Source organism: Lissotriton helveticus, chromosome 3_1 (genome assembly GCF_964261635.1).
Source record: "Lissotriton helveticus chromosome 3_1, aLisHel1.1, whole genome shotgun sequence".
Taxonomy (NCBI): Eukaryota; Metazoa; Chordata; class Amphibia; order Caudata; family Salamandridae; genus Lissotriton; species Lissotriton helveticus.
In genome coordinates, this window is record NC_136061.1 from 751,527,670 (window position 1) to 751,599,758 (window position 72,089).

Below are 72,089 nucleotides of genomic sequence, written 5' to 3' on the forward strand. Positions count from 1 at the left end.
CAATCACCTGTAAAACCACACATGTGGTCTATTTGTTACAATGTTTCTGTGGCCAAAGATACATCGGAAGCACCATCTGCCCTCTCCACAAAAGGATATTAGAGCATATCCGTGCAATAGAGAATCACGATCAAAGCTATGCAATGGCAAAACAAATGCTAACCCATGAAAAAGAAAAAAAGACATGGAAAGACATTACATACAGTGGCTTGGTAACAGTGCCAATAAAGGAGAGAGGGGGTAACAGACTGATGACTTTACGTCGCCTGGAATCAAGGCTAATCATTAGATTTAAAACTAAGATCCCTGGGGGACTAAATGGGGACGAGGAACTTTATGTGCACCTTTAAGGAATTAATACAATCTAAAAATAATAACAACATCTGGCTAAAAGAAGAATATTCAACAGTTAACTATGCAGGTTTTTTTTGGGAATAGCAGGGCACTGAGTCCCGAGATATATTTGTAAAATGTTAATGCAACATGCAAAATAATATACACGAAAGATGTTTGGTCTGTTGTTGCAAATAATATAGTATATAAATAAGAACAATCAACTGTTATTGATGCAGTTTTGGATGAAAGTAGGGCACTAAGTCCCGAGAAATATGCATGCTATAAGCAAATAATGTAATGCTTAAAAACAGAACTGGTTTGCAACTTGCAGGTAACGTGGTGTATAAATTAGACTCACTTAGAGACTATGCACTTTTACTTTTTGAGTTTCCCTAAAACTGCTTTGCACTGAAAACAGGATATTTATGTTGATATTAATGCCAGAATGTTTTACATTTGATATTGGATGTAAGCAAACGAAATACGCCATGTTTTTGCAATTGATAAAATGCATAAAATGCAAAGAGTAACTACCAGGACCACAATGCCTCATTACAGGGCAATTGTGATTCACTGGTATAAAAGAGAGAAACAAACAAGGGACAAATGTTTGTAACCGCGAACAAGCAGCGGATGCTGCGAAACGCGTCGGTAAAGCTCTGTGCTGTAATGGCACAGAAATAAACCTGCTATAAACTATCTTCCTGGTGGAGTACGAGTATAATTGTTTCTTTGGTGAAAAATTAATCAGCAGGGAAAGCCCGTCCCTGGAACTCGCACCGGCTGTTTAAAGGAGTGCCTTCGGTAACGGGATTAACTTGGTGAAGAAAATATATACATATATATATATATATATAGATAGAGAGAGAGATAGAGAGAGAGAGATAGATAGATAGATATTATTTACAATAACAACGTGTGTCCCAGGTCATTGTGATGAATGTTTACAAGTGAACGTTCAGCGTGTTTCTTTAATGTGGGGTGTGAGATGTTGGATGAACAACAAACGAGAAACTGTATCATTGTCTATCATCTTCTAGTCGTTCCAGGTACGATTTTATGTTTCTTTTTATCAAGATACAAATTATTGGATCTGCCCTGTAACAGCAGCTACCAAGCCAAGGCCTCATTTGGCCCTTCCTGGAACCATTTACAGATCAGAATAGCTGCTGGCTCACTTTGATTTTGATTCAAGAATTATATTGTTATTTTTACGGCTTTTGCAAAAATAAATATTAGTTATAATAAATCTTTGAGAGCAGGCCTCCCCCCAGTTTGTGACACTTGCTACGAACTCGAAGTGAAATGCTAGCTTTCTTTCCGTTGCATACAGTGAGGGACATCTCACGGGGATTGTACTTACCCAGAAAGATGATTTGCATACTCCATAACAGCACCGTTCCTCAGCCTCGCTGAGTGAATTATCCCTAGGCAACATACCCAACTCACTCTTGATCGCTTTGGTTGGACACATTGCATTCATTGATACTGCATCTCTGAATATATATGTCTGATGCTTAGCATTTGTATGTGCTGTGGTTTTGTTTAATGAGTCAGGTTCCGTTTCAATTTCTATGGGTGTATCACGGTATCAGTCACCTCCTTCTTCGCAGTCTGATGGTGTACTATATACTTGCCTCTCAGGCCCAGTTGTAAATTTTTCTTTCCATTAAAAATAGGATTGACACATCTTCAAAGATGACGTTAAAATCCTATATTGGGAGCACAGGAACAATGTAAATCAGGGGTCTTCAAAGTGTGGGGCGCGACCCCCAGGGGGGCTGTGGAGTCATTGAATGGGGGTCGCGCATTCCCGGTCAGACTTCTGCCCATCGGACAACAAGGGATTCAGCCCCCCCTCCTCCCCCGTAGTGTGTCTCAGCTCGAGCTGCTGTGGGCTCTGCTGGGCTGTGTCTGCAGTCTTATTTCCAGGACAGCCTGGCACGCCAGAGTTTTTCACAGGTCGTTAAAGACCATTTGTATATTTACATATGTGCTGTAAAAGTGTAGGCATTGCCCGCTGAGCTATCTTTTGACTAGTGGCCATTCTGAAATGCGGCTTTAGAGGCCGGCCTTCCCAAAGTTCCTTAATGGAATACCTAAACTGCATATCGGCAAAAAAAACACAACCAAGTTGAATATGTTTTTTCCTTTCGAAGATGCATGATTAGAATGCAAGACATTACACCACTTAATATTTACATTATAATTACCAGGCAGAGACTAAGGGTTTATGCCACAATGGATGGGTTTTCACCATATGTTAAGCTAATAGCCCTTTATCTACTGTAGGCATTCAGAATATCAGAAAGCAGTGTCCTAAATGAAATACGTGTTGCTAGTTAACATGTTGCAGCGTTAAGAATATTAGTGGGCTTGCAAAACAGCTTTGTACAAAACAGAAATTGTTGACGACATTAGCAAATTGTAACCTATCACCGACTGCATAACTTGGCCTTGAATCCTAAACACAAACACTAATTGTGTTAATTTATACATTTTGTGAGAAATATTGCATAATTATTTTAAACTGCTTTGAATTATCCTTCTGACGCTTTAGTAAAAGAGATCACCCTGGTCTCAATATCAAAGACCTGTTCCCCATCATTACTTTATTTCCTGCATGGAGGATCAACCAGCATTGGCATAGCCAATAGGTCTCGCCTTTGGGACCTTATAAGTATTTAGTTATGCAGCACAATATCCTTGGTGCAATAACATCAACTGTTGCATTGCTAAAAACATATAATGTCCCAAAGGCGAGACCTATTGGCTATGCCAATGCTCGTTTTTCTAGGTCCAGTACCCCCTGGGTCCCAACTCTGCCTATTCCTTACATTTGAATTTTACATTTACTGCAGTAGCGTGAGAATGCATTAAATGAAAATAAATATAAAGTAGAGATGCCAGAAGAAAAATACCAGCCATTTGATGCTTAAAGAGCCTGCAAAGGCCTCCTCTTGACACTAAATAGGATTGTAAATAAAATCATGTACATTCATTCGTAATGTGACTTTTCTGTCTTTGTTCCCTTTAATTATCAGTCATTGATCATTGAGGCAGCCCTAGAACACAATTAAAAGTGCTTTCTATTTATATTTGTTGTTCCAAGTACGTACAAATGAGTGCTGAAATATACAGCTTTAGGTGACTGCTTATTTTTGTACCGTCTGGGACATCAAAATAATGAGCAGGCAACCCTAACCATAGGACTGGAAGTGTGTTGCAGGATCAGCATAATATTTATTTCCTCCACCCTCAATCCCTGATTAATGTCATAATAGTAATAGTTTAACTTATATCTTAAACTCTACGCCACCGTCAATAATATGCTGAGTTACTTCAAGTGTCTGGGAATGCACCCTGCATTCAGAGAACTCACTTCATATTCTCGCACTTCACTTTCACGCTCACCCTGCACTCACAGCGATCACAATGCACTCACACTGATCACCATGCACTCACACTGATCACCTTGCACTCATATCATTCACCCTCTCACCCTGCACTCACAGTGATCACTCTGCACTCACAATGCACTTGCGTTTTTCACCCTGTACTTCAGCATGCAGTCACACTACTGATCTGCACTCACCCTGCACTCATGTGACACCTCATTCACCTGCCCTCTGACTGCTCAATTTGCAACTCGCTCAAACAAGCCCATCACTAACCATGCATTCATTCGTCCCACTCTGCACTTACATCCGCACCCAAATTCATATGGTCCCCTCACTCACTATGCAGTCACTCCTCTTTCCCTACTCTCACACTGTTGCATTGCTCACCGCACACTCACATGGTCACTCTTGTTATCCATGAGTTCTGAGGGTTAATGTGCCTGCTACAAAGAACATGTACTATGCAGATCACAGAACTGAGTGTGAGTAAACTATGAGTAGCACTATAAAAAACAGTTTGTCAGAAAGGTGCTACAGAGAGATGAGGTGCATTGTTGGTGAGTGGTAGTGAGTGAATTTATGGAGAAGGAGGAAACGGGGGATGGGGCACCAAAAAAGACTTGCGCTGTGTGTGACCAGTGCTAGGGCCAGCCCTGCCTGGGAGTGTAGCCCCTCCGCGAAGTTTGGGTCTAGTGGCTCCCCTGCTTCTGCCTATTACTATTATTATTTACATTTGTAGTGTGCTACCGTTACCAAAAGGTGTCCTGGGGCTAATAGCCATCTTCTGCCTGAAGGCAAATGAGAAACATACAGAAGGGGAAGGAGAACCAGCCAAATGGGGTGACCTTCAGAGCATAGAGCTGGATTTTTAGATCTTCCTAAAGGATAACGGATTCTTGGTGGAGCGAAGCAAAGGAGGGTGCATGTTCCATAACTGTGTAGCCTTCACCAAAACAGCAAGACTACAATTTGTGTCTTCCTGAATTAGGGAACAATAAGCAGAGTGGCATAGGCCAAGAGGAGCATACAGGTCTAACCCGTGTGCTGGGTGAGGAGAGATGATAGGATGAGAAAGGACAGCAAGGGAGTGAGAGAATTTGATTGAAGAGGTTAGGGATGAGGAGAAATGTGAAGTGCCGAAGGGAAGTGCGGACACGCGCGAAGTGAGTGTGATGGAAAGTTGAGGGCACAGAGGAGGGCTACTGTCAGACTGTGAGAGAAGATAGCTGAGAGATGATCTGTGACCGGAAAAGTAATTTGATGCAACATGGGTGAGGGAGAGCAGCGATAGGGGAAGAGAGGGAGTACTGGGTGGGTGCTGAGCAGTGATTAATTTGTAATAAAACATGTGCCAGGGACCTCACCAGTAGGCCACTGCAACTTTAACCACCCACCCATTGCCTTGCCTGTGCGGCCAATGACAATACCTATGCAACTACCAACTTTAACACTTATACAAGTGTGACTATTTCAAGCCCCCAAATCAGTAAGAATGGCATGGATGTCAGGAGTTTATCGTTTTTAATCTATATTGAATTAATAAACAGCTGTTCTGCTCATCTCTAAATTACACAGACAGAGCCACAATGTGGCAGACGGTCATAGTGCCAGTGTGCACTAGTAGGTGCCAGTGCGGAGCACCGGAAACCACCTGCTCAAATTAAGCACTGGTGCTGAGGTAACAGGGGAGAGGGACATTGGTTCAAGAAGGTGTGAAAGAACAAAGGAGAAATGTGAAAGTCGAATGGGGGGACTGGAGAGGTGTAAGATACAAATAGACAACAATTTGAATGGAGAGACTTGAGGTGAATGAGAAGTGCAGATGGGCACGGGAAGTGACGGGGCCTGAGGGGCCATGAGATAAATACAAGAAACTGTTAGAGATGAGGGCAGTGAAAAGACAGAATGGCAAGAGGTGATTACGGGTGAAATGAGAAGTTGAATGGGGAGAGTTCAGAAGTTGTAAAAAGGGGTGAAAGAAAATGGCCTGCAAAGTGAGAGAGGGATCCGGGATTGGGAGAGGAGAGGAGAGAGGGATGGGAGGGAGGCGTGAGAGGAAAGCAGCATGAGTAAATTACTTAACTCTGCACAAGACCGCCAGGTTTTTAAGGGACCCCGGCTGCTCTCGGCCATGGCCAGGTGAGCTTCTTATGTGGCAGCATGTATTCCTGCAGAGTGGAAGGCCCATCACAAAGGTTGACTAGAAATCTTTCTGACGTTAATTGCTGTATTTTGGTTATAAACTGGTACTGATGGGGTGAAATCTTTCCTCAGTTTTACAGAGTTCAAAAAATGTCAAAATAACGAAGTAATTCTATCCCTGCCGACAGGTTTAGAAATATTTGTCAGGAGGGGGGTCCTTACAACTGAAAATGTTGACAGGGGGGTCTCGGCACCCAAAAGTTTGAAGACCTCTGATGTAAATGAACAGAATGCCACACTTGCTTGTTGCACTATTTTTTGTGTAAATAGCATCCTTGCATCTAAAATGAATGTTGGGAATCATTTCATGCTAAAATGTAGCATTAATGTTAGCTCTGTATTTTGCTTGTTTACGTGTAATTGTTCTAACATTTTGCGTGATTACGGAAATGAAAATGACGCAAGCTTTACACACTCCAAGTTAAGCGTTTGAGTACCAGCAACGAGCAGTTCAGCCTTTCATCCCTCCAAGATCAGTAAATTAGTTGCTGTAACATTACAGCAATTTACCTGTTAATTGCAGTGCTTACAAGTGTTAAAAGTGCAGTATTAAGAGCTTCCCAAAAAACAAATACATTTAACGGTTAAATTGCTTTTCGGTGTTTAGATTTTATTGATTAATAATGATGATTAATATGTTTTTTCATAATCAATTTTGCATATGTAACATAATTGCCACTGTTAAGCCTGTAATTTCCACTGTTATGCCTGTTATGCGCTGCCTTCTATTGTACATTATATTTCATTCATTTATTGAAAAGTTGCTTTGTTTAAATGTTTCATATTAGTAAGGACATCTCAGGATAGTAATATCATAGAGGGTGCTAAATAGGTTTATTGAGGCGGGATAGTGCTTATGTCTCAGGTGTGGGCATGTTATTTTCCTTGTGTTCTGATTTGCTAAGGAAATGATACTTGTGCTCACAGGACAATGATTTCAGTTTGCCTGATTTGTTATATGAGAATTGTGTACAGAAGCTCCTGGATTTTCGAGGTGAGACTTATAATAATTCTGATTTGCAATATTCTGTATAACTGAGTACTTGAAAGCCTTTATGTCATTCACCCTGTCTCACTTATTTTTAAATTTTAGTATAAAACCCTTTAACATTTTACTGATACAGAGCTCAATTACTGACTGGGCCCAATTATTTATTAAAACTGTTTCACTCTGCTAATTGATGCTTAAAAAGGGTCTACATGTGCAATTTAACCTGTGGAAGAACTGGATGAGATAACATTTTGGGGTGTAAACTTTTTGGCATGTCTAAATTTAGGAGTACGGTTTTGCTTCCATATTACACTCCCAGTTATTGTTTTCCCTTCCATTGAGGCTAAACATGTACCTGATATTTCACTGTGCGACTACAATGTCTGTCGTTTGACTGCTACATTTCTTTACTCTCCATGTCATTTTATGTAGGCCAACATATTGCCTTTTGGCAACGTAGGAGTCTTAACATACACTATGATCAAACAGAAATAATATGGGAATTCATAAGATAAGGGTAGTGGCAGTAAGCAGAGTGTCTATATGGTCTTAAGTGTGGAATTTCCACAATGCCTAGCTTTGCCATTTTCATCTTTACATAAAAACTATAAATGAGACTTAGGTGGTATCAGAAATTCTGATTTGTGGTGAAAGTGCTGCATAATCTATTTGAAGATTGTCTTTAAATGGAGAGTCTGTCTTGTCAAAACATTTTCAAATGAGTAACTTTGGGTAAGAAATAAGTTGTGCATACTAATGATTTTTATGACGAATATAGTTTTAACTGATGAATTTAAGCTGTCGCACTTGAAACAATTAACTATGATGATTACAAGGGGTGGAGCGTGCCGCAGCACAAGATGGCCGCGTAGAAAAAGAGCTCTGCGAGCCGTCGGCACCATGATGCATGAATCCTGGCAACCACAAAATTAAACTACCTGCTTGCATGCACAACTAATGCCGCTAGAAAAGAGCCACAGATCGATTTCGTTTCTGTGAGCGTAGAGAGACAAAATATCGAAATTAAAAAATCGATATACATTAATATCGATGTTTTAATTTGGATGGTATAGAATATCGATGTGCAATAATATCGATAGACAGAATATCGATATTAAGGTATGTATGTTACTAATATCGACATTTTGTTTAGTGTTATGTATTTTATTATGTTTATATGTTTGTTAAAATGTTTTTTAATGTAGGTTTAGAAATTAGTAATTAGGTTTACATTTTGCGTTTTAGTATCAGAGCGGGTTGTGGGTTTATAGGGGAATAGGGTGGGAAGTAATTTAATTATAATTAATTAATTAATATTTTTTAAATATTTTTGATTAATAAATAGTTATTATTTAATAATTAATTGGTAATTAATTATTATTCATTAGTTAATTAAATTAATTAGAGTTAATGTAGTAATATTTATTATTTTTTGTTATTGTTAACTAATAATTAATTGGTAAGTAATTATTATTAAGTGATTAAATGACAATTACACTTTTGATGTGATTTATTTATGTGTAGTGGGTTGTGTGTTTATAGGGGAATAGGGTGTGACATAATTAAAATAAATTAATTACAGAGATTGTATTTATTTATTGGTATGTATTGTTAATTAATTGTTAATTAATTAATTGGTAATTCGTTTTTTAAAATATTTCATAATATTAATTATAAATAATTTATTAAAAATATTGTTTATTATGTAAATATCTTGTTAATTAATTAATGGTAATTAATTATTAATTGGTAATTAATATGTGTTAATTCGTTAATTTATAATTACATCGATGTAATAATATTAATTGTTATTAATTGATTAATTGATATTTATATTAATTGTGTTTATTTGTGTGTGTAGTGTGTTGTGTGTTAAAGGGGGAGTAGTGTGGGAAGTAATTTTTACCCCATGCTATCCAACGCTTTCCCTACTGTTGCACCCTCAAAGTGGGAATAGTAATTTTTACACCTACGCTATCCAACGCTTTCCCTACTGTTGCACCCTCAAAAGTGGGAATAGTAATTTTTACCCCTACGCTATCCAACGCTATCCCTACTGTTGCACCCTCAAAAGTGGGAATAGTAATTTATACCCCTACGCTATCCAACACTTTCCCTACTGTTGCACCCTCTGGAGTGGGAATAGTAATTTTTACCCCTACGCTATCCAACGCTTCCCCTACAGTTGCACCCTCTGGAGTGGGAATAGTAATTTTTACCCATACGCTATCCAACGCTTTCCCTACTGTTGCACCCTTTGGAGTGGGAATAGTAATTTTTACCCCTACGCTATCCAACGCTTTCCCTACTGTTGCACTCTCTGGAGTGGGAATAGTAATTTTTACCCCTACGCTATCCAACGCTTTCCCTACTGTTGCACTCTCTGGAGTGGGAATGGTAATTTTTACCCCTATGCTATCCAACGCTTTCCCTACTGTTGCACCCTCTGGAGTGGGAATAGTAATTTTTACCCTTACGCTATCCAACGCTTTTCCTACTGTTGCAATATGTGGAGTAAGTATATATATTAATTTATATGTAGAGTTTTTAATTTATTTTAAATGTATATATTAGTTATTATTTTTTAATTATGCTTCAATGTTTATATTTATAATTTGTTAAATTATATGTATTTTTAAATTATGTTTACATTATTATTAATACATTTAAAAAAACGATATTTTTAATTTCGATATTTTTGTACTACGATATTTTTTTCCCGATATTTTTGTACTTACCTTTATGTAAATAGAACTCCGATATTTTTGGTGTCGATATTTTTGTATCGATATTTTTGTATGTCTATATTCTGTCTCTCGATATTATGTCATAGATTCTTCTGTGAGGGCTGAGACCGTGGAACACCCGGAGACCGCGGCTGGCCTAGGCCACGGGAGCGAAGTGAGAAGGTGGTCACACACCCACTGAGCAGCTACTTGTGGAGCCGGAGGCAGGACAGAGGCGTCGCTATCTGAAACTGCGACCTGAGAGGCCAGAAGGTGGTGCGCAGGTACATTGCGCTGTTGCAGGACCTGGGGGGTGCTGAGCGGGGACCCCTGGTAGGCGGCGCTGTAGCTCCTTACGCCTTGTGCGCTGGGCTGACAACTCCATCTTTGGCCTTTGAGGGGGCAGTGTGCCTCATTCCTTGTGGAGCGGGCCCTGCACAGACAAGTGATCGGGGAGGGTTGACTGACCCCCCTGGGGTGCACGGATCGCTGGAGCTGGGCCTTCTGATTTTCACCGCCGGCTTTCCTGTCATCATGTGCACGCAGGGCGGTGCCTGCCCCTACTGTGGCCCACAATTGGAAATGAGATCTGCATCGCTAGAGGGAGAGGCCCTATTGCTGGACGTTGGCGATGCGCCCCCTTGACATTATCTACAGGCCTGCGGTGGGGGACATCAAGGCTACACATCCACCACCATTCTGGGCTGGTGGGCTTGGCGGATGACTTCCCTGGATTCCCTGCCGCCCCTAGACAGGTGAGGGGGCCCAGAACATGCACCTAGAGGCAAGGGCCGCTGCAACACCCTGGTTTCTTCGTAAATTGGGCAACCCTTGACAGCGGGGCAAGCTCCAGCTACTGCGGGTGCCCCTGCGCCCTGCCTCCCCATTGTAAACAGGTTTGGAGGGGATTGCTGTGTGGGACGACTCTGCGATTTCCCCCGAGGGTGTCCTGACCGCGTTTTCCCTGAACGCTGTTCTTTGAGCGGTGGGTCGCTGGCCTGATCGGAGTGCTGGTAAGACAAGGGCGCACATTGTGTTCAGCTGCCTCGCTCACCACCTACAATCTGGGAGGACTTTCTCACCCCTTCCTGGTCAGGAGTCGGCACCCTGGGTAGGTAGGGTAGACAAGACCCAAACCAAACTCCCATTTGACGCAAAAGGTACCAAAACTAAAGAGACGGCGAGGTCACGCTCTGCGGACTCTGGAGTGAACCACTTGGAGGATGATCCGAATGATCCGAATGAGGTCAAGCAGATGTTTGCAACCATACAGAAAAGCCTGTCAGCAATGGGTGGGAAAATTGACTCTCTGGTATATTGAATGGACAGGATGTTGGAACGCTTAGGTAAACAAGCAGGATGCATCGACATGGCGGAACGCATGATCACGGAGGTCGAAGAGGCCCAGACCGATACGGACCAGGTACAGAACCAAATGGCTAAAATCATCGCCATCTTGCAAGATAAAGCAGAGGATTTGGAAGCCCAATCCCGCCGAAGCACCATTCGTATAACGGGTCTATCGAAGTCCACCCCAATGTGTAACGCGGAGCAATTCACAGAGAAGCTACTTATCTCCTTACTGAGCCGTCACACCTTCTCGGACATGTTTGTGATCGAAAGAGCTCATCGGTCGTTGGGCCTGCGGCCACCTCCAGGCCCCCAACCACGCCCAGTGAAAGCCAAGAAACGGGATTAGGACTCAGCCTTGTGACGAAGCCACAGAACTTGGGGAACTCCTATATGAGGGCTCAGCGATATCACTCCACCCAGACTTTACGGCAAAGGTACAGGAAGCACTGCGACTTTTCAATCCCCTCAAATGACAACTCCGCAACCATAATATCACTTACGCCATGCTATACCCGGCCAAACTCAGGGTGAATCTGGAGGGCTCCTTACACATCTTCACAGACCCAAAAACTCTGCAAAAGGCTCTGAAATACATACTCAAGAAGTCAAAATGAGAGGCGGTGCAGGAGGAATCGGCGGCGGCGACAGGTGGATCACAGGAATGCCCCCTCGAGAACGATGACTAGAACATCTAGATAAGTGGTGTTCCCGCCCATCTGAGTCTCGTCCCACAGCTCCTCCTTGACTGTGAATTTCACCTATTGACCCTCGAATCGCTGAGACTGCTCCCCATTAATGCACCAAGGGTCCTTCGGACCGATCGGCCAGGGAAGACACCCATCAAACTCTCAAGTATTTGTGTTCTGCATGGCTGTTGGGCAGCAGGATATGCTTTATTGCTTGATTTATTGTAGTCCTTTTTGTGTCTTGGCGATAACTTCTGGGAGGCAATCTACGATTCAATGGACATTGCTAATTGCACTGTACCATTAATATGCTTGCCTTTTTCCGTTGATCTTCTCTAATAACTGATTGCCTAGTTATGTTTAGTATTACGTGGTTAAGTGCCGATGGTTACTCGTAGTGCTTAGGTAACATTCGCCCCTGCGTATTACACACTACATGGCTAGTTGCCATACTTACCTTGGGGTAGGGGTGGGGAGAGATAGATCTGACTGTGCTATGATTGGGGTGGCGTGGGAGGGGACGGTGGAGGGGATTGTTGTGGTTTTTTGCTTATTTATTTTTGTTTTTGTTTTTGTTTTTGTTTTAGCACTATTGTATGGGATGCACACACCGAAGTATGCACGACGACATCACCACATATTTGGCAAGCTCGCCAGAGGCTGTCGAGGTAATTTTAGCCGCTTTGGTTTAATTTCAGCACCTTAGGAGAAGTGGAGAATAGGCTGAGGTTCTTGTCCTGGAACGTTAGAGGCCTCAATGATCAACGTAAGATCAGGAAAGTCATATTGTACCTCACTAGGCACAACATAGACATCGCACTCTTGCAGGAAACACACCTCCCTGTAGCGAACCTCCCGCAGACTCGAGGCAGGATTGGTGGCACGTTCCATTCTGCAGGCTTCACCACGCATGCAAGGTGAGTCCTCACCTGGATTAACCCCATGGCTCGCTTCACAGATGTCAAAGTTAAATATGCGGTATCTAGATGCAGGGGGAAAGGTTTGGAGTGCATAATTGTCAATGTGTATGGCCCTAATCATGACTGTCCACAGTTTTTTCATGATCTGATCAATTTAACATGGCGACTACCTTATATTCCGCAGATATGGGGGGATTTTAATTGCACTCTCAACCGAGCCCTGGATAGATCCGGGGGACCATCGCGGTGCCGTTCACAGGTGGCAGAGGCTATTTTAGATGCTCTGACGGAGTTGAATATGGTAGATGTATGGCGCTCGCGCTCAGTGGCTGCCAGCGGCTATATGCATTATTCGGTGCCTCATAATCTCCTTACCAGGATAGACTATTGGTTCCTGGCGGGATCGCTTAGAGGCAACGTGCGTGAATGAGAGGACCACTCCCCCTTGCTGCTGACATTGGCTACTTCCACCAAGTTCCCCCCTCAATTCACGTAGCACTTTCCCCCATATGCATTATTAGATGAGGACTTCAGGGCGGAAATGTTGGAGGCAATAGAAACCTTTTTTATTACCAACCTGGGCTCCGAACCGCACTTTGCCACAATCTGGGAGACTTTCAAGGTGTATGTCCAGGGCATTGCCATTTCTAAACATCAGGAGTAGGATTAGGGGAAGGCTGGCCCTCTTAGAACAAAAACTGGCTAAACTAGAAAAAGACACGTTAGAAACCATTGACCATTTAATTCTGACCACCCTTAAGAAAACACTGGAGGAATACCACACTGAGGCGGACAGAGAGGTCAAGCTAATGGATAAATATGCAGTTGCAAGGGTATACAGAGAGGGGGAGCGACCAGGCACGACCCTGGCGAACCTCATGAAAGCTTCTCATCCCATAGAGTTGACTACTGTTGAGGGCGAAAAAACTGAGGACACTGATGGTGTTGTGGAGTAGTTCCGGCTGTACTATGCCGACCTATACAAAGCTAGGTCTCACACTGCACCCTCGGACGACATGCAGGAATACCTAGAGTACATTAAACTGCCCTGGTTGTTAGACTTCCACAGAGAATACATGATGCGTCCCCTCGAGGCATGGGGAATACACTCTGCTCTGTCTACTATGCTCTCTGGCCATTCCTAGGGACATGATGGGCTCATGGTGGGATTCTATAAGGAATTCAAGGAACTCCTAACCCCATATTTATTAACACTATTTGAGGAGATGGCCGAAGTAGGCTCTATGCCTCCCTCGATGAGAGAGGCGCTCTTGGTTGTCCTCCTGAAGCCTGGGAAACCCCCGCAACTCTGCTCCTCTTATCAACCACTTTGATTATTGAACGTGGACACGAAAATCTTTGCTAAAGTACCAGCGAATAGACTTGCCCCCCTGATGCCAACTCTTGTAGGAACGGAACAGGCCAGTTTCATACTAGGATGCACACTTATGCACAATTTACGCACAATCTTTGGATCAATCCAACATACTAAACAGGATATTAAGGCCGCTGCACTTTTCCTGGATGATGAAAAAGCATTCGACTCCGTGGAGTGGAATTTTATGTTATTGACCCTAGAACGAATAGGGTTGGGAGGTGTCTTCTTACGTCTGATCAGCACATTATATACGGACCCTGTGGCCCGAGTGCGGGTGGGGGATACGGTCACTGCTCCCCTGAGGATATCCAGAGGCACTCGACAGGGTTGTCCGCTCTCCCTGCTCCGATATGCACTAGTGGCGGAACTGTTAGCCTGAGCGCTGCGGGAATACCATAGCCACAGGGGGATCCAGTTGCCCGGGTACAATGTCATCATTTCGCCGTATGCAGACGATACTCTTCTATATATTCGTGATCCAGCCCAAAATGTGTCCCCGTCCTGCGTGATGTGGTGAAATTTGGTGAATTTTCAGGAATGAAAGTGAACTGGGAGAAATCGGTTATATTCCCTCCCACCCCGGTGAAGCTCCTTGAGGACTTGGACTTCCCCTACAGTGGTCTATCGACCCGGTACGCTATTTGGGAATGCAGATACACAAGACCCTGAGCTACTGTTCAGAGAAATTATGGCCGCGCTATCACTAAACTTGAGGAAGATATTGCAAGGTGGATTCATCGCCCCCTATCCCTATTAGGCAGAATATCTCTCATGAAAATGGTGGTCCTCCCCAGATTCTTATTTCTGTTTCTCAATATTCCTATGGTATTACTGGCACACTTCTTCAAATCTTTCAGAACGCTGCTGATTAAGCTGGCCTCGGCCGACAAACAGCCGCGGGTGAGTTGGAAGATCCTAATCTTACCGTACTCCATAGGAGGTCTCGGAGCCCCAGACCTCTACCTATACTATCGGCCACTCAGGCCTTGCATGCATATTACTGGCTGCATCAGCAGTTACCTCCTCCGCACCTACACATATAGCGACTGTCGCTGGCCCCTGCTCATTTAGCAACGGTATTGTTTCACGCACCGCGCCGCACCACTGGGATCCTAGACTCGACACCGCACATGCACTCTCCATATTATATTCTCCCATCACCCCCATTGCTTGGTGTGAGTGGCTCCCGACCCTTACCCCTCCAGAAATGATAGTGGCACTACACTGCCTGGGATTTGAAACAATAGGTGATTCATTTGATGATGGGGTGGGTAGGGACGGGGATGGCTAGTTATTGGTCGAACCTCCACCAACCTCTTTAACCACATTTCACTATTTTAGGGCCCAAAGTGCAATGCGGGATTTACTTGGGGATGATTTACAGGAACCCCTGGAGGTACACTCTTTTACAGCTCTGCTACGAGCAAACTCCCCGAAGAGACTGGTATCACAAATGTACTCTAAGACACAGGAACTGAGCCATAACCACTATGTCAAAGCCAGGCTTGAGTGGCAGAATGACTTAGAGCTCACCATAGATGATAGCATGTGGACATATTGCTGCGAGGCCACCAAGCGCATCTCTCTTAACGGTCGGCACCGCCTCATACACCTGTACAGTTGTGCAGATTTGGACTCCGTGACACAGTTGATTGTGAGAGATGTGGGAGGAGTGAGGCTGACTTTGTACACCTGCATGGCTTTGCCCCACTATTGCGACCTTCTGGCACAAGTCTTTGCCAAAATAAATGCAGTCACACAACACGTGATCAGCCCAACCCGCTGCTAGCCCTACTCGGCTATTCCAAAATTTTGCAGAAACCCATCAGACGCCTAGTTGACATGGCCATGCTAGTCGCTAAATGCGTCCTTGCAATGCACTGGTCTTGTTGCCTCCCTCACTAACGCAATGGCTAGAGATTTGATGTACAGTAACACACAAACAGAAGCGTATAGTGAATTACTATTCCCTCGGAACCAGCCACTACCTACATTGACGCTCAGGCTTGAGAGTCGCGCCCCCACCTACCACCATAGAAGGGTCACGATAGACATGATAGCCCCCACTGGTATCGAATACCCACGGAAGGCCTATGAATCAGACATGGTGTGATGCTGCCTCTACATTTTTGTGATACTCATTCCTTTAATTGGAGAATGTCATTTGATATTGATTTGCATATAACTTATTGATTTTAGTTCATTGTCTGCTAATATTTTATAAATTTTAAGTGTATATTATAAGTTCGTATGATTTTATATTTCATTGGTCTCGGTATGTCGTTTGTATTTATGATTACTTTGTGTTGTAATAATAAAAAGGAATACATAAATAAATAAATAAAAATAAGAAAAACGATGGTGATAAGAAGTGTGATTATTAACATAGCTTAGTTATGCCACATTTTCATGGAAACACCATTTAATTAAGAAGAATGCAATTTCTAGAGTGTTGCTTATCTTGCTCCTGCTCATTTCCCCCTCCCAATCATTGTCCCCCTGCGAGTCCTCTCTCTCACAATTTTCAAGGAGCTAAACACACTGTGAAGTAATTGACTACTTTTCTTAGAGAGCATGTACTGTGAATGAAACTCTCATTGTATTCCTGATGTATCTTTCTGAGGTATACTTCTGCCAGAGGTTCGGATGAAAGCTTGCTAGCACACTAGTGTATGCTAATGGGTTTTAGAATAATACCTGATTTCTAACTATGTACGCTATATCTGAGCCTTTATAGCATTTTTCTGCATATCTCCGTACCTCCCATTTTGTGATTTTTTTGTAATAAAACTCTTTAACTTTTTATTGATCTAGAACTCCGGCATTGGTTGGTCCCATGCATTATGTGATTTACTCTAATAATTTTGTTAGATCTGATGTCAAGAAGAGTGGTGACTCGTATCGCAAGATTAAGGGAGATAGATCTGAGCCACCAGAGGTCAATTTTGGAGTGATTGAAATTATGGGGTTTGTTGAAGTATTGGGTTTTGGGCTCCTACAACTATGCAATTATAGCCACAATGTGGCTGAAGTAATTTTGCCAGCCCCTTCTCCACCACAGGATTTAGCACTTCATCCATAAACTGGAGGTTTTTGGTTCCCACAAACTCGAAACCAGGCTCTTGAACCGTTTGACCACTGTTTTGCTTCATTGGAAGGTGTATTATTGGGAGATATTTCCTTCCTCCTCTACAAAGTCCTGTTTATTATAGAATATTAGGCGTTTGTGAGCAGTACTTTCATTCATACAGTCTACTAAGCGGTCATTGACTTCAGTCCACTTTAGCACCACAACTGTGATGTCTTAATTTCCAACTTCAAATCCTCCACTGATGGAGGGTAGTGCAGGGTGTATGGGGGCCACACATTCCATTGTGGGAGACACAGGGACTTTATGAGCTATAGATGGGCACAAAAGAAACATATATTTGTGCAAAGAGGTGAGAAGGGGAGACAAACGGACTTAACTCAATGTAGGACAGGGATGGGATAGACAGAAACATTGCAATAGCAGGCTGGGAAAGAGTCTTTTTTTGTGTTGAAAGGAAGGTTAGATGAAGTCACAGAGTCTTGAAGGAGAGTGGGAGAAAAAGGGTGGTCTGGCATGGAGCTGAGGAAAGATTGTAAAGAATTGGTACCACAGAAGAGGAAGGATGGTGATAGGATATCGGAGATTTAAGGTAAGAAAGTAAAGAGATTATGCTAACTGTGATGGCAAGCATCCTGAAGGCTTGTACTGCTATTGCACATCAAACCAGTCCTGCAATTCCTAAGCTTGCTCCCAATAGCATATTGATGGCTCTTCAAACTTGCTTTTCCAATTCAAAGACAATCCACCACAATGCATCTGAATACATGGAAAAAGAATTAACGGCTTAAGGAGAAAAACTTGCAGTGACTAGCAAATGTATTCTAGTATAACAGGCTCTGTAGAGCTGTGCAACAGTCATCTCTCTACAACTTTCAGGAGGCCATACATGTGCAAGTTATTTATTTCATTGCAATTCATCAAGCCAAATATTTATGTTCCTCTAAGTATGATTGCTCGGTGGATAGATCCTACGTGGCTGATTATATCTTAAGCGTTTACATTTTTTTTAATTAACATGTATTATTTTATTTGGTAAGCCAGTCAATGTCTTAAATAAAGAGTTCAGGTCTTTTTTCATTTGTCCAGTGGTAACAAAGTGGCAAATCATATATGTAAAAGGAATTGAGTCCCTACTAGTTGCTGTCTTCTTCATAATGAACAATACTATTGCAGTGAACAGGAATTTCTTCTTGAAAATTGCAAAAAAGGACATTCTTAAAAGCCCTCCCTTTGTCTTATACAGTCTTCTTATTGTTGTAAGATAGTTGCCAACTATACTGTTCTGTGTTTTACTAATAGGACGGGGAGCGATGGATTGATCCACTTCTCCATTCTTCTGGGTTTTTCACTTTTAATTGCTTCACATCCTGCTCTAAAACCGTCCATTGCTAGTCCAACAGGAGGGGTAGGGGTCTTCTTTTCATGTTGGCAATTTTCCTTTTGCCATCCTGGAACCCAGTATTAGGTGCTGGAATTTCTGAGTGAAAAGTGAAACATGAACAGGATTTGAATCTGACCTGTGGAGGAAAAACCCTGGAAAATCGGAAAAACCTCTGAACAAATTAATGTAATCTTGGAACAGTTGTAGCACTGCAGCAGAAGGTTAGTGCCACAGGTATGAAGATTGCAGTTAGGCAAATAGAAGACCTTAAGAGCGAGGAAGAAGGCTGGTTGATGATCGAGGAATCCAGAGAGAGCAACAAATTGAACTGATCAGGAGAGTTGTGATACACTGAATGACCAGGCTTAGCCTCTATTATACTCTAGGGCAGGTTATGTATTATGAATCCCAAAATGTGATCTGAATCTGAAAGTAAAACTTAGAATTGGAATGCAAGACCCAGAACAAGAGGCACTTTCAAGATGGTGGGCAAGACAAAAAATAGCAAAAGGAAGATTATTTAACCACAGATGCTACAAAATAATGAAGGCTTATGCTCAACTATAACCAGGAAGCATACGAAAAAATCCAGAAAAAGCCATCCTTGGGATCATGATAGCAGTAATTAAGCCACCACTTACAGCACTCAAGCGCAACATGCCGCGAAGCAGGCCAAGAGAAGGGGCCAAGGAAGTTTGAGCCCTACAAGCCGACATGTAAATACCATGTTAGACCTGTCAGCCTTAGGGTGGTCTTCCCCGAAGTGTTTAGCCTTCAGTCCTCCTGTTTTGCTGATCTGGACAGAGACCTGTCAGAAAGCTTTCAACACCCACAAGGATGCCATGTGTACAGTACCTTTTCTCAAGGTTCCTTATTTCTCCAAAGTATTTATTGTGTATTCAGACAATTCATAGCATGGTATAGGGGCTGTCTTAGCACAGTTGAATGCGGAGGCCTAGACCAACCTGTAGCCTTCATCAATAGGAATTTACTTCCAAGGGAACAATGGGGAATGCTATTGAAAAGGAAGCATTTTCTGGTATCTGAGCATTGTAGAGGCTGCGACCATACCTGTTTGGGGACTCGGGTTCAGACAGACCACAGGCCCCTCAGATGGCTCCTGAAAATGAGGGGTGAAAATATCAAACTATCATACTATTCCCCTACAGGGAAAGGACATTATGATGGAATACCACCCTGAGTCATAACACGCCAATGTTGAAGGTCTATCCAGTTTCTTCCACCTTAGTAAGGAGAACGCCACAAAGATTGGATAGTTATCTCTACTTTAAAACTTGGGGGCACACGTGGTACACCTGATAGCATTAGTGTTAGAAATGGAGTTCTGATTGGCAGAGATATGAACCCTCTCTAAGCAGGAACCACAACCCTAGTCAGGGTAAGTCACAAACATGCCCTAGATGAACTTGTGCTCACCCTCTGGTAGCTTGGCATGAAGCAGTCAGGTTTAACTTAAGGAGTAATATTTCCTGCAGAATGCATATGTCAAAGGACTCAATAAATTGGACCCAGTGAAGAAGAGCCACTTTCGATCTCAGTCCTTCCATATTCCACAACACCAACTTCAGTCTATTGGATGTTTTTTGGCTGGGAATCGCTGGTAAATGGGTATCCACTACATTACAATCCCTATATGCTTTTGGCTGAGATATTATCCCAGCATGGGTTCCCTCCTTAAGTCCAGCTATTTGGCTCGGGGGCATAATGATCCTCTCGGAGTCAATCAGAATGGGGGTTGCTGAAAATGTTGCTGCATAGATGCGATCCCTGAACGCGTCCATACCATACTGTCTGCTTGGGCTTTGCCGTATGTGTGTTAGTTTTACAGCAAACAAATGATGGATGGATTGCTGACAATGCAAACATTCTCCCCCAGTCAAAAGATCTGGGTTAAATCCATCGTTCTTTTGCCCACTACGCAACCCCAGTTTGGACCCCGCCATATGCAAATCAGTCTTGACCCTGTGCTCCATGAGAAGAGTGCAGACTGAACTGCCAGGCCTGGTCCTCTCTGGACCGGAAACAAGCATCCTGGAACTGGTTTCAGGGTATGTCACCCTTCTTCAGCCAGGCTAGCTTGAATCCAGTGGCACAGTGGGCAAGGGACCAAAGTCTGGGCATACCCAACCCACTTAGGGCGAAAAGTATTACAGCAAACAAATGATGGACGGAATGCTGACAATGCAAACATTCTCCCCCAGTCAAAAGATCTGGGTTAAATCCATTGTCCGTCTGCCCACTATGCCACCCAAGTTTGGACCCAGCCATATGCAAATCAGTCTTGACCCTGTGCCCCATGGGAACAGTCCAGACCAAACTGCCAGGCCAGGTCCTCCCTAGACCATAAACAAGCATCCTGGGACCGGTTTCAGGGTATGTCACCCTTCTTCAGCCAGGCTAGCTTGAATCCAGTGGCACAGTGAGCAAGGGACCCACTTCTGGGCATTCGCAACCCACTTAGGACGAAAAGTGTTACAGCAAACAAATGATGGGCGGAATTCTGACAATGCAAACATTCTCCAAAGTTAAAAGATCGGGGTTAAATCCATTGTTCTTCAGCTCACAACGCCACCCCAATTTGGACCCAGCCATATGCAAATCAGTCTTGACCATGTGCCCCATGGGAACTGTCCAGACCGAACTGCCAGGCCAGGTCCTCCCTGGACCGGAAACAAGCATCCTGGGACCGGTTTCAGGGTATGTCACACTTCTTCAGCCAAGCTAGCTTGAATCCAATGGCACAGTGAGCAAGGGACCCAGGTCTGGGCATACCCAACCCACCTACGGCAAAAAGTGTCACTGAAAGCCAGAAACCAGTCCTTGGATGCTTCTTTCCACTCCAGGGAGGACCTGGCCTGGCAGTTGGGGCCAGACTGTTCTCACTGGGCGCAGGGTCAAGATTGATTTGCATACGGCTGGGTCCAAACTGGAACGACATGGTGAGCAGAAAAATGATGGATTTAGGCCCAGATCTCTGTACTGGGGTAAAGGTATGACATTGTTCTGCATTCTGTCCATAAATTGTTGTTTTTGCATTTGTCACCCCGAGTGGGATGGGTATGCCTAGACGTGGGTCCTGTGCTCTCCATGCCACTGGAGTCAAGCTATCCTGACTGTTGAATGTTGTGGTGTCAGGTAAATGGGTAACATTGAAGTCAGAGAGAGCTCAGCTGAGCCAGCCCCCAAGCCCTCTGCAAGCAGCGTGGATGCATGCTGCCACTAGCTTTCTCACTCACACAGTGGTGCTAATTGGAGCCCTCCAGCTTGACAGCTGAGGAGGCGCTATAAATGTGCGACTTTGCATTTCAGTGTGGCGATGCAGACCACCACACTGAAATGCGTTAGTCTAAAGCCTGGTGCGTTGTACTTGGCAGGACTCTATGTGGTTTATGTCAAGTTATTCGCTCTATTGCATTTTCGTGAGCAGGCTCCTTTCAGAAAACGTTAGCATGGGCCGATGTTAAACTTGATTTCTCACCCCTAGAAGTGTCCATAGGCACAATACCTTCCCTTGACAGCTTGATACTCTGAACAGTAAAGGCCAAACTTTACGTTGTAGCTGAAATTCACAACATGTAATGTTATGATATGTTATGTTATGTTATAATATGTCGGTATGCTATGTTATGTTATGATATGTTATGTTATGGTTGATCAAAAAAGCAGGAATGACTAACGGAATTGTTCTTTGTCACAGACAGGCAAGTTCAGCAGTCAGAGCATACCTATACTGGAAAACTGTATGGTGGGTTAATATGGAAAGAATTAGGCTTTATAAAATGTTTAAAAAGTGAAATTCTGTTGGTGTTTATATTTTTTAAAAGTAGAAGATCAATTAGTGTATGAACATCTAAGCAAAAATGTGACGTGGATGTCATCACACACTATTATCCAACGTATCTGGATTTCACAGACCCCTTCCATGATTCTACGCAACAGGCCCGCGACAGACATGATGGCTACACAAAACATCATGACAGAACAGGGTAGGATAGGACAGTTTATTTATTTATTTATTTGAGGGTTTGTAACGCGCCGGAATCACACCCGAAGGTGTATCTCCGCGCAGTGCTGTAGAGGAACAGGTCTGACCAGGCGCTAATACTGGAATAAGGTTGTCTTAAGGCTTTTCCTGAAGGCTGGGTGGCTAGAGCACTGTCTAAGGGAGAGGGGGAGGTTGTTCCACAGACGGGGACCCATAACAGAAAGAGCACGTCCTCCCTGTCTGGTCTTGTTATGTCGGGGAATCTGTAGTAACAGCTGATTGCTGGACCGTAGATTGCGGGGGGGGGTGATGATGGACAAATTTTTCGGCCAGATAGGGCGGCCCTAAGTTGTGGAGACTCTTGTGCACCACACAGCAGGTCTTAAATTCCACCCGTTTCCGGATAGGAAGCCAGTGGAGCAATTTGAGAAGGGGCAGAGATGGTGTTCTGGGGGGGGCATTTGTCACCAGGCGTGCCGCGGTGTTCTGCACCACTTGAAGCTTGTTAAGCACTCCTTCGATATTACACAGCATACTATTTCCCATAGGGGGCCTGGGTCTGAGGTCCTCAACAGATAATATATCAGAAGGGAGTATACCGGGGTATGACTGGAAATGGCAGCATTTACATGAAAACGGGCCTCCAGGACATGGCCCAGAGTCCTGAGCGCAGCCTTTCTGGGGATAGCTCCGCAGGTTGTAAAGGTCATTGGAGGAGTACCTTATTCTGTCCCCTACACTACAGGTAGTAGCGGCAGAGATAGGGGTCATGGCCCCTGGCCCCGTTCGGTCACGGACGGGCACAGACGGGCTCCTCTCTGGCTCGTCTCAGGCGCGTCTAAGGCGCACGTCTGCGCGCAACCGCTGCGCGCTTGGGCGACGAGAGGGCTTAAATGCCCTGCCTGCTGCTGAGACTAGAGCGCTAACCGCGCGAGAGGCTGGGTGGGGTGACTGGCTCTTCCTGTCCCGCCCTCCGCTCAAACGGCACTGGTTGCCGCGTCGGAACGGGGCGGGGCAGGGGAAGAAACGAGCGCAGGCCCTCTGAATGTGGGAAGCTCCAATAATTCCCCGGTGCAACCCACAGAGTGTAAACACAGGTTTAAAAACACAATATTTAAAATGTCGTAATCACAGATTAAAATGTGCTAAGCACAACAGACAGGTGTCAGGCAATATGGCGCGCAGAGCGCAGAGCGCTGTTTCACTCACAGCACGATGAAAAGCGGGTCGGGGAGACTCTGCCACCGTCCTCCCTACCGAAAGCTCACGCTGCTCCTCGCTGCCTTAAATGCCCTGCCTGCTGCTGAGACTAGAGCGCTAACCGCGCGAGAGGCTGGGTGGGGTGACTGGCTCTTCCTGTCCCGCCCTCCGCTCAAACGGCACTGGTTGCCGCGTCGGAACGGGGCGGGGCAGGGGAAGAAACGAGCGCAGGCCCTCTGAATGTGGGAAGCTCCAATAATTCCCCGGTGCACCAACAGAGTGTAAACACAGGTTTAAAAACACAATATTTAAAATGTCGTAATCACAGATTAAAATGTGCTAAGCACAACAGACAGGTGTCAGGCAATATGGCGCGCAGAGCGCAGAGCGCTGTTTCACTCACAGCACGATGAAAAGCGGGTCGGGGAGACTCTGCCACCGTCCTCCCTACCGCAAGCTCACGCTGCTCCTCGCTGCCTTAAATGCCCTGCCTGCTGCTGAGACTAGAGCGCTAACCGCGCGAGAGGCTGGGTGGGGTGACTGGCTCTTCCTGTCCCGCCCTCCGCTCAAACGGCACTGGTTGCCGCGTCGGTTGTTTTATTTGCCTTTATGAAGACCCATTTGTTTTTTTAATTCTGTGTTATTTTAATCAATAGTACTGAAAATACATCAACCGAATTCCTGTCTTGTCATGTATTAATATTGTCCCCAAGTCTGTGACTTTCTTCACACTGTTGTTGTTCGATGATAAGGTATTCTTTCTCTTCTTCATTAATATGTCACTATCTCTGCCTTGTAGATTGTTTACATTTCTCATGACATTGCAAAATTTTCAAATGCAAAGGTATCATTGCAAAAGCAAAGTTTGATGTGTGGAAGGGGAATTCCCGATGGCTACTTTTAATGAGGGTGTTCGCTATATCTTCTTACCTTGAAATGCTTAAGATGTGGCCGCAGTAGATGAGCAAATGAGATGCGCATTATGCGAGGCCTCCATCCAAAGTTAAGGAAACAAGATTTGCCTAGTCTAACACATAATAGACATGTTGCGTGTGGGAGTAGAAATGGAAACAGTTGGCGGGGTCAACAAAAACATCAGGGGTTCGTTCACAAAGACAAAACTTTTCTTGAAACGTATTGGCCACCTTGCAAAGAAAATGCACACAATTAAAAGAAATGAAGGGGCATATTATCAAGGATCGGTGTTAAAATTAACGCAGTTTTATCGGCATGAAACTTCTGATAAAACGGCGATAATGGGCTTGATAATACACCCTTGTTAATTCCCATAGAAGCCCATGTTAACACCAGAACATGGGCTTCTATGGGAATTAACAAGGGCGTATTATCAAGCCCATTATCGCCGTTTTATCGGCAGTTTCCTTCCGATAAAACAGCGATAATTTTAACACCTTTCCTAGATAATATGCCCCGAAGTAACACACTTTTCAGAGGTAGAAATGTTGTGCAAAGTAGCCCAAGCAGAAGCCGTCCGTTTGGAAGGATGCACAGGCAGCAGTACCACACAAAGCAGGCTGGATGTGAAGCTGATCAAGGTTCAGTTTCCTTCTTCACACTGAGGGCTCCCAAAAACAAATGCACCATAGGTAAAGCTTTACGGCATTGTTAGAAAAACGTGACTCAAAATGACTTGAAATATCTAGGTGGATTGTATGTCAGAATATCTAATACAAAAGATTGGGGGTTGGAGGCGCACTCCCTATTCTAACTAATCTTTTTTTAACCAATTCTTTTTAAAGGTGCCACAGCGTAGCACTAGCTGCCTGTCAAGTGCTTAGGAATATGAAACTAGGAATATACTGCCAAGGTTGGCAGAGCACGCTGCGCACTGTGCTGATGTAGTCCGTGTGGACTCTGTTTTTTAATTATTCAACATTCATCAAATAAACAATGCAAATGCAATTATTCAATCCAATAATGTCATACAAAATCATAAATGCACTTGTGAATACTCGTTTATATATCTTCATAAGTTGAAATCAAATACTTAAGCTCTTTTTCAATAACCATGTGTCTCTGGTTAAATCAGAAAAGTGTACATTCAAAATTATACATTTAACATTGTGACAGAATATTTATACAATTTTCTCATATTCACAATACTTCACAAAACGTTTTTTTGACATGCCCGATGCATTTCGGGACCATGATGTCCCTTCCTCAGGGGAAATCTGGCTGAATCCTACTAATCGCAAACTGATAGTTGAGCTCAGTTCTTATACCGATGGAAAATGACAATAAATGCCGCCTGGTAAACGCCAAAATATCGAAGCCGATAAAGCGGCGCCAAATACGCCGAATAGATCTCCTCAATGAAGGGCGGTATGCGAGGTTAAGCAGTACCGACAGTCGGGTAAAGGAACTCTGCCTATGTATAACGGGATCACTCGTTGATGCTGTTCTCTGTGTGTTACTGGATACAACAACATCACCATGCTAACAAGAATATCGACAACCAAGATATTGTGGAGGGAAGCATTTATCGGAAAGGATAGATTTACTCATCTTAGCATCATATTTACGCACCCCTGAATACATGTTTATCGTCAAGGTACATTTATACAAACTTACGTATAGTAACCCCTTATCTTATTTTTGTCCATATTTTGGTCATCAATATTTTTGATACAATATTTATACCTGTACCATAGCAGAAGGTGAAATGGAGTTTACACGCTCCATGTACTTGTGGTCTAGTTGGGTTACTGAAATGGCAGACTGAAAGCGTGACCGCTTTGAATGCTTCTATCATAAGAGTTGACATCTCCAAAATGGCGCATTCTGTTTTCTAAATGTTTCCTGGAAAATTCAATTATCCATTCTCCAGTCGAAAGGTCTGGGTATCCCTAGAGTTATCTCGCTCACAACACTGAAATGCACCAGCAGAGATATAATTCCTTGGCAAAGGATATTGATTGGATTAACTCTAGAGCAATGTAAGCAGAGTTCACGGGGAATAGCATTTCTGTGATCATCCATTATCTGTGGCAAACTAGATGCTGCTCTGAAAGGTTTGGTGAAGTGTGTTACCAGGGCCTAATGAATTATGCAACCTTTAATGCTGGAACATTATTAATTCTAACCTTTTAAAAACAATGTAACTAACGCTTTTGTGAAGTTGCCAAAATGTGGGAAATTTCTATATAAGAATAATTCAGGTTTCTATTGGCATGTTGGATAAGATGATTATTACAGTGAGGCGTTTTGGAAATTACAATTTATCTTTCGAAATGGTTTACATTTTAAATTCTGAATATTTTACCTAGCATGTCTCTTCTTGCTATACCAGGCATTTCTCTAAAACTTGCTGGGGCAACGCTACCTTCCACGGACCTCAGGGCAATCGCTGCATCTCGCCACTGCTTCCCGCTGGACACTGGTTGCTGGAGCCAAGTTCTCCTGCCGCCGCGCTGAGCACACCTGCGGCCGCTGTGGGGAGAAACTCGGTTTTCCAGGGGGCACTGCTTTGGCGCTCAGTGAGCGCGTCACCATCTTGCGCCTGGAGGCGCTAGAAAGCTGGGGACCGCGAGCGGGACGCCCGGACGAAGCCCGGACAAAGGGCGGACAGTCTAAGACAGTCCAAGACTGGCCATGACTGGACTGGGCAAGTAACTCTGCTGGAACATTATTGTGAGTGGAACTTGGAAAATTATTTTGATGCTGTAGATTAAGCTATTATTAATTTCGCATTACTATTTGTTAACACACAATTTTCTTGTTCTATTGCCACCCATTGAGAATAACTAGGAGAGGCCTAGTAGCGGTTCTTACTTGCTATGTCTAAAGTAAAGACCCCCCTAGTATCAAACACTATGGATAACTACCTGGTCCAGGTGGTCACCAAAATTAATAATGATAGAAGGTCCTCCCTGGGCCTGAGTACTTCCCCATCCGCTACCCCCACCGTGGTGGGAGATATCCTTGTTAATACACTTGAGCCAGACATTAGCCACGATCTCGTGTTGTATGACCAGCCTGTTAATGACACATTAACCCAGCTCATTGAGGCAATAGCCGAGACTGACAAGGAGATTACTCCTGAGGAGGAAATAGTCCACATTGAGGATGAGCCCCTGGCACCTGTACCTGCGCCAAGAGCGTCTAGAGGGGAGGACAAGGGTTACACAAAGCGAGGCGGGCTGCGCTCAAGTAAAAAGAAACTAAATGTCCCGCCCACTAAGATTGACATAGTAGATGGTCGGGGGGCAAACGGGGGAAATTCATGCCTAGACGAAGACCTCCTCAAGAGAATAGTAAATTTGCTGGATACCAAGTTAAAAGCCATCACTCAACCATTGCTTGTAAAGATCGACCAACTAACCGAGGAGGTCCATAGATTAGGGGGATTACTAAAAAAGACCCTAGATGAAGTAGAAGACATCCCAACTCAAGTCGCATCTAGGTTAGAGCCTAAATTAGCTCCTATAGACCATATGCTAGGGGGAGGAGAGAGCGCAACCCCCCTGCTACCTGGGACAACGTTACAGATAGAAGAGGGTCAGAACTCAGCTGAGGGGGGCTCTTTGTCATCAAGGGACAAGCACCCCACATATAGTGCAGAGAACGGCCCTGTAGAACTTATTGTCGAGGCTTCGCCCCTGGTATTGGTGTTGGCCAATGTCCCCCACTTGAAACCTGGCCAGATAGAATCTGCACCCTCGTTGATAAGTAAGGCATTGCACTGGCTAACTCAAAATATGGCGTTTTCACCTGGGGGTAAGCAACAGTTGGCAGAGGAGATAGTCAAGGCAAGAAGGGTCGATTGGATTGGAAACAGTAACAAAAAATTTAGGGGTGATTGTGTGGTGCTGCACTTTTCAGGCCCGGATGTCCTTCCGAACATTCTGTCCAATATACACCCTCCCCAACGTAGAACGGCTGAGATCATCCCATTGACACTGGATTTTTTCTATATCAGGCGAGGTAACATCTCAAATCCCACCATATTAAGAACAAAATGGAACACTGTGGCCAACAAGGGGAATAGGAATTGTCCGTATAGTAGATGGGGTGTGTTTCTTGAAAATAGGTTCTCGGCATTTTCAAATCTAAATGAGTGCGACTGACTTCATGGGCCTGAAGCTTTTAAACATCTAAATACTACCACGCTCAATAACAAAAGTTCCAGTAGAGATAAGAGAAGGTCAGTTGATGTAGTTTGCCCTGATAACAGGGAAGAAGACCTCACTATAGAGGGTGGGATTGACCAGGACGTCTTAGAAAGGAGCATCGTGAACATATTGGTGGAACATCAAGGTGGGATTACCACGGCCGATCTTGACAATCTGAGTGATATTAGTAATTTTTGTCCACTACTAAATAGAGGAGTAGAGCCCTCAAGTACTGATCTAATGTCATCCCTGGATCTAAACACCCTAGATTTAAATAACGGAAGATTAACCTTCCTTTCATGGAATCTTGCTGGAATAGCAAACAAACTGGCTTCCCCAGAATGGTGTGTGTTTATAGATCAGCATGATATCATTTTGTTTCAGGAAACCTGGGCATTGACCCCGGTTTTCCGGCATGGATATCTAAACTTCTTCGTCCCAGCACTAAAGAACTCGAAAGGGCGGCCGTCAGGAGGATTGTTAATCTGGGTCAGACAATCCTTGTATTGTAAGATCCAGAAAAGAATCCTAAAATCCAATGACATATTATCCATTATGATCACCTGGGCAAATGGCCAAGGGACAGCCATTTTTAACATATATGCCAGGGGAGTTACAGGGGGGAAGATATCTGAGGTAATAACGTCCCTAGATAACGAACTTGAACAGCTCTCACCGAATCTATCCATTATAGTGGGAGGCGACTTGAATACCACCTACGAACCCCTGGGTCAGGATGATTGCACTCTGTCGTTAGAGGAAGACAGCAAATGGGGAGTACCCAATTAGATTTGCCATTGGTCAGGAGCTGGACGGATGTGGCAATCCAAGTGAAGAGTATGTGCCTAGCGAGGGGGCTCAGAGCGGCAAATGGGCGTACCCCATCGGACCAACAGGGGAGCTACACATTTGACAACGGAAGGGCGAAGAGCCGAATAGATTATATCTTGTTGGATGTGAGGGTCTGGCATAGGCTTCTAGACATGAGTATCATACCACGATTGGAAAGTGACCATAACCCACTTTGTATGGCCCTTCAATATTCTGAGGTGCCATCAAACCCATCTCAGGAGAGGGATGCAGTGACCCTGGATTTAGTTTCTTCTAACAACCAACGGCATGTAAGGTGGGCCAAATTGGTAGAAAGGCAAGAGACTTTAGACGACCTTAAACAAGTAGTAGTCTCTGAGGTGGCCATTATAAAACAACATTCCACCAAACCGAACTTTACTAAATTCATGGAAGTAGCTCATAATGAGTTTTTTACCAAACTCCAAGGATTCTTTTTAAAATCTGTAAGTGAAAGACCCAGACAGGGGTGATATGATCAATCCTGCAGAAGTGCCCGTCAAAAACTCATCTTGGAACTTAGGAATAGAAATGCAGTAGAGGTGAGGATAGCCAGGGATGATTATAGAAAGGCCCAAATTAAAGCAAAAAGGAAATGGGACGAAAACCATTGGCTTGACTTAAAGTCTGCATGTGCGGCCAAAAACCAAAAATAATTCTGGGCCATTGTTAAATGAGATAGAGGTGGGGTAGCAGAGCGTCCCCAAAACAATGTTGCACAGAATTCATGGGTAGATTTTTTTAAGCCACAGTACGCATGTAACCAAGATCTCTGCCAGTGTGAACAGCCCCCTATGGTTTTTTTCAAAGGGCAAGTGTTCACTCTAGGTGATGTGAACACTGCACTAGATGGGGTGACAGGTGGTAGAGCGCCAGGTATGGACGGAATCCCAGCTGATGTATTTCTAAGTGACCGGGACTCATGGTGCCAATATTTTATGTGGCTAGCTAACTCACTCGCCCAGGGTGCCCCAATCCCAAAGTCCTGGAGAGGAGCGGAAATTATTCCAGTCTTTAAAAAAGGGGATAAGGCACTACCGAGTAATTACAGACCGATCAGTCTTATTGATTCTGCACAGAAGCTGATGGGGCGTTTAGTGCAAAACAAGCTACGAGACTGGATAACCGAGAAGGAAATTTTATCTCCCTACCAGGCAGGGTTCCGCCCACTAACAAGCTCTATTGACCAGGTCTTTTATTTTCTAGCTTTATACTGGAGAAATGTGACCTTGAGTAACGGCCCCTTGTACGCTGTGTTCGTTGACCTGAAGTCAGCATTTGACTTGGTTCCACGACAAAAATTGTGGAGTGTCCTTGCAAATGTAGGCATTAGTCCTGAACTACTTACACTGTTAGTTCGTATGCATGAACACAACTTCGCCAGGATTAGATGGGGGGCCCAGGGCGAAGTAACTGATCCATTCCCCGTAGAGCGTGGGGTTAGGCAGGGATGTGTCCTGGCCCCTACTTTATTTTCAATACATATAAATGGCATAGTAGACTATTTAATGAAATTCCCTACAGATGCCCCAATATTAGACGGGGTCCGTGTCCCAGTACTTATGTTTGCTGACGACACGTTGTTGGTTTCGCGAACCCCTAGTGGCCTCCAAAAGGCAATAAACATTTTTGGGAAATTCTGCCAGGATCGGGGCTTAGAGCTAAATACGTCCAAGACAAAGTTTATGTGCATGAATCCTTCTAAAGCATTTAAGGACGTAATTACCTATAATGGGACTGCTCTGGAGCAGGTTGACGCTTTTACATATCTAGGCATTTCCATGCAGGGCAACATGAAATGGAAGACCCACATAGATACTGCAGTTTTGAAGTTCCATCAGTTAGCAGGTGCTGTAGCACTCTGTTTCACTGTTTATAATCTTTATTCGATGCTTAAAAAGACACCATAAAAGCACATATGCAATATACACACAAATATTATAAAAAAGAATTTCTGTTAAAAAGAGGTAAAAATTAAGTTTGGCTAAAACCATATTTCATTAGGCTCGTGGGGAAAGGAATTCAATTTTAAAGGGTTAAGTGATGTTAAAGTCAAATTTCTCTAGTGTCCCTTAACCGCAACGCTACCCGGATAAAGTTTATAGTACAGTATAGTGTGTAGGCGTCTTCGGCTTCCTGTAGGAACTTCAGGGCCAATTTTGCTTGTCTTAACTTTGATTCTTGTACAATCCCCACTAGAAACTTGCGTCTTGGAACTGAATAAAAAGGACACAATAAAACAAAGTGAAGGGTATCCTGCGGAGACCTGTTGTCGCAGTCGCAGGTACCCTTTGCCTCCACTGTGAGAGTGAACCCGGAAGGAACCGCAAATAAGTGATGGAGCATATTAAGTCTGAAACGAGTCATATAATAACGATCCTGGGCATTATGCATGACCCTCAGATATGGTTCCATTCCTTGCTTCATTGTAAGATGGCAGTAAGATGAAACAGTGGGCTTGTGTCTTTCACTCTCTGCCCTAGTCGACCGTAACCATTCTGGGAAAAGTTTTTTTACCATTGCTTTGCTCTCAGCAGTTAGGGATTCTGGAAATGTGAAGAAATTTGTACAATTAATCTCTTCTAGCGAGCCCTTAACATACTTCAGCCAGGGGATATTGTGCCCTTTATCACGTTTGAGGCAATCTATTATTATTTGTCTTGTTAAAACCGCCTCGGGGTTAGTCCATATTTTAACCCACGCCAGGAGCGGTTTGATTTTTATCCGATCTTCTATAAATGGCTCACCGACTTCCTCATGGATAATATAGGCCGGGACGCTCTGGGGCACTTTCAGGATTCTTCTCAGGAACTTGTTTTCTTCTACCTGTATTTGCTGTGCTTTATTGTCTATGAAACCCCATACTTCCGCGCCATAGGTAACCTTCGCACAACAAATTGATCTATACAAATTTAATATTTGCTCTGGGGACCACCTTCCCAGTCTTTGGCCATACCCCATGATGGCTCCTGCTGACGCTGCCAGTTTCATTGCGTGTTTCTCCACCAAAGGTTTGAAATTTAAAAAATTGTCAAACAGTACACCCAAGTATGAAAAAGTTTTGACCTGATCGATCTTATGTAATCCAATATGATAAGTAAAGTTCCCCTTTTTCTTTGGTCCTGTTGACATGATATAGGATTTTTCCAGGTTTGTCGATAAATCCAGTTTATCCATGAAATCGACAAAACCGTCAATCAACTTTTGTAAACCTAGGGGGGTTCTGGCTAAAAGTACCGCGTCGTCGGCATAGAGTAATACCGACACTGCACGATAACCAATTTGGGGCGAATCCACCTTTAGTTTGAGAAGTTCTTTTTCCAGGGAGTTAATATATATGGAAAATAGGAAGGGCGCTAAAATACAACCCTGCCTCACTCCACTGGTGCAAGCAAAGGGGTCGGTCTTATTTCCCTCTTGGTTGTACCTCACACTTGCAGATGTATTCCAGTGTAGAGATTGTAGGGTATCCACAAGGGATTGATCCACTCCTAATTTTATCTGTAATGACCAGAGTTTTCTTCTGTTTACACGGTCAAAGGCCGCGGAAAGGTCCATAAACCCCATAAAAATGGACCCCTTGCCAGCAATAGTGTATTTTGCTGCCAGAAGATATAAGTTTAAACATTTGTCCGTGGTGGATCTGCCATCCCTGAAGCCATATTGGATGTCTGAGAAGACCTGGTGCTCCACTGCCCATTCTTGCAGACGGTGTAAGATGACTCGCCCCAGTACTTTCGCTGACACGTCGATGAGAGAGATGGGGCGATAGCATTGAGGGTCGTCACGGTTCCACTTTTTGTAAATTGGAACTATGGTTGCTGTTGACCAGGAACGAGGCAATCCTGCCACCACTGCCTCGTTCAGAACCCTCGTTAGCAGCGGGGCCCACATATCGATTTTACTCAGGAAGAGGTCAGGTGGTATTCCATCCGGGCCGGGTGCTTTATTTTTGCTGAGCCCTGCTATTCCCATTTTAACTTCTTTCAAGGAGAAGTCCAATTTTGAGGGCTGTATTTGCCTTGATTCATCGCCCTGCGTTAAATGTCCTGTGTGGTTGTAAAGGCTCTGAAAGTGATTCTGCCATTGCTCAGGTAGAATGGTGTTCGTTATTTTTGGTGCTCCTTGGTCCTGGAAGCAAGGGGTATTGATGACCTTCCAGAAGCCTGAGATGTCACGCCTTTCTGCAGTGTCCCTTAGGTCCTCCCAAGCTTGGATTTGTAAGCTCTTTTTACGAGTATTCAAAGCTTTTTTATATTCAGATCTATTCTGTGCTATTATAAACTTGTCCCTTGGTTTGGCGTGAAGGCTAAGTTTCAGTTTATTATGCGCCTTAGTACAAAGGGAATCGAACCAACGAGGGGTGGAGGGCACTTTGCCATTTTTAGAGGTCTTCAGAAGATTATTTACGTGGCATGCTATTTCTTCAAATGCCCTGACCACTAAATCTCCTTCCACCATGGGATCAAGGCATCTGTTTATTGCATTTAGACCCTCTGTTATCAGTTTTTTATAGAATCTGTCCCCGTCAGTCCTGGACCACTTGATTCTCCTTCCTTGGTCCACTGCCTTTTCTGTCACATCAGTTCTCTTTAGACCTATTTTAAAATCAAACCCTTTTATCGAGAGTGTCACAGGGTTATGGTCACTAAAGACGCTTGCGTCTATTGCAATTTTACTAATGTTTCTTTTTAGTAAGGGCGAGACTAAGATATAATCAATATAAGACTGGCAACCTCTACCTCTGAATGTAGGATTGAGTTCTCCTTTTTCACCCAGCTCAGCAAGATCCAGAGTATGGGCCAAATTGTGCCTTTTCGTTAATCTCTCAAGGTCCCATCCCTCTGTTACATAAGCAAAATGCGGCCCTTTCACTATGGTGCATCTTGACCAATCTTTATTAAATGGTTGTAATTTGTCACAAAGGTGACAGTTAAAATCCCCTAGAAGTATTAAACTTGGGGGGTTTGGTGTCTTATTTAAGGCAATCAATTTTTCTAAACATGAGTCCAGTTCATTGACAGCTGCTCCCTTTGCCATCGTACCAACAGCATTATACCAGTTAAGTAAAAAAAGATTTAGTCTTTTAAAACGAAACCTTACTACTTGTAAATTGTATGAGTCCCAGTTAAGATTTGACCATACTCCCTGGATATGTAAATTAACATATATTACTAGTCCCCCACTGGCTCTCCCTGATGATACCTTTTTGGCTGGGACAGAAAAGCATTTGTATCCCTCTAAACTATAGTCATTTAGTTCAACAACCCATGTTTCTTGCAGGCATATCATTTGAAATGTATTTATATAGTTATGCCATTCTTGAGATTTAAATTTGGCCGCTAGACCTGCAATATTCCAGGATACAATTTGTAGGTTTTCATAAGTATCCACCCTGGGTTGTTCTATTAGTCCTCTTGATGGGTGCACTGCCTGATCTGCATCTGTAGTTGGCATATAAATGCAGGATTGTGGGCTGTTGTTAGTAGCTGATCTAATTTCTTCAGTGGTTATCCTATGGTCTGGGGGTTCTGTCAAGTTACATCTTCCCCTATCCATTTTAGGAGTCTTTTTACCACCTCCCTTGCTGTCTGCATGTCCTATACTATTCACGATCCCCATTCCCATTCCTGTTGACAACAGTCCTTCCTCCCCTGGCCTTATAGGTGTAAGAAGGGGATGTCCCCATACATGTCAATCAACCTCTTCAAGTGCACTGAACCTGTTCCAGTGTGCATGCTGCATTAAATAGGGATCACAATTTGGGGTCGCGTGATATGGCATTTGCCACTGATCCGGTCTATATTGGGGTTCCCTCTGATAGATCCTATTTATCGGGAAACTATTTCTCTGCACAGGTCTTTGAGGTGAATAGGGGTAAAAATAGGATAAGTGTACAGGGTGAATTTGTGAGTGGGCACTGCTGGGGAGTGCATTGCAAATAAAGTTTACTGCTGCAGTGTCTCTAAAGTTCACTGTTATTATATCCCCTGCTATTGTTTTTGTTCCTCTGCCAATCCACTCCCCCTTCTTACTGAGAGAATTTCTCCATGAATATTGGGGGGTAGTGGTCTGTGTATTTGTAACCACTGTGCACATTTATTTTTTAACTCCACTTGTGTTTCCCTTTTGCCCTCTCTTAGGGGTGGAACTCCTGTCAACACTACTACAAAGGGCGAAGCTTCAGGAGGGAGATTAATTGTCCTAAAACGGGTTGCAGTTTTATTTTCTGTGGCCTTTGCTGGTGGGGTCGGGTTTTTCTTAGGATTGTCTTTTAGAGTTTGATCATTATTTCCATGTGTTGTTTGTACAGTTCCTTGACATGGTTTATTTGTTTGGGAGGTTATTTGTCTATTGGTCTTGCCAGTATTTGGTGATGTGATGGCATTTTGTGCATCTTTTGTATTCTTTTGTGATGCTCTAGGGGAATTATTTGGTGCCGGTTCCGTTGTTGGGATAGCCATGTCTTTGGTTCGTTTTTTAGTTGGGCCCCCATCCTGTTTTGCTGTTATTGAGGCGCCATCTTGTGCTGATTGACCTTTTGGGCCAACACCCTTGTTATGTAACAGAGATGTTAGCCTATCAATTTTGGCCATAAGGGGTTTAATCAGCGCAGTGATGGTGTATTCTAGATCCGTTTTTAGGTCGGTCACCATGTTGGTAATCCAGCAGGGTATTCCCGTTGTGGGCGGATTTATAGGTGTCACCAAATTGTGATTTATAGTTTTACTTTGGCTTTTTTTTCCTCCACATTTCAAACCTTCCCTGGGCCATATGTTTTCCATGGTGTGTAATTTCCTCTTTTTTCTTTGTGAGTCCATTCGCTCCCTCCTAGTTTCGGTGGGAGCCTGGGCACACGGGAGATCAACAAAAGAAGAGGAAGTGATCGCCAAACTGATGTCAGGGTCTTCTGCGGGGTCTAGGGTAACTGTAGATAAATTGATGGGTGCTTCCTGTGTGTCTTGAACGATAGTCACAGGTGGTAGCGACATCCTTCTCTCTGTATTTGCAATAGCGTTGGATACAGCCCCTATTGTTTGTTTCAGCATTTTATCGATGGCAGTTAGTGTTGGTAATAGTTGTGGTGGATCTGTTTTCGTTTTAGTGCTTGATCTTAGTGTGGGCATCTTTGGCTTTTTAGCTGGCTTCCTCATAATATGTCAGAAGGGAATGCAGTGTAAATAGCTTAAGTTAGCCAAGTAATGTTTTGCAAATGCAGTTACCTTGTTAGCGCGATGCCTTAGATGACTTTGAGGGGATGGCCCAGCCCAGCCTCCTCTGGCCGCTGAGGGCCGTAGAGGGCCCGCCCTTTGCCCGGGCTTCACCCGGCGTCCCGCTTGCGTCCCGCTGAGCGTAGGACTAGGCGTTTATGTAGGCGGCGTTGCGAGCGTGGGGCGTGTCTCCCAGGGGGCGCGTCCAGCAGCAACACCTGGTCAGCGCAGGGACTCCTGGACTAGTGAGTCCCTGCTCGCGCTCCGCCTCCCTGGCTCCTCCGGTCTTCGTTGTAGCACAAAGGCAGCATCTGCCCCTCACCGCTTACCGCGAGGCGGCACCTGCAAAGCGGGTGCTGCGAGGTGTAGCGCGGAAGCGGCGGTGTCCCCCAGCAAGGAGGAGAGGGCAGGCTGCACGGGTTCAGTTCCTTTACTGCAAGGGTATCAGCGTCTCAGCAATCAGTGTCCCGCTAAGCTCCGGGTGCTCCCGCCTTAAGAATGGTCGAGCGTGGGGCGTGTCTCCCAGGGGGCGCGTCCAGCAGCAACACCTGGTCAGCGCAGGGACTCCTGGACTAGTGAGTCCCTGCTCGCGCTCCGCCTCCCTGGCTCCTCCGGTCTTCGTTGTAGCACAAAGGCAGCGTCTGCCCCTCACCGCTTACCGCGAGGCGGCACCCGCAAAGCGGGTGCTGCGAGGTGTAGCGCGGAAGCGGCGGTGTCCCCCAGCAAGGAGGAGAGGGCAGGCTGCACGGGTTCAGTTCCTTTACTGCAAGGGTATCAGCGTCTCAGCAATCAGTGTCCCCTGTAGCACTCAAACACAAAACCTCACTAACAAAACCCATATCTCCAGCCCTAGAGATTTATAGTATGAAGGTGCTAAGTGCTTGTTTATATGGCTCAGAATTGTGGGGCTTTGCTAACTTGAAGGATTTGACCTTGGCTGAGAATAAGTTTCTACGTCGCCTGGTTGGTGCCCCACAGAGCACTCCAATTGTTCCCTTATTGTTTGAATTGGGAAGGAAAAAAATGAATTATGACGACGCCTGAACTAGGCCATTATGCTTCTGCACTAATGGACATTATTAAGTGTGACCGTTTCCACACTATTGAATGGTGTAAAGAAATTTGGAGGCTGTTGGCTATGCTCCATCTTGGAAAGGGGCGACCATTCGGTCCCCCCGAACGTATGGTGGAGTACCACGATCCCCCCGGAAGCCATCTTGGGCGGGAGGCGAGTCTCGGCTGGTATGCCCGAAGCGGCGTAGCCGGGGCGCGCCTTTTCCCGCCCTGGAGTGGGTTGTCCTAGACACTGACGCACTCGGCCACGCCCTCGGTAGCGGGCGGGGGCGGGTTGACGCCCGCCCCGAAGACGGATAAAAGAAGCAACAAGCCAAGAAACATCCTCTTGTTCCTGTGCTCTGAAGCTGCACCTCCCCACTGCACGTGAGCTCAGGACGGAACGAAGAGCCAATTTTGAGCGTTGTAATCTTTCTTTTTGTTTTACAGATATCCCGTCTGGGAATGCCTAAGAAAGTCGAAAAGCGGGTCAGTACCGATCAGATGCTCCGCATGCTCATGAAGGAGGTAGCCGATTTGAAGAAGCAGATGGCGGCTAAGAATGGGGAGGGAGGACCGAAACGGCCTTTGCCGGGAGTAGTCCCCGGTGGGAGAGGCAAGAGGTCCAGAAAGGGGGCGCTTGGGGGTGAAACTCCGGTCCCTGATACCCCACTTGAGGATCCAACCCCGGAGCCGAAGGGGGGGAATCAGATCCCCGTGGTGGTCACCCCCGTGACCAGAGAAGATATGCCTCCCGAGTTAGCGGCACAATTGGCAGCGTGGTTGGGTAAAGATAACGAGGGCACCACGGCTGACGACGCCCGGGCAGTAATGAGACAACTGCGGGAATCTAGGGAGGCGGCGACGACACCAGCTTCTGTTACCCCGCCAGTTACGGCGGCGGAAAATGCAACGGGCCCAGTTTCGGCGGCAAATGCAGCTTCTGGTCCAGGTAAGCGGCCATTGCCGATCGCGGGGGAAGGGTCCGTGCCTTCACGAAGGGAGAAGGTGGCTCAGCATGTTCCGCAGGAAATTAAGGAAAAGATTTGGGCGAATAAGTATGTTAATATTTTTTCTTTGCTTACCGACCATTACGAGATGGAGCATGTTAAGAGCCAAAAGGAGCTCATGCATCCGAGTGTTTGGCGCGCAAAAATGGCCGCCTTTAAGGTTGACGAAAACATTGGTACTTGGGGCAGAGCGTGGGGCATTTTTACCTCCATCATGGGTGAGCGCAGGCCCGAGTTGCTGACCGAGTTGCCTATTTATCAATCGCGTATCATGGAGTACTCCGTAGCGTATGGGGGCAATCAGTGGTTCTGCTATGACAATATTTTTAGAAAAGCTAAGGAACATGACCCAGTTTTGACTTGGGATTGTTACGACTCCGTGTCATGGCAAAAAATGGAGAGTACTGGAATGTTAAAAGTACCATTGTCAGGGAGTAGCGGGGGTGAATCTTCCCGCCAATACTCTGGGGCATCCTTTCGGACGGGTGCAGGTAGCGAGTACCACTCGAAGACGAGTGGCAATGCAGGTAAAAGGGGGATCTGTTGGAATTTTAACAGAGGTAAATGTACGAGGCCCCAGGGGTCATGCAAGTTCAGACATGAATGTGGGGGGTGTGGGCAGCCATCCCATCCTGAGTCCATGTGCAGAGCCAAAACGGGTGATAACGGTGGTAAGGGAAGCGCCAAACAGGTCTGAAATAGTCCGAGGGGCGACTTTACCTACTCCGATTGATACCATGGCAATGATTCCTTGGCTCAGTGAATACCCGGATCATGCTTCCGCTGGGGTGTTGCGGAACGGGTTTTCATATGGTTTCCGCATCCCAGTGGGGGATTTTCAGGGTGTAGCTAACTGTACGAATCAACTATCGGTCTTACAGCATTCGGCTGTGGTACAGGCAAAGATTGGGAAGGAGGTGACTCGAGGTCGTGTCGCCGGTCCATTTGACTTGCCACCGGTGGATAATTTTGTTTGTTCCCCTCTAGGGGTGGTCCCCAAGAAGGACCCGGGTGAGTTTCGGCTGATACATAACTTGTCAGCCCCACGTGGTCTTTCCGTGAATGATGCGATAGACCCGGAGGTGTGTTCGGTGCGGTACGCATCTTTCGATGAGGCCGTCGCCATGTTGCATCGCCTGGGGCCCGGGGCGCTGATGGCAAAATCAGATATCGAGTCAGCGTTCCGGTTGCTCCCGGTACACCCAGACGATCAGCGTCTCCTCGGTTTTAGGTTTCAGGGTCGCTATTACATGGACAGATGTATGCCAATGGGATGTTCTATATCTTGTGCCTATTTTGAAATGTTCAGTTGTTTTTTGCAATGGGTCTTCACAAAGAAGACGGGTTTTCAACATGTTATGCATTATCTCGATGATTTTTTGTTCTTGGGGGCAGCCGGGGATCCAGAATGTGGACAGGCTTTAAATGAATTTTGTGTCTTGATGAACCAATTTGGTGTGCCATTGGCGCCAGGTAAGACCGTGGGTCCCTCGACTTCCCTCGAGTTTCTGGGGATCGAGCTCGACTCGGTAGAGGGTTGTTTTCGACTACCAAGAGAAAAGGTTTTGAAATTCAGGGCATCCCTTGAAACATGTATCAGTGAGACTAAAGTAAAACTGCATCAATTACAACAAGTGGTGGGCCAGTTGAATTTTGCCCTGAGAGTAATGCCGATGGCCCGCCCCTTTTCCCGCTCGATTGCACAAGCCATGGTCGGCCTGAAGGAGGGTCATCACCGCACAAGGCTCTCGGCAGAGGTTCGCCAGGACATGCGCATTTGGTTGGCATTTCTTGCGGATTTCAATGGTCGAATAGTCTGGATAAAACCGGCGGTGTCCTCTGAGGAGCTGGGGCTGTGGACAGATTCGGCGGGGAGTATAGGTTTTGGCGCCATATTCGGCACACAATGGACGGCTCAAAAATGGCCGTCATGGTGGCATGAGTGCGGATTGACGAGGAACATTGCTTTTCTCGAACTTTTCCCTATTTTGGTGGCCCTGAAAACTTGGCCTGAGGGGTTCCGGGATCAGTCTGTGGTGTTTTGGTCTGACAACATGACCGTGGTAGAGTGTATCAATAATCAGGCAGCACGTTGCAAATGGATGCTGAGACTGCTTAAAGAAATTGTGTTATTGTGCATGCAGTTGAATGTGCTCTTTAGGGCAAGACATGTCCCGGGGGTATTGAACCAAGCGGCTGATGCGCTTTCTCGTTTCCGTATGCAGGCCTTCTGGGGTTTTCTGCCCGCTGCGGACCCGGTGGCAGCACCCTTTCCCGAAGCTCTCTGGTCTCTCGGTGCCCCGAACTACAAAACCTCGTGGGAGAGAGTCTAGCGCCCAGGACAAGGAAGGCATACGAAGGGGCGTTCCGTTCCTACTGGTCCTTTTTGGGTTCTGCTAGGGGGGAGCTTTGGGGCCAGGAGGAGCTTGTCGTTAAATTTTTGCTGTCTTTACATCAGGCAGGCAAATCAGTAGCTACGGCCCAGAGGCATCGGGCCGCCATTTCCTTTATGGCAAGGGCTCATGGGATCCAGGACCCGACAGCGTCTTTCGTAGTCCAGAAAGCGCTACGGGGGTGGCAACGCCTGGAGGGTCGCAAAGCAGACGAGAGGCGCCCGATAGGTCTGGATAGGTTGGCCCTGTTATATTCCGTACTCCCGGCAACGTGTTCATCACAGTATGAGACAGTGTTATTCCGAGCCGCTTTTGCGCTAGCATTCCATGGGGCTATGCGGGTAAGCGAACTAGTGGCGAGGAACAAGCGGGATACGATGGGGGGATTGTGCCAAGAGCACGTTCAGGTCAAGGGGGAGACAATGACTGTCTCGTTTGTCAGGTCCAAAACCGATCAGGGTGCGTTTGGGGACTGCATAATCATACAGAGGATTCCCGGGTCCCCCATGTGCCCTGTGGTTTGCGTAGAGGAATATTTAGCGCAGAGAGTGGCATCATGGGGGGGACCTTTTTGAGACACGCTGACACCACCCCACTGACAAGGTTTCAGTTCCAGCGGGTGCTTGCGATGTCAATTTCGGCCGCGGGCTTGAACCCCGGCGAGTTTGGGACCCATTCTTTTCGGATAGGGGCTGCTACAGAGGCTACAGCCAGGGGTCTGAGTGTAGAAGAAGTAAAACGTGTAGGGCGTTGGTCCTCGAACTGTTATAAAAGGTATGTGCGCTTGCACATGTTATGAAGCTGTAATGATGTACTCACGCTTCTTGTTTTGTTTGGTTTTCAGTTGCGCAAGCCTACGAGGCGGGGCGGACTGTGCAGTCGACCCGACACATGGGGACCAGCGGTCAGACATCACCGGCTGGAAAAAAGGAGGTGTGGGTCGTGGGCCACTCATACGTGAGGCGTGCCGCGGACGTATTCAAAGCAGGTGACATGATTCACGTGGCTGGGGAATACGGGTACAGTGTGTCCTTCTACGGAAAGGGCGGGCTCTGTATTGACCAGTTTCAATCCTTTTTCGAGGGTTTATTAGGGCGGACAAGGTCACCGCCGTCTATAATCATAGTCCATCTTGGGGGTAACGATTTGGTGGCCACTGGTAGACGACTTCTTCTTGAGGCAATGCTTTCCACAGTAAGTTGGTTGGCAAGGAGAGTTCCAGGGTGCACAATTGCATGGTCCCACATGATCCCACGAAAAGTGTGGCGGGGGGCTATTTCTGTTTCTGCTCTGAATCATTCAGTAAGGAAAATAAATAACAAAGTGAGTAGATTGTTTCGTTCAAGTTCTCTGCATTCTGTCTCGCATGGTTGTATCAGGGGGGACAGTATGTATTTGGGGGACGGTGTTCATTTGTCCCGGGTGGGGAATGAGTTACTCATAGGAGACCTCTTAGCCTGGTTAAAGTGTTTATAACATGACCTTTAGGCAGGAGTTGTTGTGGGGGGTCCGGATAGCCGGTCAACTATCCGGCCTGTGGCGGTAAGGTCATGATCGGTGAGCAGTAATTGGAAGATCCCTATGGGGGGGCGTCACCCATTACGGATGGGAGCGCTCGGGGGAGGTGGCCATTGGCCCCTCAACGGGGAGGCGGTCCCGTCTAAGGATAGGCCGCCGGAAGGAAAGGAAAGGCGGTCAAGGCCCCTTCCTGGATAGGAGGGGCTACGGGCCCTCCTGGGGAATTTCCCGGGGCCAGGACATCTGCGACGGCAGATGGGTAAGTTGTGTGGGGTTCGGGAGGGGGTTTACGCTACCTCTTAGACACCTCACACGAGTCCTCGGGCGACCGTTAAATGGCGTCGAGTTCATTGGGGCCCCCGTCAAGTCCAAGGGAAATTGGTAGATGCACTTGAGGTACGCCTCTGTGCGGTTGGTCCTCTCACAAGTGAGGGTGGTATTTATGGTTTAGGGATCTGACACCGGTTACGACCTTGCCGTTGGCCCTTAACGTTAGGATGTACAATTTCAAGTCAAATGTTTTGTAGGATGTTGGATCGGCTAGGAGAATCTTTGTATTAGAGATCTGTTAAGGTTAGCCAAACATCGTAATGTGGAAATGAAATTGTACATAATATGAAACTGTTATTTTAATGTTTTGATTTTGTTTCATATTTTAATAAATACGGCCGGGAGGGTCACTCCCTCCCGCCTTCCAAAAGTCCAGAACCGTTTCGGTTTCCCATCCTTGGGGATTGTGTCGAGAGGGGGTGGCGGGTATCTCAGCCATATGGAAAGGGGCGACCATTCGGTCCCCCCGAACGTATGGTGGAGTACCACGATCCCCCCGGAAGCCATCTTGGGCGGGAGGCGAGTCTCGGCTGGTATGCCCGAAGCGGCGTAGCCGGGGCGCGCCTTTTCCCGCCCTGGAGTGGGTTGTCCTAGACACTGACGCACTCGGCCACGCCCTCGGTAGCGGGCGGGGGCGGGTTGACGCCCGCCCCGAAGACGGATAAAAGAAGCAACAAGCCAAGAAACATCCTCTTGTTCCTGTGCTCTGAAGCTGCACCTCCCCACTGCACGTGAGCTCAGGACGGAACGAAGAGCCAATTTTGACCCACCCACCAGCCCCTGAGGACAGCTAGTTGTTTTGAAATAAAGTTTTGAGGTGGTAACCCTATTTTCTTACAGGTTGTGAGGATAATCGTGATAATTTTTGAGTATGCAATAAAGATGGTCACTTTCAGTATGTTGTGCAAATAAAGGATTTTGCAGTGGTGTTGATCAGTAATCATGCTTTAAATAGGCTATAATTCTTTCGTGATTTAGTAATTTAGGTAGATTTGTCGTATTTATTGTCAGGCGGTAAGGTCATGATCGGTGAGCAGTAATTGGAAGATCCCTATGGGGGGGCGTCACCCATTACGGATGGGAGCGCTCGGGGGAGGTGGCCATTGGCCCCTCAACGGGGAGGCGGTCCCGTCTAAGGATAGGCCGCCGGAAGGAAAGGAAAGGCGGTCAAGGCCCCTTCCTGGATAGGAGGGGCTACGGGCCCTCCTGGGGAATTTCCCGGGGCCAGGACATCTGCGACGGCAGATGGGTAAGTTGTGTGGGGTTCGGGAGGGGGTTTACGCTACCTCTTAGACACCTCACACGAGTCCTCGGGCGACCGTTAAATGGCGTCGAGTTCATTGGGGCCCCCGTCAAGTCCAAGGGAAATTGGTAGATGCACTTGAGGTACGCCTCTGTGCGGTTGGTCCTCTCACAAGTGAGGGTGGTATTTATGGTTTAGGGATCTGACACCGGTTACGACCTTGCCGTTGGCCCTTAACGTTAGGATGTACAATTTCAAGTCAAATGTTTTGTAGGATGTTGGATCGGCTAGGAGAATCTTTGTATTAGAGATCTGTTAAGGTTAGCCAAACATCGTAATGTGGAAATGAAATTGTACATAATATGAAACTGTTATTTTAATGTTTTGATTTTGTTTCATATTTTAATAAATACGGCCGGGAGGGTCACTCCCTCCCGCCTTCCAAAAGTCCAGAACCATTTCGGTTTCCCATCCTTGGGGATTGTGTCGAGAGGGGGTGGCGGGTATCTCAGCCATATGATCACCTCTGGCTTAACGCAGATATAACTGCCTTTCCTCCCAAGGAGACCCTCAAAAATATGTATTGGGATATGATATGGGAATCTATTTCGTGTTCTAATACTAATTCAAAGCTAACCTGTCGATTCCTAGAGATTAAATCAATTCCGTCATGTGAAGCATATTGGGACTTCATAACAAAGGTCATGGACAGGAAATTATATCTACAATTTAGAATTGGCACTTTGCCTCCTAATGTCTTCACTCAAAAGTGGTTACCGAATAAGTCCAACAAATGCCACCATTGTAAAGTTCTGATAGAAGATGTTCCGCACTTTTTGTTTGCCTGCCCTCTCTATGTTCGCCCAAGAAAAAGGTGGTTAAAACCAACGTGTCAGAATTTGGGGACACATAGGTGTCTTGTGGCACTTAGAATATTGGTATATGATAGTTCCCCCCACCTTGCAATTGCAGTAGCAAAATTCCTAGGGTGGGCATGGATTATACGCACTCGCACCTTAGCAAACAGTGACCTGGAAATGTAATGTGATTTTTAAGTTTCCCAAGTCAATTAATTAAGAAGTATGGATGTAAAAAGTTTTTAACTATCTGTCTTTTTAAATTGCTTAATATGAAGCGACAGCCTAACCAGTTTAATGTGTTTTTTTATTATATGATTGTATCTTTTAGTTTAGTATTTATTGCTGTATAGATAGGGTGTTCAATGCTTTTATGACAAGCTGTTGAAATAAAGCTTTTTGAATTGGATTGCTATACCACACCTTTTACAGCCGATATATACTGAAAAGGAACACAAATCCATTTGCACTCGTTTTTGATTAAACTTTAATGGCCAGTGTTGTAAATAAATGTTGTCTGGTCCATGTAGTTTCTTTATGTAGATATATTCAGGTAGGATGTTACAAAAGGGAGAGCCCCACCAGGAGCAGCCTCACTGCTGCTCAGCCCATCCACCAACTGACTCACACACACACCTGAACATTCCATTCACCAACATTCTCTCACACAGATACCCAGGCTGAGCTGCAGTATATCACATCTCCTTCCTTTAAGGGAATACAAAAACCCTCGGACCAATATCAGAACAAATGCAAGAAATAAATAATATAACATAGTTCTGAAACGTAGCATGAAAAATGAAAGGTGGCAAATTCAAGCAGAAAGAATAAAGAAGGTAGAAAGAGACACAGGAATACACCATCTCCCTTCTTATCACAACACAACCCATACTCCCACACAAAAACTACCAACAAACCAAAGTACAAGGATCATGCAAGCTGGCCAGGCAAACACAAGACAAGTACAACAAAAGTGTGAAGGAGAACCAACCAATAAGGAAAGAAAAAAAACAGTATATATGTGTGGAGGATATCCACAGAGATCATAATAACATCACATCATCACAATAATTCAAAAACTTCCCCAACAAAATAAATTGGGGTGGAATGTGTGGGAAATGGACCACACAGATCAAATGCACCTCCCCCAATGGCAGGTTGGGGTGTGATGTGTGGAAGGGACTCCAGACAGAACGAAAACCCGCAAAATGCAAAACCTTGACGTGCAAGGGAAAACACACCTAACGCAACCTTGACGTGCGAAAAAAAACACTCCCAATTCAGACCTTGACGTGCATGGAATGGATGGAAAATGGACCACACAGAACAACGCATCTCCCTCAACAACTAGCTGGGATGTGATGTGTGGAAGGGACCCCACAAGAAACTAAAAACACTCCCAGCGCAAACCTTGACATGCGAGTGAAAACACTACCAATGCAAACCTTGACTGCAAGGAATGCAAAGAAAATAAGAAGCAACCTAGAAATAAGGTAAGTAAACGCACATAAGGTAAGAACATATGCACTCCCCCTAACAGCAAGTAAGGGTGTGATGTGTAGCAAACACTCTACACGGAATCTAAGCAGGCGCACAACACTTCCCTTAACACATAAAGAACAAGATCTGTAGAAGAAAAAATGACGAAATGAGCGGCTTCCAGGACACAAAAGGAGTGAGGAAAAAAAAACAGGAAGTAACAGCATGTAGTCATGTAAATGTAAACTGCCCAGAACATCAGCCCATTCAGAGGTAACGTAATCATCCACAACCGTAATAGGGTACATACATCCCTATGAAACAGAACTGGGCCACAACCTCAACGTAAAGGGTACACACCTCCCTAAAAACAAAACTCACCACCCGACAATCATCCCCACAAAACAGTATTGCTGCAATGAAATGAACAAATAGGAAGTCTCTTACTCCGGTGAGTGATCTCTCACCCGAGGTCCTCTCACAAAGCTCGATATGGCTGTTCGCATCCAATGCGGTGTAGCTCAGTGATTTCCTCATGCTTAATGTCCTGCAAAGCCTGTGTAAAGTAGTCCAAGATGTACTGTGTCCTTCCAAAAGACACTTCATGCAGTTGCCGTAGTATACTGAAGGAAGCCTCAACTTCCTGCGTGAATCAGCAGATAGACACAAATTGCTGGTGAAAAAGAAATCGCGAAGTTCTGGGTCAAGAGCAAGACCTTCTTGAATCTTCATTGAGCGGTTGGCAGTAAACAAACAGGAACCACCATAGAGAAAGGAAGGAGCAGCCGCCAACCACAAGATGGCGGCACACACTGGTGATGCCCCGCCGGGTGACTCACAGCGCATGTATGCTGTGGACCTTGAGATGCGTAGAAACAACGAGGGTGCAACTTCACAAAAGATTTTCGCGATGCAACCCATGTACGACAACAGGTAAGGTTGCCCCTGCAAGATCTCTGGAGGTCATTTTGAAAGGGTGCGCGTGCTAACAATGGCCTACACACGTAACCAGTCCCAACTTCCAATAATTAAAGAATGGATCAAAGTTGCCTCACCAAGGACACTGGCGAATGTCAGTGTTGGTGCTCACCAGACGTCTCTTGAAGAAATACCAAGTCATAGACCATAGCATCCAAAAGTCACTTCACAAGTGCCACATCCAGCCACAGTATCTAGGAGGGTGCTCAATAAAAGTCACGCACCATAATAAACGGCAAACCAGTGTCCAAAAGATATGGTAGCCAGTAAACAAAAACACAGGCTGACTTGCTGTAACACAGAAGTAACTGCCAAGACTGTTGAAAGCACATACCATGTACACAAAGGATGTAGACAGAAGCTGCTGTCGCACACTGACACTCCCAACACAGGTTGTTGGCCCAAATTAAACAGGAAAACTCAGGAAGATGCAGAAGGCACAAGTCATTCAAGGCAGCAGATGTCAGCATGCTGCAGAGTAGTAGAAGGTCAAACGCCCAGGCTGCAGGCTATCCTGTTTATGAGGGACATTGGTGGGGCTGGCATTGGATTTTCCGTTGCGTTCCCTTTTCCTTCAGGATTCAGTACTCATTTTCCAATCTCTTTAGTAGGCTCCTTAGTTCCAGTATCTTAAGAAGGGTATACACAGTATTCCTTCCGCAACACGCAGGTTGAATAAGCAGGCAGGAAAACAAGCAGGGTGAAAATGCAGCAGGCACTGGCACGCCCGAGTTGGGGCTGACCTGTCTTGTGGTCACTGGTGGGGCTGGCGCTGCCAGCATCTTCAAGAACATCAAGTCACTTAGCGGTTGTAAGTTGTAGTTGTAGGTGGCAAACGCAGGTTCTTTCTTCTCAAATCGTCGCCAAAATCTTGTAAATAAATGTAGTCTGGTCCATGTAGTTTCTTTATGTAGATTTATTCAGGTAGGATGTTACATAAGGAGAGCCCCACCAGAAGCAGCCTCACCGCTGCTCAGCCCATCCACCAACTGACTCTCCCACACATGAACATTTTATTCACCAACATTCTCTCACACAGACACCCAGGCTGAGCATCAGTATAACAGCCAGCTGTACCATTCCTGGTCACAAACTAGGCAGGGGCAGTTTGTGCAACAACAAGTTTACTGATGGGAATTCAATTTGTGATGCAACGTTTCAAGAGCCTGCATGCGCTGACCCTCCACCTAATCCAGGAAGTTACTCACAACATTTATTTCCATTAGAATCGGATGATCTAAAATACATATCCTTTCTATGAAATTAGGCTCACCATTAGATCCCTGTCCTGCCAATGTACTGCACTAGGTCATTGATGCTATTAGTCCGTCTTATCCTTGGCCAATGCAATGGCCCCTTCCTCTGCTTCATCACTATATATATATATATATATATAAATGTATATATATATATATATATGCAAAAAACAAGATTCCTTTGTAAGAAACACGCCGCACACCACTGTTTGAATTACGCTGTTCGTTTTTATTTCTTGTAGGTCTCCCACCTACGCGTTTCGGACTGCACAGAGTCCCTGTTCACGGTGTCAAACGTTAGTCCTTTGTTTGTTTCACACATTTATACTGTTTCAACCATTAGGCACATTATGATGCATTATGGGTACAGTAGGCAAAACGTTATTTCATTTTTTTGTGTATGGTGCTAACTTTATTAGCTCAATTCACATTGTGGGGTTGCTGGTGTATCACACTGTGCTTTATTTTAAAAGGGATTGAGAGCATAGTGCTCTGTTATATTGATATCAGCGTCAAGTGCGTTGATATACTGTAGTCCTTTATATTGGGGCTATCATTGTTGAGTGTTGATCTCTCATAAATATAAAGAGTTTGGAAATTTATATGCATTCATATAAACATATTTAATGGCTGAGTTCCTTATTTCCTTTAGATTATCCGAATATGACAAAGATGAAAAACTGAACATCCTCAAAGTAAAAGTATAGCAATTTACTGTTTATTGAATAATTTGCGAATACAATTGACAAAACACAGATGATATACTGATAAACAAAAAATTAGTTTTTAATTTGTCACACTTGTGGGCTAGCTGACGAGTATCACATTGGCATAATTTCAGGCACTCAGCCATTAAATATGTTTATATGAATGCATATAAATTTCCAAACTCTTTATATTTATGAGAGATCAACACTCAACAATGATAGTCCCAATATAAAGGACTACAGTATATCAACGCACTTGACGCTGATATCAATATAACAGAGCACTATGCTCTCAATCCCTTTTAAAATAAAGCACAGTGTGATACACCAGCAACCCCACAATGTGAATTGAGCTAATAAAGTTAGCACCATACACAAAAAAATGAAATAACGTTTTGCCTACTGTACCCATAATGCATCATAATGTGCCTAATGGTTGAAACAGTATAAATGTGTGAAACAAACAAAGGACTAACGTTTGACACCGTGAACAGGGACTCTGTGCAGTCCGAAACGCGTAGGTGGGAGACCTACAAGAAATAAAAACGAACAGCGTAATTCAAACAGTGGTGTGCGGCGTGTTTCTTACAAAGGAATCTTGTTTTTTGCATAATATTGCGAGTGTGTCTCAATCCTCACCGCTAGCACCGGCTTCAAGCAGCTCCCCCCTCTTGGGACATTTGCTCGTGAATATATATATATATATATACATAGATATAGATATAGATATAGATATATATATATATGTATTCACTGAAAAAAACATAGGTTTCAGGGACGTTATAGTTAGAAATTAGCATTTAGAAAACCTTAACAATTAACTGAAAAAACATAGGTTTTAGGGACATTATAGTTAGTTGGACATTTCACTGATACAAAATTATAGAAATTCCCCTGCTATAGTTAGTTGAGCTAACTATAACTCGCGCCCCCACAATGCACTGCTGATGACGTCACACATTACATCATTCATGACATGGTCAGTGACATCAATGATGACATCACTGATGACATCTCCAATAACATCACTGATGACATCACTGATGACATCATCCAGTGACTATGTGTTTCTATAAAATGTAAATATGTTTTATATATATATGCCTAGGTGTATTGAAGAATGAATGGGTGTATAAGAGTCAGCATGGATGATTTAGTAGGTGTGTGACAGGCTGTATAAGTGAGTGATTAATTGTGTCTTACTTAATACATGTGTTAGCGACTGATACAGACATTCATTCAGTTTAGGTTGTCAGTTGGTATGTAAGCGGTTGCATGGGTTGGTGAGCAGCTAAATGAGGATTTATATTGGCTATTGATTTGTTGCCTGAGTGTCTGCGTGGGTGGGTGGGGGGGGTGTGACTTTGCACATAGATGTGTGAGTGGATAATTCACTGGGTATATGTGCTGAAGTCTGTATCTGCAAAAGACTGTATGGCTGGGAGAGTGTGTGTATGGCTGTGTTGGTGAGTGAATGGATGCCTCAGTGGTACATGTGTACGTAACTGCATATATGAAAGGCAGCATATGTGAGTGTTGGGCTGTATAAATAACTATATGTGAGAGGAAGTGATTTTGAGAGTGCCTGTATGGATCAGTGTGTGCGTGTATTAGTTATTGTATTAGAGTGTAAGTATGTGTTAGTATATATTTAAATAAGGGAGGTGGTATTTGAATTACTTTACCGGTGAGTAAATGAAAGTGTGATTGATTATTTCTATGACTGACTAGGTGTGTAAGTAACTCTATGAATGAGAGGCAGTGTGTGAGTGTCTGTATAGATATGTGAGTGCATATGATAATGCTATATTGATAGCTGACTGTATGTATGAGTGACTGTATGTGTGACTGAGTGTTTCTGTGTGTAGAGCTAGGAAATAGTGAGTGGATATGTAGTAACTGGTATTGATGTGTTCATGGTTTAGAAAATGTGGATCTGTGTGTAGAGCTAGGAATTAGTGAGTGGATATGTAGTAACTGGTATTGGTGTGTTCATGGTTTAGAAAATGATAGTCTGTATTTCAGAGTGGGTGTATCAAGTGTTATATTAGAGTGTGATGAGGTGCATCAGATTTTCACATGGATGATGTCATCAGTGATGTCATTTGAGATGTCATTAGTGATGTCATCAGTGATGTCACTAAGCATGTCATGAATGATGTAATATGTGACGTCATCAGCAGTGCATTGCGGGGGCGCAAGTTATAGTTAGATCAACTAAATATAACAGGGGAATTTCTATCATTTTGTATGAGTGAAATGTCCAACTAAGTATAACATCCCTGAAACCTATGATTTTTTCAGTCAATTTTTAAGGTTTTTTTAAATGCTAATTTCTAACTATAACGTCCCTGAAACCTATGGGTTTTCAAGTGAATTTTTAAGTTTTTTAAATGCTAATTTTTAACTATAATGTGCCTGAAACCTATGTTTTTTCCAGTGAATCTCAAAGGTTTTTTAAATGCTAATTTCTAATTATGTTTATTAAAACTATCTTTTTTTCTGGGTTTATTAGTTATCAATCCATTCTCAACCTGGTTAAAAACGGCAAATCTCACCACTCTTCCATCGATACCTTCCCCCAACAAAATCGCCACAAACGAGAGCCACAACTAACACTAATGATATGCAAACTAGGTGTTCCCATGCTAAAAAACACGAAAACACCACTTACCCATATTTTCAAGTACCTGCCAAATCTGCAATGCGATCCAAAAAGCAGGCCATAAGCCAAGAAACCAGTAACAAATAAACATCAACCTTTACCTGGTGTAAGGAGGTTGACTATCTACTGTGTGAATTGGACCCAACTCACAGCCACATCTAAAGACCAACACGTGATAGAGCTACTGATCATACAGCTCCGACACCCAACAAGGCCACAACACCCAGTGCCACCACCACCACCACCAGAACCTCCCCCCCAGACCACCCCCCCCTACTAACACCAAGGCAGCGCAAAACAGGACTACGGACCTTCCCAAAACATCATGGGCCCTCAGCGGCAAAATAGCTGAATGTTGGGAGATGTGGGAACCAACTATGTATGAAGGAGGCAAGTCACCCATCAATAATAATGCACAGAATGCCAAGTTTAATGCTGATGTGCTGTATAGACCTTACTATGCAAAGCACAAACCTCTCCAAGTGGAGATATACTATTGATACTTGTAGTGTAGTGCACAGTGGACGCAACTATCTTACCTCAGGCAGTAGGGAAGATCTCTGTCATGTAGCTGTGTTATCCCCTGGAAGCAGAAGCGGAGTGTGCTGGTCCAACATGCGCCACTCCAGCATAGTAGTATGAATAAATAGGCCACGCCCTGGTTGTGGTTTACTTGAGGGAAGACCAACGACACTGCCAGAGCGGCCACCCTCACCCTGCCACGTGCCTGCCGCCATGATGGCGGGCCTCCTCAACACAGGCCCCTAGCGAGCCCGGCGGCACAGCACCGCAGACTTATGTCTGTACCGGCTACTGCCTACAATATACACTGGGTACAGCAGGGCTCACAATTCACATGCAGTAGCGATTGCAGATGACGCAGTCCAGTTCTCAAGACACATTGCTCCCACTGCGGCCTGCCCTGACCAACCATCATCACAGGGTGCACACACGCTGTGTGCTTCAGGTGCTCCTAACTCACTGCACTATAAGTAATCGCCATGTGGCCTTATCAAGGCAGAATACATTAGACAAAAGACATTGCCCCCAGTGTGACCCGTCTGGACCACGCATCATCGCAGGGTCCGCACACACTGTGTGCTTCAGGTGCTACTAACTCACTGCACCATAAGTCATCGCCTTGTACCCTTATTAAGGCAGAATTCATTAGATTAAAGACATGGCTCCCAGTGCGGCCCGCCGGGACCACGTATCATCGCAGGGTGCGCACACGCTGAATGCTTCTGGTGCCACTAACTGTGCAGCTCAACTCAAGGCTGCGTGGCTGTGCGCCCATCCTGACCGCTGCCTCCGCCCTACACTGGGGTTACACGGTTCACAATTCAAGATTAGTAGCAACGCAAAATGTGTAAGAGACTATAATGGGTTAAGAAGACCAAATGCTCCCAATCAATGCAGCTCAAGTCAACGTCATGTGCCTGTGCGCCTTTGCTGACCGCTGCCTCCAGCCTACACTGGGGTTACACGGTTCACAATTCAAGATTAGTAGCGACGCAAATTGTGTAAGAGACTATAATGGGTTCAGAAGACTAAATGCTCCCAATCTATGCAGCTCAAGTCAACGTCACATACCTGTGAGCCTTTACTGACTGCTGCCTCCGGCCTACACTGTGGAAGACCGTCAACAGGTGGTGCCAACTAACCCTGTTCAACACAACCCGATCCCGCATGTGTAACTGTGTCCTGAGTCCTGAATGGCAGCGACCCCAACTTCGTGGCAGCAACCATACCATCAGACTCCCTTCGATCGCTGACGCATATTTCGATATGCAAGGCGGCGACACGTGGTGCCACTGAACCTGCACTACGCAGGCTGTGGGTCCTTGCTCACCGCTACCTCTGGCCTACACTGTGGAAGACCGGCGACACATGGTTCCTTTAACCGTCTTCAACATAAGCCGATCCCACATGTGTAACTGTGTCCTAAATCCTGAATGGCAGTGACCCCAAGTCCGTGGCAGCGACCACATGTCACGCTTCCACGCTTCCAAATCATAATGGCGCTATTAGCGCTATTTAGTCTAATGAAAACCCACCCCTTTCCCGTGCACCCGCACTCCTTTTGTAATGTGTGATGAGGGTTTGTGTATTTCACTGATTTATAGTAATATGCTCACAACCTGTTATTGTTGTGTACTTCGAGACTGTTTCAGTAAGCCTTCGTTTGGGTCACGTATCTAACCATTTTTCTTTAGTTAAGGTGCAGCAGGGGCACTTTAGGCAGCCTTTCAAATTAGGAGCGCTTCGGCAAATAACTGCATACTGAACTCTTGCGAGCGCATCTGCCTATTTCTGCTGAGCGCACGCAAGCATGGGGTGCGGCTGGGTGCGGTCAGGTATTTAAACCGCACCCAGCCTTCTGGAAGGCGTTTTGCCTTCCGTTTGGCTCAGAGGAAGGTCGTGTAATCCCTCGCTCCCGAAGACGGCTATATTCCTGCTTGAAGTCTCTGGAACTTCTCTCTGATACCATCGGCATCTTCCTGGGAGAAAAGACAACTCGGCAGTTAATCTTCTAAAAACGGAAAACTGCAAAGACTAGGGACACAAGAGATAAGTGTATTTTCTTTTAACTTAAAGGCGCCCATCGCAAGAAAGGAAACCCGAATACTTTTGGAACTTTAAAATCAAAAGACTTCGCAAAGACTTTGGATATTAAGATTAATGAAAATAAGTGTTTTTGATACAAGAATTCCAATTTAGGGAATTTGTATTGTTTCATGTAAACAGTGTTATGTGGTGATCACTGTAATCAGAAAGAGGTTATTTCTGAATGTCAAGCCTGTTATGTTTTTCTTGCTTGGTGAAAACTTTATTTTAGAAAGCAAGTTACAGAGTGAAAACGCATATCAATGCACAGAGTAAGTTTACAGAGGAGTGAGTAGTGATACAAAAGGAATCTGATAGAGGAGGGAATAGTTTGTAACAAACTGTTTGTTTATTTCAGTTACACTATCCAAGGGAGAACGCAGACAGAAAGACGACAACACAGAGGACAGAAAATCACCCGACTCAACAAAAAAAGACATACTGGACGAAAGACGGACAACAGCTGTACGCAGGTAGGCGATAGTTAGAATTCTAGAAGGTAGACACTAGTTAGATAGTAGTATTTCATATTTAGATAGAGCTAGAATAATCTTAGGGTTCTTGTTGTTCCGCAGGTCGACGGCAAGAACACTACGTCCAGTACCGGCCCTCCTCCCCATTGTCTAGCTAATATCTTGTAGTGTATAAAACTTTCTCAAGGTAAGGGTTAGTCTCTAGGGAGGTTGGTCCCTTGCGTCCCTGCGAGATTGCTACTCGTCTCAGGATTTACGCTTCAAGACAAGGTAAGGGACGACATAGTATTTGTCTTGACACCACAGCACCAGACTCCCTTCGATCAGTGAGGCATATTTCAATATGAAACGCCGGCGACACGTGCTGCCACTAACTCTGTCCAACACAAGCCAATCCCACATGTGTAACTGTGTCCTGCGTCCTGAATTGCAGTCACCTGAACTACGTGACAGCGTCCACAGCACCACACTCCTTTCGATTATTGAGGGGTATTTGCATATGGATGGTCGGCGACACGTGGTGCCACTAACCCTCTTTAACACAAGTCGACCCCACATGTGTAACTGTGTCCTGAGTCCTGAATGGCAGTCACTCCAAGTCTGTGGCAGCGACCACAGCACCAGACTCCCTTTGATTACTGAGGTATATTTCCATATGCAACGGGGGCGACACGTGGTGCCACTAACCCTCTTTAACACAAGTCGATACCACATGTGTAACTGTGTCCTGAGTCGTGAATGGAAGTGACCCCACGTTCGTGGCAGCGACCACAGCAAAACACTCCTTTCGATCAGTGAGGGGTATTTCCATATGCAACCACAGAGTCCAGTAGGCAAGTAGCTATCACAGTCCTACACCCTACATATTATTCTTTTAGTATCCTTATTTCAAAACCTTTTTTTAATATCAGTAATAGCTTTACTACAATGACCAAATTAATCTTCAAATGCAAACCAACATGGAATAGCAGTCTACACTGCGGGCAGTACACCTCGCAATTCCAATTTTAAATGCTAATTTCTAACAAGAAGATTGTACACAGAAAATACAATACTTAGACAGTGTATTCTATACTTATTTAATCTTTTCTTGATACGCCTACACTGCACTCAGTAGGGCTCACAATTAAAATTATTTCTTCATTCATTGACTACAGAGTTCACTAGGGAAGTAACTATTACAGGCTTCAAATCTACATATTATCCTTTTAGTATCCTTTGTTCTTGAACATTTATGATGTCAGTTATAGCTCTACTACAATCACCAAATTTATTTTCAAGTGCAAACGAACACTCATTAGCAGTCTACACTGCAGTCAGGAGAGCTCGCAATTTGAATTTTGGAAACGTGGTGCCAACTAGCCCTGTTCAACACAAGCTGATCCCCCAGATGTAACTGTGTCCTGAGCCCTGAATGGCTGTGACCCCAAATTCCTGGCAGCAACCACAGCACCAAACTCCCTTTGATTAGTGAGGAGTATTAACATATGGAAGGCCGCCGACACGTACTCCCACAAACCCTCTTTAACATAAGCCGATCCCACATATGTAACTGTGTTAGAGTCCTGAATGGCAGTGACCCCAAGTCCGGGGCACTGACTAGAGCACCACACTCCCTTCGATTAGCGAGGGGTATTTGCATTTGGAAGGCCGGCGACACGTAGTCCCACTAACTCTCTTTAACATAAGCCGATCCCACATGTGTAAGTGTGTCCTGAGTACTGAATGGCAGTGACCCCAACTTCGTGGCAGCGACCACACCACCAAACTCTCTTCAATTAGTGAGGGGTATTTACATATGGAAGGCCAGCAACACGTAGTGCAACTAACCCTCTTTAACACAAGCGATCCCACTTGTGTAACTGTATCTTGAGTCCTGAATGGCAGTGACCCCAACTTTGTGGCAGCGACCACAGCACCACACTCCCTTCAATTAGTGAGGGGTATTTGCATATGGAAGGCCGGCGACAAGTGGTGCCACTGAACCTGCACTACGCAGGCCAGTGGAGCCACCAACGTATGCACGTGGCTCTGAGCCCTTCCTCACCGCTACCTCTGGCCTACACTGTGGTCAGTAGGCCTCACAATTCAGATAGAGTCCTGATTCCATATGACGCAGTCCAGTAGGCAACACACATTGCTCCCAGTGATACCGTACCACGCCCAGCACCATCACAGGCTCCTACAGTCTCAATGCTACTGGTGCCACTAACTCTCCTTAACTCAAGCCTATCCCACATGTGTAACTGTGTCCTGAGTCCTGAATGGCAGTGACCCCAAGTCCATGGCAGCGAATACAGCACCACACTCCCTTCGATCAGTGAGGCATATTTCGATATGGAAGGCCACCAACACGTACTCCCACTAACCCTCTTCAACACAAGCCGATCCCACATGTGTAACTGTGTCCCGGTCGTGAATGGCAGTGACCCAAACTTCGTGACAGCGACCACAGCACCAGACTCACTTCAATTAGTGAGGAGTCTTTACATATGGAAGGCCAGCGACACGTAGTGCCATTAACCCTCTTTAACACAAGCCGATCCCACACGTGTAACTGTGTCCTGAGTCCTGAATGGCAGTCACCCCAACTTCGTGGCAGTGACCACAGTACCAAACTCCCTTTGATTAGTGACCTGCACGTGGCTGTGGGTCCTTGATCACCGCTACCTCTGGCCTTCACTATGGTCAGCAGCCCTCACAATTCAGATAGAGTCCCGATTACACATGACGCAGGCCAGTAGGATAGACACATTGCTCCCAGTGAGGCCGTCCACACCAAGCACCATCGCAGGCTCATACAGTCTCAATGCTTCTGGTGCCCCTAACCCTATTTAACACAAGCCGATCCCACATGTGGAACTGTGTCCTGAGTCCTGAATGGCAGTGACCCCCAAATTCGTGGCAGTGACCACAGCACCAGACTCCCTTCAGTCTTATTTGTTGTTCGTTTCTTTAAATACATTTTTTGATATGTAAACCTATACATGAGTAAGAAACCCCTTTGTCCAACCGCACAGGGACACTTCCGGGGCCTAGAAGGTTGTTGGGGGCATGTTGGTAATGTGGGAAGAGGGTGCATTACCTGATGATGTGGAGAGAGGCAGCGTCAAAGGGGTATCTATCACAGAAAGAACTCCGATATGTTTTCACAAATGCCTCGGACAGATGCCAGCTGACGGACTGAATCACAAAATGATTCTTCAATACTTATGTAGTGTGAGTTATGAACAGTTAGCACCCAGGCTCCCAGAGGGACAGCTGTGGCCCATCCGCTCGACTCACAGACGCAGTACTACGAGCCGTCCACATCATCATAGCTATCCCTGCCCTGTTCCGTTATACACCAGGCCACTCCGATTACGTTCTGACGTTAGCCCCACATAGCTACCTGTCACAGGTGTACTCGCTGTTGCTGTGCAGGTCGGTGGTCTAATTATCAACATCTCACGGACACTCCCTGAGGGAAGGTTTGCACACACCACACCCATCAGCCACATGCATCACAGGCCATGTGATCACACAAATATAATAGAGCGACAACGTCACATCCTTTATTGCCGGTGCTGACTGAATGGGGGACACTCCACGAGTCTCAATCATAAAGAGACCATGAAAAGTTGCGTAGAAGGTTAGTCACACCCTGATCTGTATGGCCGTCAGGGGCCTACCATTCCCTTGGCGCGGACTTCATATGCATAGGGTTAGTGCCACCCGAAACTCATGTGGCCATCAGGGGCCTGCCACCACGTGGCACGGACTTGAGTTCCTCAGGCTTAGTGGCACCAAAAGCTGATGTGGTCTCCGCCATTGATGACTCAGGACTCAGCGACATGTGTGAGATCTGCCTCTCCGCGGAGAACATGATGTGGTCTCCGCCATTGATGACTCATGACTTAGCGACATGTTTGCGATCTGCTGGGTCGTGGAGAACATGATGTGGTCTCCGACATTCAAGACTCGGAGACATCTGTGAGATCCGTGGAGAAGCTGATGTAGTCTCCGCCATTCAGGACTGAGGACTCAGCAACACCTCTGAGATGGGCGGAGTTTTGACGGGCACGTGGAGTGCCCACAGCTGCATACTCCGCTGGCACCAGGTAATTATTTGCTCATGAATGCGCAGAGGTGACTGTGACTCTCTCTCTCACTTCCCTCGCTTGACTCTCTCTCTCGCTCTCTTCATTCCTTTCCTTCTATCTCTCTCTTCCTTCTCCCTTTCTCACTCCCTTGCTTCCCTTCCCTCTCTTTTTCCCTCCGGCTTTTTTTTCCTTCTTTGTTTCTCTGTGTTTCACTCCTTTGATATGCATATTACACACGTCCTTATTTTATGCTTAATTTTCCAGGTTCTGTCGTCGACATTGATGGTCCCCACAGGAGTGTTCCGCCTTGTTGTTTTGTAATATTTTGGTTTATTAGTTTATCGTTCATATATATATGTTACTAAAAAAAGTAAAGTTTGAAAATAGTTTATCATTAATATATATATATATATATATATATATATATATATATATATATATATATATATATATATATATATATATATATATATATATATATATTACCTACTGGCGATAGCCAGTAGGTATATATAGTTAGGATTGTTTTCCATAGGGAAATCACAACATTCTATTGGGAATAACTTTGGCGCCGGTTGAGGAATCTTCCTGAAATTTTCCTTAACTTTGCCTCGCGGCGCTCCGCTCCTTCCCTGAAAGTTTGGGGGAGATTCGTCAAGCGGGGGCCGAGATAAAAGGGGGGTCCCAAAATGTGTTTTCCCTATGTTAATGTCCAATTTTCCACCAAACTTGGCAAAATTGTAGGGACTGGTAGCCCAATGTGCCTTTGCTATGTCTCAAGATATGTGCTCCAGTGGTTTTTACGAAAATTAACTTTGAAAAAATATATATTGGGCTACATTGGGCTATATATATGTTAGAGCCCAAATGTAGCTCAATGTAGCCCAATGTAGCCCAAAGATGGCCACCAGAGACCAAAAAAAACAAATGTATCCCAAATATCACCCAGATGTAGCCCAACTATAGCCCAATGACAGAATGTCCCAGAGTGTTCTAAAGAACAACTAGAGCGCGAACAGTCTTACTTATGACAAAAGTATGGCACACCTGAAGTCATCTCGATTGGAATAAAGTGTTAACACTTAAAACATTTAATTTGCAAAGGAACAAAATGAGGGGGTTCATTTTGCCATAGAAATTATGATTAATGCTGAAGAAAGAAAAATTAGGGCACATTGTAATTGTAATTAATTGTAATTCTGAAGCTTATAAAGCGCATGGTTACACTTACCAGTGTGTCCCCGCGCTGAATAAACCGCTGAGGAACCCGTCCTGGCCTGTTCCTGTGAGGCGCCCAACTCCTGGGCACCCACCCTGGTGAAGCCAGGCATCCTTAGCGATTAGGGCCAGTGTGGAGACTAAGCAAGCTATTGCCCAGAGTTGCAGCGTGGGACCCCATGATTAGAGTAGGCACCGTGCCGAGAATTATCGGGTCCGCGGACATTTGAGCTCAAGACCCTCAAGACATTTTGAGTGACTTCTCAAATCCTCTTATATTTCATTAAAACAATTCTGATATGCAGTCTCCCAAGATGGCCACCAGAAACAAAAGAGCCCAAATGTAGCCCAAATATCAGCCAGAAGTAGCCCAACTATAGCCCGATGACAAAATGTCCCAGAGTGTTCTAAAGAACAACTAGAACGCTAACAGTCTTACTTATGACAAAAGAATGGCACACCTGAAGTCATCTTGATTGGAATAAAGTGGTAACACTTAATACATTTAATTTGAAAAGGAACAAAATGAGGGGTTTCATTTTGCCATAGAAATTTTATATATATATATATATATTCACTGAAAAAAACATAGGTTACAGACCAGTTATAGTTAGGAATTAGCATTTAAAATACCTTTGAAATTCACTGAAAAAACCATAGGTTTCACACGAGTTATAGTTAGCTGGAAATTTTACTCGCATAAAACCATTGAAATTCCCACGTTATAGTTAGTTGGACTCACTATAACTTGCACGTCTGCAATGCACTGCTGATGACGTCACATATTACATCACTGATGCATATATTTTAATATTTAAACATTACTCGCTAATATATGTATTCACTAAGATACACTTAATAAGCCAGTTAACCAATCAATTTTTTTTTTTTAAACACTGAAAAAACCATAGGTTTCAGGCCTTATATAGTTAGGAATTAGCATTTAAAAAACCTTTGAAATTCACTGAAAAAACCCTAGGTTTCAGGCCTTATATAGTTAGGAATCAGCATTTAAAAAACCTTTGAAATTCACTGAAAAAACCATAGGTTTCAGGAGTTATATAGTTAGGAATTCGTTTTTAAAAAACCTTTGAAATTCACACAAAAAAACTATAAGTTTTAGTGGTGTTATAGTTAGCTGGACATTTTACTCATACAAAACCAATGAAATTGCTCCTATATAGTTAGTTGTACTAACTATATTTCGCGCACCCGCAATCCACTGCTGATGATGTCACATATTAGATCATTCATGACATGGTAAGTGACATTGAAAATTCTAGGAAGAAAGTCAACAAAGCTGTGTCAGCATACCTCAGAGACCACAAAATGGGGTCCATCTACAACAACAACATACGTTTTGATTTGGCTGATATCTACAGAAGTGATGGAGTACACTGCACAGATCAGGAAAATCGAGTTTTCCTGAATAACTTGAAGCTGTGCATCCACACTTATATGTAGCTCCAACTAATGAACACAAGGGCTCTTTTTAGAGCCACCCTATAACTGACAATTTAGGCCCACTATTTTAGGGCCAGGTAACGGCAACTCCCGGACCCTCGACAAAATGTATTCTCCACACAGCTGTGGCGCAGCGGCCAGACCATCTGACGTTGCAGCACAGAGCTCTTGCTTTGATCACCGGCTCTACTCACCCAGAGGGGTGAGTAGTTTGCACTTTACAAATACCGTATTGATTTACCTTCACACTCCCTGTACAGCACCACCTAAGCACCATATACAAGTTGGATAGGTGTGGCACAGCGCCCAGACCACATGACTTCACAGCATAGCACACACAGTTTGGGCTCACGGTTTCATCCCAGAGTCCAGCAGCAGCTACATTTAGCAGCATGACACTCTAGGCAATACCGCGCTCAATTTCCGTACCCCGCACTCAGGACTGAGTAGTTTGCACTTTACAAATACTGCATTTACCTTCGCACTCCCTGTATAACACCCCCTAAGCCCCATATACAAGTTACATTGTTCGGAACAAAAGTTCCTCCGAGTAGGTATAACTACATGCTGACACTACTTGGACAGATGTGGCACAGCGGCCAGAGCACATGAATTCACAGCACATGACACACAGTTTGGGCTCATGCTTCCATCCTCGAGTCCTGCAGCAGCTCAGCTTAGCACCATGAGACTCCAGACAATACCTCACATATTTTCCATACCCCAGGGCTTTCAGACCAGTACGGGTCAGTAGTTCATCCTAGTAGGTATAAACACATGCTGACATGCTTTCTGGACCAAGACCCTTCTCCCTGCCAAATTTGGGGTAATTCCGTTCACCCGTTTGACTTGTAGCCTTGTCTAAAGTTTCCAAAGTTTCCAATCACCCCCAAACTTTCAACATAGGAGCTGATATAAACAATGAATTAGTTTGGAAACTTTCATGAGGTTCATCAAACAACGCCAAAGCTATAAGCAAAACAAAAAATGCTCTTCCTCTGGAAACTTGGTCCTAACTATAACTACCTACTGGTGACCGCCAGTAGGTAATATATATATATATATATTCACTGAAAAAAACATAGGATTCAGGGGCGTTATAGTTACCTGGACATTTCACTCATACAAAACCATTGAAATTCCCCCGTTATAGTTAGTTCAGCTAACTATAACTCGCTCGCCCGCAATACACTGCTGATGATGTCACATATTACATCACTCATGATATGGTCAGTGACTTCACTCATGACATCACCGATGACATCTCAAATGACATCACTGATGACATCATCCAGTGAATGTGTGTTTTTCTGAAAATTAAATATGTTTTATATATGTATATCTAAAGGTCAATGGGAGAATAAAGGAGTATATAAGTATCTAAATGGATGATTTTTTTGTTGAAAAATTGATTGTATAACTGACTGATTAAGTATATCGTAGTGAATACATGTGTTAGTGAGTAATGTTTAAATATGTAAATATCTGTATAAATCTCTCACTTTGTGTATAAGTAACTGCATGGGTTGGTGAGTAGTTACATGAGTGTCTATATGGGTTATTACTTGGTTTTTCGAGTATCAGTATGAGTGTCTGAGTGTCTGTATTGCTCGGTGGGGGTATTACGTAGAGCATAGATGCAGGAATGAGTGACTCACTGTTTGTATGTGTTGAAGACAGCATATATGCAGGTCTGTATGGGTGGATGAGTGTGTTTATGGGTGTGTTAGTGAGTGAATGACTGTCTCAATAGTGTCTTTATGAGTAACTACATATGTTTTAAACTAGTATATGTGTGCAGTGGCGCTTACTGGAAGCACCTGGTGGGCTAGTTGGCCCCCAGGGGCCCTCAAGATTGAAGGGGAATTATCTCCCCAACTTAAAATATGCCACAGGGCGTGTTTGCACAAGTCACCTCAGGCCCCGTCCCCTCCCTTCACCACTGTGTAAACACGCTCTGTGGCCGTTTTAATTTGGGAGATTAAGTCCCTTGAATCCTGAGGGTCCCTAGGGTCCAACTAGCCCACTAGGTACCGCCAGTAAGCGCTATAGAGCTGCGTTGCAGAGAAGTTTAAAAAGGGGCACGGCCTAGTCCACCTCTCTGAAAATGCAGTGCAGTGGCGTTTACTGGAAGCACCTGGTGGGCGAGTTTGCCCCCAGGGGCCCTCAGGATTGTTGGGGAATTATTTATTCAACTTAAAACGTGCCACAGGGTGTGTTTGCACATGTCACCTCAGGCCCCGTCTCCTCCCTTCACCATTGTGTAAACACGCTTTGTGGCCGTTTTAATTTGGGAGATTAAGTTCCCTTGAATCCTGAGGGTCCCTAGGGTTCAACTAGCCCACTAGGTACCACCAGTAAGCGCTACAGAGCTGCGTTGCAGAGAGGTGTAAAAAGGGGCACGGCTTAGACCACCTCTCTGCAACGCAGCGCAGTGGCGCTTACTAGAAGCACCTGGTGGGCTAGTTGGCCCCCAGAGACCATCAGTATTGAAGGGGAATTATTTCCACAACTTAAAATGCACAACAGGGCACATTTGCACACTTTTGACATCAGGCCACGCCCCCTTCCTGCACCACTGTGCAAACGCGCCCCCCCGGTGCATTGTAAACTGAGGTTTTAAGTCCCCTTGAGTCCTGAGGGTCCCTGGGGGCCAACTAGCCCACCACTTACCTCCAGTGAACGCCAGAGAGCTACGTTGCAGAGTGGTATAAAAAGGGGCATGGCCCAGGCCACCTCTCTGCAACGCAGTGCAGTGGCACTCACTGGAGGTATGTGGTGGGCTAGTTGGCCCCCAGGGACCCTCAGTATTGAAGAGGAATTAATTCCCCAACTTAAAACCCACCACAGGGTGTGTTTGCACACATGTCACCTCAGGCCCTGCCCCCTTCCTTCACCACTGGGCCGTCCTTTATTTATTTTTTTCCAATGGCAGGACGGGTGCCGCGAGGCTCCTGCCCTACCATAACAAACTGCAGTATCCCAGGGGTTGGCACCCCGGGACACTGGGGTATGGCGGTCCCCTGGTCCATCGAGGGCTCCAGTAGGGGGGCCGAGTGGCCCCCCTCCCACCATGTACAAAGCCCCAGGGGGTGGTGGTCCCTGGGGCTTGGGGGGCCATCACGACCCCCCAATTTTATGATTTAGTGCCACGGGGAGGTGGTGGTCCCCTGGGCGTGTGGGGGGTTCAGTTTAATGGGTGTTTTGGGCTGTTTTTAAAACAAATTGTGCCTCGGTTCTACTGAGGCACCAGATGGCTGCCAACACTTCCTGATTTGGAGTGTTGACAGCCAATTAGCATGAAGTTTGTGATCGGGAGGGTGCGCGGATCCTGCACGGCCATAAATATTGAACGTTTTTTCATTTTGAATTTCTCAGGAACTACTGAGCGGATTTACACCATTTAACAAGAAGAGATCATTCTGAACCAAAGGCTACCTTTTTGCCAAATTTGGTGTAATTCCGTTCAGCAGTTCGGGCTGTAGCCGTGTCTAAAGTTTCCTATGGGAAATTGCATTGGGAAAATATGTTTTGGGATCCCCTTTTTTCATGCCCCCTGCTTTACGAATCACCCCGAAACTTTAAAGATAGGAGCAGACCGGAGCTGGCCATAAGTTTTAAAAAATTTGCGATGATTCGTAAACTGGCGCCAAAGTTATTGCGAATAGAAGGTTGCGAATTTCCTATGGAAAATAGGTCCTAACTATAACTACCTACTGGCGACCGCCAGTAGGTTATATATATATATCGTATTTATATATATATATCTATATATATATATATCTATATATATATATATATTCACTGAAAAAACCATAGGTTATAGACCATATATAGTTAGGAATTAGCATTTAAAAAACCTTATTTTACTCACACAAAACCATTGAAATTCCATATATAGTTAGTTGCACTAACTATATATCGCGCACCCGCAATCCACTGCTGATCATGTCACATATTACATCATTCATGACATGGTCAGTGACATCACTGATGACATCTCAAATGACATCACTGATGACATCACTGATGACAACATCCAGTGACTGTATGTTTCTGTAAAGTTAAAATATGTCTTACATATTGAAGAATGACTGGATGTATAAGTGTCTGGATGAAGGATTTAGTAGGTGCGTGACTGACTGTATGAGTGAGTGATTAAATGTGTCTCACTGAATGCATGGGTTAGTGACTAAACTGTCCTAATTTGTGCATCATTATGTCTGTTGTGATGTAAACTGCTGCATGTGTTGATCATTAGCTATACGAGAGGCTATATGTGTTATTAATTGGTTGCCCAAGTATTTCTATGGGAGATTGAGTTTGTGTGGGGGTGGCTGGAAGGTGTGTGACTCTATGCATAGATGTGTGAGCAGTTTATTCACTAGGTGTATGAGTTCAAGAGTGCATGTGGAACCAGCTACATGGGCAGTTGACTGTGTGCATGAGTGTATTGATGAGTGAATGGATATCTCAATGCTACATGTCATAGTAAGTACATATGTAAAACACAGTACATGTGAGAGTTGGCATATATAAATAACTGTGCATGAGAGCCACTGAATGAGTGAGTGGTTGTATCGATCATTGTGAACTTGTATCAGGGATTGTATAAGAGAGTAAATATGTGTTAGTATATGTTTCAATAAGTAAGGTGTGTTTAACTGTATAGTTGAAGAAATGGAGGTGAGATTGTTTCTTTGCATGACTGACTGGGTGTGTGAGTAACTCCATGGATGAGTGGCAGTGTGTGAGTGTCTGTATACACTGAGTGTATCTAAGGTTATATTAGAGTCTGAAGAGGTTTATCGTATTAGCACAAGAATGATGTCAAATGAGATGTCATCAGTGATGTCATCAGTGATGTCATTTGAGATGTCATCAGTGATGTCATCAGTGATGTCACTGACCATGTCATGAATGATGTAATATGTGACATGATCAGCAGTGGATTGCGGGTGCGCGATATATAGTTAGTGCAACTAACTATATATGGAATTTCAATGGTTTTGTGTGAGTAAAATAAGGTTTTTTAAATGCTAATTCCTAACTATATATGGTCTATAACCTATGGTTTTTTCAGTGAATTTCAATGGTTTTTTAATAGCAAATATCATAAGCTGTCGAATGTCAAGTACGTGGTAAGTAAAAACATTTTCGTGTTTATGCACACTGATCTGCTTTGAATGCTGCCCCCCACCCTTCATTTCTATTAGGAGTACTCTCTCTTTGCAGATAGTGAAGGGTAGTTAACGCAGGCCTTTGCCCCCGTTGTAATCTGTCGTGCCTGCTTCTCTCTCCATTTGATTGATTGTTCTCTTTGGTTCATTCTCTATTTACAAACAAGCACAGAGTCGCAATACTCTGTTTAGTCTTTGCAGATAGCGAAAAATCGTGTAAAAAAACAAAAGGAATCGAGCAAAATCAGTAGGCCACTAATGGGATCTCTTTTTGACCTCCCTAAAATAGAAACATTAGGAACAACCTGTTGATAATACCAATGTGTATGTACATAAGCGGCGTTCATTTGTGTTCACAGTACCCCTTGTTGATTGTTTGAATCGAGCATTGAATTGTTCGAAGTTGGTTCTCTTAAGAATCTTCTCTGCCTGCAAACGAGGAAGAATAGGAATATTCTCTCTCCCTTTGCAGATAGTGAAGGGTAGGTAACGCAAACCTTTAACACGTCGTGCCTATTTCGTTCCTCATTGATTGATTGTTTCCCCAAACATTGACTGTTTGGGAATTGGTTCTTTTTGGAGGTATTCCCTGTTTGCAAATATACGTAGGAAAATCTTTGCAAATAGTGAAAGGGTACGTAATGCGGACCTTTCTCCCCCGTTGTAATCTGTCATGCCTATCTACTCCCCACTGATTGATGCACCTGTTTCACCCGGACCATTTACTAGAGATACGTCATCTGGCCCGACCAGAGAGCACCCCTAGTGAAAAGGACATATGCAATAATAACGAAGTGATCACTGTATCCTGTTAACAGAAACTTTAGCATGAAACAACCTGGAAAGAAAAGAATAGGAAAACGAAAATCAGTAGGCCACTGATGAACATGAACTTTTATTAAACAACGAACAAAGAAACGATAACATAACGTAATGATAAAACCTATTAATGTCCTAGAAACAAGAAAACGTTAAAATATGCTAGTGGTGAGAGACCAGAAAAACAGTAAGAGAAACCAAATCACCCCTCGCTGTCCCACCGCCTGCCACGCCAAAAAAATCGATAGACTAGGGAGAATGCAAGTCAGTAGAACATCCGCCCCCACTCTGGAAACTTCCAAGGTGGGGCAGGGTTGCGGCTACGCCCAGCCGGGAGCAGCCCATATAAGGCGGGTCCTGCTGCCACGCCTCGGCCAGGAGATCCTAACGTAGGGTGTAGCCGGAGGAGAGGCCGAGGCCAGCGGGACCCGGCCAGGGGATTGCCTTTACAACGCTGAAGAGTTGCAGGGGGGGAATATCTCCTCGACCCTCCCCTCTCTCTCCCAGTCCGGCCGCGGTGGCCCTTGACAGTTTCAGGTAGTCCCGCCACATGCTCTTCCGGTCCGGCCACCAACGGTCGGGGGGCCGAGGCCGACGGGATCCGGCTGCAGCAGATAAACCAAGGAACCCGTTCATGGGGCCAGAGCCAGGGGCGTCCGGCCGACATCCACCGGAAGCCCGGCCCGAAGACGGACGGGACACTTCTTCTTTCTTGAATAATGGCTGCGACAACACTGGGGGGGGATGTCTTGCACATGCCTCCGACCCCCCCCCCTCGTCCTCATCGCCTGGTCCGGCCATAACAAATCTCAAGCGAGACGCCGTGGGGTGCACTGGGAGGGAGAGACGGTGCGAACAGGCCTCTCCCGCCTCCCCAGGTGGAGGCTTCCCAGCTGCACCCTCAGCGCTCCAGGCGCCCGGAAAAGGGTTCTTCCACTGTGGCCATGCTGCAACGTCTCGCCCGGCAGGGTGGAGCCCGTCCGCTCATTTGACCCCGCGATCGCCAGTAGCTACCGAACTCTCAAAATGGCGGTCGACCTGGCAAGAGCGGGCCCAGCATAAAGAAATGGCCCGGTCACTGGTTGACTCCACCACCGTAGTCCTCCACGACCTTGAAGATTCTAGAGGAGCCACGGGAGTCTCCGACCCCCGATGGGGAATGACTGCCATGATCGCCCGTGGAGTGACGAAACTGTATCCGCGGGACGTCGGCGCTCCCATGCTGGCGCCAGCCTCACTTTGAATTACTAGAATCCTGCAGACCTCAGTTCCGGTGAAAGCACAGTGTGACCCGGTAGGAAAAATTGTTGCACCCCCTCCCCTTTTTGACTGATAGTTCAAACCACCGATCCTTTCCTTTGCCCTTTTAACGGAACTTTGGACTGCCTCCCCCTCTTTTACATTTTCTAGAGAAAACAAAACATTAACCACTACATTAGCATAGCAGTTGACACCAGAACTGTTTTCAAATTGAAAACCAACAACATCTTCAACAGAATCCTTTTTGTTTCTGCTGTGACCCTGCTACAGCACAGGCATTGTCCCCAGCAGTAATTCTGCAATGCCGGTAAGAATAGCTGTGGTGCCTACTGGACTCACTCACCCCCGCGGCGCCCCACGCCGTTATTTGCTGGGCGGCAACTTACTAGACATCACTTTCGTGCCATCTAGATTTCAGCGCGTTCTGCTGCCTTGGAACTATTCGCACAACAGACTGCTACTGACGACCCACACCCAGGCAACATCTTCTGAATTTTCATAATTTGAAAGAACTAGTAACATGTCCTCATCAGGAATTCAAAAGAAATTGCCACGGTCTCTTCGTTGTTTAAATGTTTTTACTGTTTTTGTTTTGTTGTATATATTTATATGTTATTAAAGTTTTATATTCCTACTACTTTGTTGGAGTGCTATATATTTTTAATGTGACACATAATTGTAAAAACTTTGATGTACAAAGAGTCATTCCTGGAATCTTCCGCTTCAGGCTCGGTCCCCTCCCCAATCACAATACAGAATGGTTTTCAGATAGTAGGAACACGTGTGGTGTGACGGATCTCATCGGGTGTGGGCCTTAATCTACTATAACTCCTTTGAAGAGGGGTGATTCTTTACAGCTGGAGCCATAAACTACATCTGCAGGGCTAGCTGATAGCCTGGACAATCGGACACAGAGGAAGAGGAGTGTCAGAGGGTGCGGTAGTGAATAGGGCGAAAGGGAGGTGTCGGGCGGGCACAGAGTGTGATTCTCAGGGAAGAGCAGCGCAGATGGGGGGAGGTTTATTGCCCATGCATAAGACAGAGAGCGGGGGTGACCAGTGCCTGGGGAAGATGCTTGCGAGGGTGGGGAGCCATGCTACGAATCGACAGCGTGCAGAGAGTGGGTCTGGTCAAGGCATCTAAAATGGCTGCCGTGCACGACAAAAGTGTGGCATTTCAAAAAAGGCAAGATGGCGCAAACAATGTTTTTCAACACTTCCTCATTTCCTTCGAATCGAACGTTAACAGACGTTGGTGCATATTACCAAAGTTAAGCGATATTTATCGCTAACGATGCTTACCAACGAATTTTTTACCGCTAAGCATCGTCAGAAATTATCGAAGATAAACCTTGCTATTATCAAGGTTTATCGCAAATGCGATAATAAACGGCCGCAATGCATGAATATCGCTAAAAAGTCAGCGATATTCATGCATTACCGAGCTAATGCTCTTAGCCATGTTATCCACCTCCCATTGGATAACATGGCTAAGAACTGCTCAGGGCAGGTGTTACTTTCTGGAGATATTCGCGCTTAGCGCGAATATCTCCAAAAGTTGGTAATAGGAGATAGATATCTTGCATGTTGTAATGCAAATTATTGTGGTATATGGAACTCATACCATAATCTCTCAGGAAAGCAGAAACTGATCCTTTTGGGACCGCCTGAAAAGGCCTAGGGGGTGAGGGGTACTCTACTTTGCCCCCTTTTCACGTTCCGAACTATTTTATTTTACTCTCTTCTGTAATTACACAAAATAGCAGCGATAAGATGCATCGGAGACACACAGTGAGAGAAAGGAGGCCGGAGATGAAGAAGAGATGTCAAATACACATTGGAGATAATATAGTGGCAGAAGGGAAGTAAATATGAGTAAACTTACCATGTAACATAAAAATGTTGCACTCTTTACTATAAGTCTCATTTTATACTACAATCACTTCGCTACAACCTCATAAATTAAAAATAAAAATGAATAATGTCTCAAACAATTTTTGATTTCTAAATATAAATTTATTCTTCAGAATTTTCTAAATTTGAAAGAACTAGTAACATGTCCTCATCAGCAATTTCCTCATGAAAAGTCTGCAATGATGATTCTTGTAACTCTATGGTCTCCAAACATTCGATAAATTCGCCATCAACAGATTGATCAAAAAAATCATTCAAGTCATCTCCTCCTTGTGACAATATTTCATTATTGGTGCTGTCAATTTCAATCAATGTAGTGGAATCATTCAAGTCATCTCCTCCTTGTGACAATATTTCATTATTGGTGCTGTCAATTTCAATCAATGTAGTGGAATCATTCAAGTCCTCTCCTCGTGACAATATTTCATTATTGGTGCTCTCAATTTCAATCAATGTAGTGGAATCATTCAAGTCATCTCCTCCTTGTGACAATATTTCATTATTGGTGCTGTCAATTTCAATCAATCTAATGAAATCATACACGTCATCTCCTCCTTGTGACAATATTTCATTATTGGTGCTCTCAATTTCAATCAATGTAGTGGACAATTCAAAAGAAATTGCCACGGTCTCTTCATTGTGAGCCATTTTATTTTGAAATTGCTTGCTGTAAATTGCAGAAAAAAATAATCACTTTCATTTATCGTTTTTAGTAATACAT